At 33.4% G+C, this 72,089-nt stretch overlaps 2 protein-coding genes across 2 annotated transcripts; one reads left to right on the top strand and one right to left on the bottom strand.

Moving 5' to 3' along the window:
* The first annotated feature begins 32,064 nt into the window (after positions 1-32,064).
* Positions 32,065-46,668, top strand: LOC139865663 (3beta,22alpha-dihydroxysteroid 3-dehydrogenase-like). The gene is made up of 8 exons (XM_071853744.1): positions 32,065-32,601; positions 37,491-37,640; positions 38,429-38,692; positions 45,589-45,675; positions 45,777-45,855; positions 45,956-46,062; positions 46,175-46,293; positions 46,392-46,668. The coding sequence occupies exons 1-8, from the start codon at positions 32,065-32,067 to the stop codon at positions 46,483-46,485; spliced, it is 1,437 nt and encodes a 478-aa protein (XP_071709845.1). The 3' UTR covers positions 46,486-46,668.
* Positions 46,669-48,581: 1,913 nt separating this feature from the next.
* Positions 48,582-56,370, bottom strand: LOC139867267 (uncharacterized). Its single transcript, XM_071855609.1, has 3 exons — positions 56,016-56,370; positions 55,642-55,895; positions 48,582-49,374 (listed from the first exon to the last, which is right to left on the bottom strand). The coding sequence occupies exons 1-3, from the start codon at positions 56,299-56,301 to the stop codon at positions 49,294-49,296; spliced, it is 621 nt and encodes a 206-aa protein (XP_071711710.1). The 5' UTR covers positions 56,302-56,370; the 3' UTR covers positions 48,582-49,293.
* Between the last annotated feature and the right edge of the window lie 15,719 nt (positions 56,371-72,089).

The following is a 72,089-nucleotide window of genomic DNA, read 5'->3' as shown; positions in this document are numbered from 1 at the left end:
CTATTTAAAATCAGAGAAGTGAAGGATGAATAGATATATCTCATGTTATTTCCCTGGACTTTAAAGGGAGAAGCCAAAGATTGGTTAGAATCGTTACCTGAAGGGGCGATTGATACATGGGATGTTTTAGTTGAAAATTTTCTTAAACAATTCTTTTCGGCATCTAAAGCCGTGAGACTTCAAGGAGAAATTGTTACGTTCACACAAAAGCCAAATGAAACTCTATATGAGGCGTGGACAAGATTTGGAAAGTTGTTGAGAGGATGTCCGCAACATGGTTTAGACACTTATCAAATAGTACAAATATTCTACCAAGGATGCGACATCACTACAAGAAAAGACATCGATATAGCAGCTGGTGGTTCCATTATGAAGAAAACTGCAACTGAAGCTTACAAAATTATTGATAACACTGCTTCCCACTCACATGAGTGGCATCAAGAAAAAGATATCGTTAGATCATCTAAAGCAGCTAGAGCCGATTCTAGCCATGACTTTGATTCCATTTCTACAAAGATAGATGCTGTCGAGAGACGAATGGAAAAGATGACTAAAGATATTCACTCAATAAGAATTAGTTGTGAGCAGTGTGGAGGATCACATTTGACAAAAGATTGTCTTAGTATCAAGGTTGTAAAAGTCGCGAGTCGGGGACGCATCGGTCGAGACCTAAAAAGGACGCGTCGGGGACGCTTCGGTCGTTGACCAACGTTGACTTTATTAATAATTTCGTAAATATATATTTATATATGTATAAAATAGTTGATTATGTAGCATAAATCTTTTAAATAAGAACTTGAATTTAAATACAATCAAACTTCAAACTCAATTAATGTTAGCGAGTACATAATCAGTAAGTACACAGATAAAAGAGCAGCCTAAAAAATTAAAACAAACCCCAATTTTAAAACATATCAGATCTTGACAAAAATTTTACTGATTTTGACCGTTTTTGACCAACTTTGACCGTCTTTGACAGACTTTGACCGAACTTTTAGCTGTGACCGTGTTTTGAGTCGTTTTCAGAAAAAACGGGACGGAGAACCCAAAAAAACGACGCATCGGCCGACGCATCGACCGACTTTTACAACACTGCTTAGTATTGAACAAACAATGGAACAAAGAGAGAATGTTTCATACATGAACCAAAGGCCTGGAAATAATTATCAAAATAATTATCAACCGCCAAGACCAATCTACAATCAAAATCAGAATTATAACCGAAATGTTCCATACAACAACCAACAAGGTCCTAGAAATCAACAAGTATCCAACAATCCTTACAATCAGCAAAGACCTATTTTTCAATATAAACCACCACAAACCGATGATAAAAAGCCAAATTTAGAAGATATGATGTCAAAGCTAGTTGAATCTCAAACTCAATTTTTCACATCTCAGAAATAAACCAATGAACAAAATGCTCAAGCATTTAGAAATCAACAAGCTTCTATTCAAAATTTGGAACAAGAAGTAAGTAACCTAGCAAGGTTGATAGGTGAAAGAAAACCGGGAAGTCTACCTAGCGATACAAATACTAACCCCCGGAATGAAACAGCTAAAGCCATTACCACAAGAAGTGGTATTACACTTAAACCACCTGAAATACCTGTAATTTCTGATGACTCTATTCCTACTCCACAAGAACCACAATCTGAGCAAGATAAGGAAACAGAACCGGTAGTTGAAAAGGTTAATGAGGATAACACAGTTAAGGCTAAACCTTATGTTAAACCATATCAACCACCACTTCCTTACCCGAGTAAAATGAGAAAAGAGAGACTTGAAGCCGAGCAATCCAAATTCTTAGATATGTTTAAACAGATAAATGTAAATCTTCCTTTCATTGATGTAATTTCAGGAATGCCTAGATATGCTAAATTCTTGAAAGATCTAATCACAAATAGAAAGAAAATGGAAGAACTCTCGGTTGTTACTATGAATGCTAATTGTTCTGCAGTGCTGTTGAATAAGATACCAGAAAAATTATCAGATCCAGGAAGTTTCACGATCCCATGTTTTCTGGGTAGTCTTAGTTCAATAGAAGCATTGGCAGACTTAGGTGCTAGTATAAATTTAATGCCGTATTCACTATACGCTAAACTAGACCTTGGAGAATTGAAACCAACACGAATAAGCATACAACTAGCCGATCGATCAGTAAAATATCCTAGAGGGATAATGGAAAACATGCTAGTTAAAGTTGGTACTTTAGTATTTCCAGTAGATTTTGTTATTCTGGACATGGAAGAAGATTCTCGAGTTCCTCTCATATTAGGAAGACCATTCTTAAACACGGCTAAAGAAATAATAGACGTGTTTGGTAAGAAACTGACCCTAAGTATAGAGGACGAGAGTGTTACCTTTTCTGTTGATAGAGCCATGCAACAACCGTAATCTGTAGATGATACATGTTATTATATTCAAACTATAGATTCACATGCAGAATTATTAGAAGAATTTTCAGAATTACAAGGAACGGGAGAATGTTCGTTAGGAGAAGGAACTGAACCAATTGATGAAGCTAAAATGTTAGCCGCACTCATGGTTAATGGATATAAACCAACAACAGAAGAAATTCAAATGCTAAAAGAAGAAGACAGATATCGATATAAATCATCGATAGAAGAACCACCGACATTAGAGTTAAAGCCACTTCCAAACCATTTGGAATATGCTTTTTTACATGGTGAAACTGAATTACCTGTAATAATATCATCTTCTCTTACTGAAAATGAAAAATCTCAACTCATTACTGTGCTAAAAGCTCATAAACCAGCTATTGCATCGAAAATTCATGATATTAAAGGAATAAGTCATTCGTATTGCACACATAAAATCCTTATGGAAGAAGGTCATAAAACGTATGTGCAAAGCCAACGAAGACTAAATCCTAATATGCAAGATGTTGTTAAGAAAGAAATTATTAAACTGCTAGATACAGGTTTAATTTATCCAATCTCTGATAGTCCATGGGTAAGCCCAGTTCAATGTGTACCTAAGAAGGGTGGCATGAATGTCATCACAAATGAGAAAAATGATCTTATTCCTACTAGGACTGTAACAGGATGGCGTGTTTGTATTGATTATAGAAAATTAAATGACGCCACCAGAAAAGATCACTTTCCCTTACCTTTCATTGATCAAATGTTGGAAAGATTAGCCGGAAATAGTTACTATTATTTTCTTAACTGTTTTTCAGGATATTTTCGAATTCCAATAGCACCCGAGGATCAAGAGAAAACTACATTCACGTGCCCTTATGGTACTTTTGCTTATAAACGCATGCCATTTGGACTTTGCAACGCCCCTGCAACCTTTCAAAGGTGCATGATGGCGATTTTTCACGACATGATAGAAGAATGCATGAAAGTTTTCATGGATGACTTTTCAGTCTTCAGTGATACTTTTGAAACGTGTCTAATTAATCTTGAACGAATGCTTATTAGATGCAAGCAATCAAGTCTAGTTCTTAATTGGGAGAAATGCCATTTCATGGTTAAAGAAGGTATCGTTCTTGGTCATAAAATTTCAAAGGAAGGAATTGAAGTGGATAGAGCTAAAGTAGATGTAATTGCTAAACTTCCATATTCCACCAATGTTAGAGGAGTTAGGAGTTTTCTCGGGCATGCCGTTTTTACCGACGTTTCATAAAAGATTTTTCTAAAATTGCCACTCCTATGAATAAACTCCTAGAAAAGGATGCTCCATTCATCTTTTCAGATGAATGCATCAAATCTTTTAATATTCTTAAAGAAAATCTCACTAATGCGCCGATCATGATAACTCCAAATTGGAATTTACCGTTTGAACTTATGTGCGATGCAAGTGATTTTGCAATGGGAGCCGTTTTAGGATAAAGGATTGAAAAACGATTTCAACCTATTTATTATGCTAGTAAGACGTTACAAGGAGCACAAACGTATTACATAACTACTGAAAAAGAACTCCTTGCTATTGTCTTTGCTTTTGACAAATTTCGTTCATATCCCGTTCTAGCTAAAACGGTGGTCAATACTGACCATTCTGCTCTTAGATACCTATTTTCGAAACAAGATGCCAAACCACGATTAATCCGTTGGATCTTACTCTTACAAGAGTTTGATATTGAAATCTGAGATAAAAAGGGAGCAGGAAATCTCGCCGATGATCATCTTTCTCGTCTTGAAAATCCTGAATTAGAAGTTCTAAATGAATCGTCCATACAAGATAACTTTCCTGATGAATATCTTTTGAAGATAGATTATAATGAAATTCCATGGTTTGCAGACTATGCAAACTATTTAGTATGTGGATTCCTTGAAAAAGGATTATCGTACCAAAAACGAAAGAAATTATTTAGTGATATAAAACACTATTTCTGGGAAGATCCACATTTGTTTAAAAGTTGTCCCGATGGAATAATACGCCGATGTGTATTCAGAGATGAAGCTAGTCAAATCTTAAACCAATGTCACACAGGACCAACAGGAGGGCATTATGGGCCTCAACTCACAGCAAGAAAAGTTTACGACACTGGATTCTATTGGCCTACAATTTTCAAAGACGCACACCTACTTTGTAAATCCTGTGATGCATGTCAAACGACCGGAAAAATAAGTCAACGTGATGAAATGCCACAAAATATCATTCAAGTATGTGAAGTATTTGACATTTGGGGTATTGACTTTATGGGTCCATTTCCAAAATCTCATAATAATCTCTACATTCTCGTTGCCATTGATTATGTATCTAAATGGGCGGAAGCACAAGCTCTCCCAACTAATGATGCACGAGTTGTAGTCAACTTCTTAAAATATTTTTTTGCTAGGTTCGGAACACCGAAAGCTTTAATAAGTGATCGGGGTACTCATTTTTGTAATAATCAACTTGAGAAAGTTCTTAAAAGATATGGAGTAACTCATAAAATCTCAACTGCTTATCATCCACAAACAAGTGGACAAGTTGAAAATACCAACTGAGCTTTAAAACGTATTCTAGAGAAAACCGTAGGATCAAATCCGAAGGAATGGTCCATGAAATTGGAGGATGCACTCTGGGCTTTTAGAACAGCCTACAAAACTTCAATTGAAACCACACCTTTTAAACTCATTTACGAAAAAGCATGTCACCTTCCAGTAGAAATTGAACATAAAGCAGTTTGGGCTTTGAAGACATGTAACCTTGATTTACATGAAGCCGGACGTCTACGGTTAAGTCAACTAAATGAATTAGAAGAATTAAGACATGAAGCATATGAAAATTCATTAATATATAAAGAAAGAATGAAGAAATGGCATGATAAAAGAATCAGAAGTTCAAAAGAATTTAAAAAAGGAGACATAGTTCTTCTTTTCAATTCACGATTCAAGCTATTTCCTGGAAAATTGAAATCAAGATGGTCTGGACCATTCATAGTCAAAAGAGTTTTTCCGTACGGAACAATAGAGTTAATAAATTCAAATGGAGTTGAATTTAAGGTTAATGGTCACAGAGTTAAACATTACATAGATAATCCAATGGAAGTTGAAGATGAAGTTAATCACAATTTCGACACCACAGCTAACTAAGTGTGGGAAGGTTCGAATCTTTTTAGGGTAATATATATTTCTGTTAGAGTTAGATATTATGTTTTCATGTAGTTCTCGAGAATGGAATCCGAATGGTCTTTCCCTAGTAGACCCTAAAGAACTAGTCTTCTCCCTCCATTCTAAATTTTTATTTTCTTTTAGGTTTTACGAGATGAAGAATTCCTTTGATCTGAACCATGGTCTAATGCTACACGTTATGATTACTAAACGTAATAATGACACCCTACCGAGTGAACTGGTATCATTCATAAGAGGCAAAATGGACGGAGTAAAAAAAGAACTCAGAAAAGAACATCATAAGATAGGAAAATCAAAATCCGCAACAAAAAGAAGAGCACGACACCTTGAAAGATGTTATAAATGCGGAAAATGGTCACACGAAGGTAAAGGTTCAAATAATCAAACATATTCAAATACCGAATTTGTTACTCTATGCAGAGAAGGACCGTTTATATGTTTAGAAGAAAAGATATTGAAGAATCGAGGTTACGCTTACGTAGCTATGGAAAATCAAATCACACGACTCTCCTATGAGTCGGCTAAAGCAGGTCTCTGAGAATTCTATCTCACAGGTAAGTATGTACAGTTTTTATTTTTATTTTTATTGCTTTTAACCTTTTGATAATAAACGCTGAATCGTTCGCTATAAAGTATTAAATTGGTATTCAATAAAATTAGGTATGCGTAACCGAAATTATTGATATCATACAAAAATTTATTACATCACTGCGAAATTTACCGTTTATTCTTAAGGTATAAATATCATTAATCAATCAATCCAAAATATTTCAAAAATTCGTCAGGAGTAAAACTAGGTTTTGGAACCAAAATTACTTTACCGAAAAGAGGGACGTATATTTTTGATAATATTTGATTGATTAAAGTGGGATAAAAAGACCAAAAAGATATTTAATTTTTACATTATTTTTAAAATTAATATATAAATATTAAATTAATATTGTAAACTTTTTAAAATCAATATATTTAAGTTTGTAAATATTTGAAAAATTAATATTATTAATATAAGTTTGTTCGTATAAAAACAAAAATATAATATAAATTTGGTGTGAATTTTTAATTTTAATAATATGAATTTTTAATTTTATGCATTTTAAATTTAAGTTTGGTGTGAATTTAAAAACAAAAATGTACTTTATTTCATTAAGTTAAAAATGTGATTTCTAAAAATTCGTCGTGAGTTGAAAACTAGGTCGTTGAACCGAAATTGCGTTACCCAAGGGAGGGACGAGAAATTTTATTATCATTATTTTTAATCTTATTGAATTAAAGTATGACATAAAAAACCCCAAAAATCTTTGCTTTTAAAACGACACTTAAAAAGTGACAAATTTTAAAATTTTGTCGAGTGTCGGACTAGGACAACGATCCAAAATGCACTCACTCCTAAAAAGAAACAAATTTTTAAAATTTATTAATTTATGTTTTATTAAGTAAAGGTTTTTATTTAAAAAAAATAATCACAGACCCCATGCGATCGTATGGTGTTTCCTCTTAAACCTCATGCGGTCGCATGAGGCCAAATTCCTGGCCAGAAACATAAACTCCAGCGAGTCTGTTCTGTCTCATAACATAACACACACACATACACGAGCAAACACACACATATCACTCTAAAATCGCCATTTTTTCACCAAATTCAACCAAATTTCATCCTACAATCCGCTCTAATCATACCTAGGTTAGGATTTTTTAGCAAGAAGGTAAAAATTACACCCCTAAACTCTTAAATTTCTTAGTTTTTGTGATAATTACCAATATTTTACCTAATTTAATTTTGTCAATTTCTAGTGTAATTAGAGTTAAATTGTTAGTATATTATGTATGTATAACCTAGATTGATGCTATTTAACATGATTTGAAGCCAAAAACTTCAAAAATTTTAGAAATCTAGGGTTTGTGTTCTTGAGCAATTTGGGGCTTTTTGATATAAACAGGTTATGGCCGATTTTTGTCATGAATTATTGCTAAATTAAGTAGTGTAACATGTTTAGGTAGCTAAATGATCCAAACTTTGATCCTAAACATGATTTTTGAGAATTAAAGTAGACTTTTTAGGTCTAAAATTCATAAATTTGATTAATTTGATATAAATGTCATTTGAAACTTGTTTAATTGCTAGTAATGGTTATTTTAACATGTTATTTGAGTTGAATGCTTATGAACTTTGTAAACATTTTCATATATGCTTATTTGAAAAAGTGTAGAATTGTTAAAATTGTGAAAATGTGTATAAGTTTAATTTTGATTAAACATGTTATTGTAATTATTTCAAGTTGTTATTTTGCTAACACTAATGCATATTTGGATGCACAAATTTTGTGTTTAATGTGTTTTGCAGAAAAATACCGATACTGATGGTGCATCATCATCATCTAGGCAACCTGCTCCGGAACCGCAACCAGAAATGCAATATGAGCCACAATATGAACCAGAACCTGAACAGGAGCAACAACAGGAACAACAACAACCTGATCAACACGTACCATATTATGATCCGCAACTAGAATATGTTAATGCCTACGTAATATTTCCGATTCATCCGATAGTAGAACACCCAACAATTCATGAAGCACAGTTGCATCCCAATTTGAGATTTGATCGAAGCTGGAGATATTACCCAACATATCAAAGTAACAAATTCAAACTAGTAACGAAAAATGTAGAAGTGCCGAGGGTAATCGATTGGGAGCCTTTGGAAAGGGTCCAACTAGTTAACTTAGTTAGACTGCATCTGATCCAAAGGTATGGCAGCTCTTCTTTTCCCGATTGGGAACGTTTATTCACCATTCGTAGGCCTTTATATAAGGAATGGTGTGTTGAGCTTATGAGTACTATAGCGTTAAATGCGGATGCAGTTAGGTTAGATGATAGAAGTTTTCTTAGATTTATACTTGGTCGTAGGATGTATAGGATGTCCATGCTGAACATGGCTAGGGATTTACAGATTTACACTCCTGGTGAATTACTACTACCTGATTGTATGAATTTGATTTATCATGGTGAAAGGGTAGATAGGAATTTTGACGCGGACGCCGTCTGGAGGCGTATGTCAAATTATAATGTTTTTACACTGGGAGGAAGACACTCCTATTTAGATGTTAACAAAGCGGAGCTACGTATTATACATAGATTTTTAGCTAATTCGATTACACAAAGAGGTAAAAACAAGGAGAAGATGACCTTACATGACTTATTTTACCTTAAGTGTATTCGAAACAATAGAAGCTTTGTTAATATCCCCTACTGTGTTGGCTTTTATCTGTCCAAAATGGTAGCAGGAATACAGGACGGGGGAGTAATAGGAGGAGGTATTTTTGTTACTCTTATTGGAGAGTATTTGGGTGTAGATAGGGATCAAGGGGGTCCACTTATGGTATGTAGGGAACAGGATGATACTTTAGGATTGAAGGTCTATCAGGGTGCTAAGGTATTAAAGAGCAGACGCAATCAGGCAGTACCATATGATGATAATCATCCACAGGTAGAGAGAGGTTCAGATGAGGAAATGGAGGAAGAAGATGACATTAGGGATGTCATTAGAGAGGCTATGACTGACGTCTACCAGCGTATAGATGAGGTAGAAATGACAAACAAGGATAGACATAGTTGGTACGAGCAGTGGCAAGCCACGAATGTATACGAGCATTCTAGGCAACGACAGCATGATAGATGGCAATATCATCAGCATCAGATCATGAGCCAGCTATCACCTCAGGATAACTACGTACCGACCCGACCTGCTTATTATCCTCCACACCAGCCTGATATGCGACCACCATTTACTCTCTACGACCCTAATCAGGCCTATCAGTACACCTATAACCAACCATGGAACCTGCCCGAAGACATGAACTGGAACCCCTATCCAGATTGATATAGTTCCCGTTGGTGATTTCTATGATTTTTATCTTTTTATTATTTTTATTTATTTATGTTTAAACATATAAAATTGTGATACTTTTAATGTAGTGTTTAATATTTTTATTATGTTGTACTAATATTTCATATTTGATTTGAAAGTGGGATGTTAAGTCCCATTTCAAATTACCATGCATGTTATTATTTGTATGTATGTATATTGTCAATTGTACACAACAGGGTAAAAAAACGCATTTTCAAAGAATGGCATTAAGTTCAGCAAAAGCTACTAATTTTGACGACAAAACAAAAAACAAATGTGATGTAACAACAAGACGGAATGAACAAATGATGTGCACCATTTATCATTCAACAAACAAACGCCAATATGTTTGGAAACTTTGGTAAAATTTAATCATTTTTTCTACGCTAATCACCCTCAATAATTTAAATTGTTACTGATTTCTTGCAAATGAGGGCATTGCAAGATCTTAAGTGTGGGAAGGGGTTAAATTCTTTCGGATTTTTAAAATTTTTTTACTTAAACACTTGGTTACCATTAAAAATACTAGTAACGCAGTAGTTGTATTAGAATCTAGTGCTCTCTGATAATAAAGAACAGCCCTAGTCTTATATACTGACTACCCAATTCTAGTAAAAAATTTTAAAATTTTCAAATAAATGAATTCAAAATCATGTTTATACAAATTTAAGAACGATAAAACTAGGTGTTAACACCGAAATTATTGTTACCTCGGAAAGGACATAAATTGAGAAACAACCCAAAATGTTAGAATTCATTTAAAATGGAATAGAGGACAATAAAAAGGCAAAAAAGGAAAATAAAAGTCAAGTGAGGGAAAAATTTACCAAGTTATTTAAAACATATATCACATATGTTTGTACAAATAATTGAAGATACTTTTGTTTTGGACAAAATTAACCGTTTTACCCAGTAAATTGTAATATATTTGAAAGAAAGATGGATCTACACGATGAATCAATTCCATCATTAAAAGGAAGTAAAGTCTTCCGAAAAAGACACGCGCTTCTTGATTTAGGTCAGGAAGTTGTCGTCCAGACCAGCTGTAGGTTGATGAAAAATCTAGAAAAGTCATCTCTAAAATTAGCAGGAAACCCATGGACTTCAGCATCAAACAGTGCAAATTAGCTTATAAGACTAATGAATCAGATCCCCAGAAAGGATAATCTCCTTAAAAATCAAGAATCAGCTTTTAAGCCTGATATTACTCAATCCTTGAGATTGACCTTAAAGATTGAGAATTACAAACTCATGGAATTCGATGATATCTAAACTCGAGCTTGAACGAGAAACTATTTTGATCAAATTACAAACCGATTTGTTTTCTGAAAACCCCATTTTCAATGCGTTCATTACCATTGAACGTAAAATCCTAGGAATTCACCTAGAATTCATTAGGTCACCTGAACCAAATCGGGCGTCAACCGTAAGAACGGTGGTTGCATAGCATGGTCAAAGACAGGACCTTATGCCAGACCGAAAAACTATAGGGTGATCTTTACTATTGCTCCTACAAAGGATAGTAATTGCATCCGACACGATATAGACCATAATTAAAAGCATGTCACGGGACATTGCCTTAGCAGTTGCTTGTTCAACGCTTTCCTCTACAACCGGACGGTAGTTTACCGAAAGGTAATATACGGAACAAGTACACTGGACGTGTTGCTTTCCCAATACAAGGTTAGCAAGTGGGTGACACAAAACCGCAAGTTTTGAGCTAAAATTTTTAAATCTGAAACCCACAAAACCCACAAAAACAATTTGCAAACACCGGTGAAGGGTTATTCCGGAAAACTTATCTAGGGTAAAAGCTAGATTGAATTTTCAAAAGATCAAATATTTTCATAAAGATCCAATTTCCTAAAGGATCTAAATTTTCATAGTCATGTGGGACTGTAAACCACATCGTTACTACCATTGTTCATACCGCCGTATAAAAATCACTGATGTACAAAGTGTGAAGAATAAAGAAGTGATTCTAGTATTTTTATTTCAAGACTATATTGCTTGAGGACAAGCAACGCTCAAGTGTGGGAATATTTGATAATGCTAAAAAAGAACATATATTTCATAGCATTATCTCTCAAGAAAGACAAGCTTTTAGTTGCAATTGTTCTATTTACAAGTGATATTCGTTTAAATAATAAAAGGTGAAGACGACAGACAGATTCGACGAATTGAAGACGCAAACGACCAAAAAGCTCAAAAGCACAAAGTACAATCAAAGTGGTTCAAATTATTGATGAGAAACGTCCCAAAATTACAAGAGTACAAGACGCAAAACGCAAAGTACAAGATATTAAATAGTACGCAAGGACGTTCGAAAAACCGGAACCAGGACCAGAGTCAACTCTCAACGCTCGACGCAACGGACTAAAAATTACAAGTCAACTATGCACATAAATATAATATAATATATAAATAATTCTTAAAATTTTATATATATATATATATATATATATATATATATATATATATATATATATATATATATATATATATATATATATATATATATATATATATATATATATATATATATATATTATATATATATATATAAATCGTCGGTAAATAAACAAACAAAAGCATGTGAGCTGTAAAAGAAGGCCATGCGATCGCATGGCCTGGAAGTGCAAAATCCATGCGATCGCATGGCAGCAGATACCTGGCTCCATCTATAAATTTCAGCATTTTCGGACGAAATAAACACATCTTTCTCTAATCTATCTCTCACTCTTACAATATATATATATATATATATATATATATATATATATATATATATATATATATATATATATATATATATATATATTATAATTTTAATTTTAATTTTAATTTAATAATAATAAGGGTATGTTAGCGAATGTTGTAAGTGTGTAAGTCAAAATTCTGTCTGTGTAACGCTACGCTATTATTAATCATTGTAAGTTATGTTCAACCTTTTTAAATTAATGTCTCGTAGCTAATTTATTATTATGTTTATTTAAATTGAAGTAATCATGATGTTGGGCTAAATATTAAAGACGGGGTAATTGGGCTTTGTACCATAATTGGGGTTTGGACAAAAGAACGACACTTGTGAAAATTAGACTATGCGCTATTAATGGGCTTTATATTTGTTTAATTGAATGATAGTTCGTTAATTTAATATAAAGATTTACAATTGGACGTAATTATAAATAACCACATACACTCGATCGGACACGATGGGCGGGATATTTATAAGTACTAATAATCGTTCATTTAACCGGACACGGGAATGGATTAATAGTTAATGGACTTATTAAAACAGGGGTGAATTACATACAAGGAAAATTGGTGTAATTATAGTTTAAGTCCCCAATTAGTTGGAATATTTGACTTCAGATATAAGAATAATTTGACGAGGATACTCGCACTTTATATTTATGACTGATAGACTGTTATGGACAAAAATAGATGGACATATTGAATAATCCAGGACAAAGGACAATTAACCCATGGTAATAAACTAAAATCAACATGTCGAACATCATGATTACGAAAGTTTAAATAAGCATAATTCCTTTATTTCATATTTCATCGCACTTTTATTTACTGTCATTATATTTAATTGCACTTTTAATTATCGTACTTTTTAATTATCGCAATTTTATTTATTGTCATTTTATTTATCGCACTTTTATTTATCGCACTTTAATTATTGTCATTTACTTTACGCTTTAAATTAAGTTTTATTTTTAATATTTTACATTAGGTTTTAACTGCGACTAAAGTTTTAAAATCGACAAACCGGTCATTAAACGGTAAAAACTCTCTTTTATAATAATAATAATACTACTTATATATATATTTATATATTTACAAATTTAGTTTTAAAAATATAGCGTTAAACTTGGCTAGCTCCCTGTGGAACGAACCGGACTTGCTAAAAACTACACTACTGTACGATTAGGTACACTGCCTATAAGTATTGTAGCAAGGTTTAGGTATATCCACTCTATAAATAAATAAATAACTTGTGTAAAATTGTATCGTATTTAATAGTATTTTGTAGTAAATATATAACTATTTCGTATACACCTCTACAAACATCACTTCCGCTATTAGACTTGCTGCCTTGGTGTTATAAACTAGCTGTTATAGACTTGCTGTGACGGACCTGCTGTGTTAGATTTCCGCTGCATTACTTAGAGATGTCTCAATCATGGAACTTTTCCTTTGCATTCGTAATTTATGTTATTTTCAAACAATGGCTTTGTAACAACCTTTGGGTCACATACTTGTGTAAACGCTTCTATTCATAGCAAGCACACTATCTTTTGTAAAATGCTATCTTTTCATGAATGCAAAACTAGTTTTCAAACAGCATATAGTGTTTGACCTTGTAATGATCCTGTGTTGACGATCCATACACGATGGTTTTGTACGGGGCGTCTCATTTGGTATCAGAGCATTGGTTGTAGGGAATTAGGTTGCATTAGTGTGTCTAGACTAGGCCGCGTAGGATTCACTAATAGGACTAATCTACAACTTGCTCGTTTACTAGTTTCTGCGGACTGCTGCATGCTACTGTTAGATCTTACTGCATGCTACTGTTTATTACTACTGCATGATACTGCTTACTTTTACTGCTATGTGAACTTGTTGTATGCTATTGCTTATTCTCCCTACTGCATGCTACTGTCTACTTTTGATTGCATGTTACTTCTGCTTAATACTGTTACTATTGCCATGCTACGTACTGCTGTAGACGATCTAGGCTGCTGTAGTTGTTATTCCTGATTACGTGCTTGCTACCCGTCTGCTTTTCGCTGTACTGACTTAGAGAATTTATCTTTCCTAGTTCAGATGTTTTTCTGAACCCTTTACCCGCTCATCTAACCCTAAGGATTAGTATTGTAATCCACCTGTTACTACAGTTCCACCGTTCCAGAGATCGAAACATTACTTCACGTAATCTAGGAGAAATACCCCTCGGATTACACACCCACTAAGGTTGATCCTCGGAGGAGGTGATATGTGAGGACTTGCCGGAGTAACCGCACCCCCGAGATCACTCTAATTAGTCACGTACAACGTATGAACATTAGAAGGATGTTCAGTTTTTGCAAGATGACTCGTATCTCATACGCTTTCTTGACCGTCACCTATCTCTTTCATCCTTCATCACTGATCGACGATCTAACGACACTTCTGGACTTAGGTCCCCAACACTCTTAGGCATTGGAGAAGTCGGGAGGACATCTCCTTTCACAAGGTCAGAGTGCCTTCTACTGATGCTCAGCCGTACCCAGGGACTTGGGAGTCACTTCAAGACGTATCGTATTACTACTTGTTACACATACAACTCGCACCAGACCCAGATTGAATTTCTAGAAAGGAACCTAACGACATTACCTGAACCCGAACATTTTGAAGAAATTTTGGGACAATTAGGCATTGATGCATGACCTACGGAACCTACGCACCCACACCGAGAAACCGTGAGATTAATTATGTAGATTTTGTTTTGGGATAGCATAAATAAAGCACCGTTAGGTAAAATTGAGTAGAACATGAAGTAATCACGTTACATTGACCATATGGAGTGATATTGGAATGAACGTATGATTTAGTACAGTATAATGACACCAGGCCAGCATGATTATATTAAAGTAAATCATGAAGAAGTCCCAATGCTACTATATAAGGAATATGAAGTGATTCAAAGAAAATTTTGGTAGGAACCACTTGAGTATACGCATTATGGTCTGCTAGAGGTAGGGAAAGAATAACCACTTAGCCCATTGTACAAGGAGGGCCTTTATTGCAGAATTGAAAACCCGAAAATTTGTTATAGATATAGACACCCTGGACACTTAAAGAAAAAGTTCTCAAATAGGAAAAACTTTAGACTTTCTTGCGATAGAGCAATCGTTATCTCAGCTATGGAGACTCACATGGATCCTGATTTTAGTTAGTGTACGTTTCGTCACAACGTTCTATTGTCTCGGAGTTGTTTAGTACTAGAGCGATAGAAACCTTATATCTAAGGACCTTAGTGTTATGACTAATAAGCCATTAACAACCATGAGGGTTAAGTATTCTATAGGACAAGCAAATGGTAAGCTGACAGAGATAGAGGAATAATTTAAGGTAGTACCTTAAAATTAACAGGTGGGTCATTTGGAGATGACCTCATGTCAACAAAACTTGGAAGTTTTAAAGTAGTAGTTGGAAAGGATTAGTTACCTATGCACAAGCATATGTTATTTGAGAAGATTGATAGAATTTTTCACAGCAGTATAATAAGATTTGGTTGGAATGAACCTTAAGATTTACCTAACACCCATCAAGTTAGGAAGCTTGATGTAAAAGTTGGAATGGACTTTAGGATTAACTTAATAATCATCAAGCTAGAAAGCTTGAATGAAATAGTTGGAATGGACTAGCTTTCAAGGATGAAAGCGAAAGTTATTTATAGTGAAAAGATTTTTCGTATACCTCGCGAGAATGGTGAGCCAAAAGCCATCTGTGCTACTTCAACAACCCAAGTTCCCACAATGGAAATGGGAAGGGATGACGATGGATTTCATCCTGAAGCTACTGAAAATAATAGGCAGTTATGACACTACCTGGGTTATTATTGACCATCTCACGAAATCGGCTCACTTTCTAACCATGAAAGAAACCGATACAATGGACAAACTTACACGACGATACATAAAGGAAATTGTATCCCGTCACTTCGGAGATTCAAATTCTATCTTAAGGACTAGCCAGGAATCTTATTTGATACTCATTTTTACGCAACTCTAAATCCTAACTTATTTCGAGAGATTCCGTGTTCGATAATAATCACAACATTTTCCCTTCTTACGTCAATATTAGTCATACCAGTTCGAAATTTCTAAAATCAATGAGTGGTTAATTCTCATCCTCATACTCTCCCTTTTCGTATCTCACTTATAAGCAACAACTTTACACTTAAGCATTTTTGGTCGAAAGACTTACGCCCTACTAATAGTCATCAACCACATTTAAACTCAATGGTTTTTATTACCTCAAAGATCACCCGAAATTTTCAAAATCTTTTACTCAATCCTTATCAATCTTTTTCCAACTTGTAACCTCCGAAATATGAAAATTTTGTTTGCCAAAATTTTTCACACACTATTTTATGATACGATCCCCTAAAAGTTTTGTAAAAGTAAATTTATTTTATTTTTCATTCGTGCAAATTTTTGAAATCGTATATGTTATATATAATGAAGTAAATAATTACTTATTTTTTACTCGTACATGTGAAATTTTACTTTCACTTTTACAAATCAAATCTTTTATTCAAAAGATATTTTACTTTGAATGGTACGTGATGTACATAACCCTAGATTACTAAGAACTTCGTTTCTTTTCTTACATTGTCACCTTAACGATTTCTATATAATTTTCATTGCTTATTATATAAAATTTTTCGTTGCTTATTCGTATCCAAGTCATCATGAAGACTTTACAACCGTCGAAATCTAGAGATTCATGTGTGTGTGTATGATGAAGGCACTACCACGTCACGCTGAGCCTTTCGGGCATCCACTAATACCTAAACCATTCAAAATTTTTGTGTTACCCCAGGGATCTTATTTGCCACACCTATCGGAGCGATGCTCTTTCTTACATAACTCGAAGTCCTGACTCATTCCAAGGGATTCTCGTCTAGCGATATTAACATCATCAGTATTCCGACTTTAGTATTAGTCATAACCTATTTGGCATTTTACAAAATCAAGAAGCGATTAACGTCTCATCCCCATGCTCTATCCTTCATACCTCACTTTTTAGCAACGGCTTCGCACGTGAACATTTTTGGGCCAAAGACTTAGGTCCTGATAAATTTCAAAACTACATTTAATTCATTGGTTTTTATTTCCTAGTAACATGTCAACCGATGATTCAAAGATTTTTCACTCGATCTTTTTCAACTCGTAACCTCTGGAATACGAAAAACTACGTTTATCAAAGTTTTTACACGTTGATTTTTACACGTTGTTTATTTACGCAGTCCTCACGAGATTTATGGACAAATGAAAGTAATAAAATTTTTCTGTCACTTATGCGATTTCTAAAATCATATATGTATGTATATAATTAAGTTAATAAACTTACCTTTATTTATTTGGGGTTAGTACATACTAAGTTATACCTTCAAATTATTTAAAAGTCGCTCCTTTATCGAGTTATTTAACTTAAGTCAAATAGTTTTGTGCAAAATGGTACTCGTTGTACATACTTCTAAATTTACCAAGATCTTCGTTCCATTTCTGTTGTCGCATCAAACGTTTAAAGGTTTTTCAAAACTTTCTCGGTTGATTTTATTAAAGGTTTTCGTATTAGACTACACCATGTAGGGATCACACTTCTTCTCGCCCTCCGTTGGGGATAAATCTTACTATTAAGATCCTTGTTAAAAAAAAAAAAAAAAAAAACTCTTGAGCCACTTTGGATGGCAGATTTATAAAATTTGTTAGGAAGTCCTTACGCTCATAAAATGTTCCTCTTAAGGTTAGACATGGCAAAAACACGGGCCGATAAATCAGTTTTATGAGGTACGCTCAGTGGTCACCCTATTATAGGAAAGGCACTAGTTGGGTTTCTACTCACAATGTTTCACGACTAAACCGCAATACCCTCGTAAACGTCATCTCTATGAATCAGTAGGTTGAGGTACAAGGAATCGTTTTTGAGATTCTTTTCACTTAGAGTAAACCATTCTTTATGACCTACGGTTCACGTATCTACTCATCCGCGCATCCCCTTAAGTATAAGGATAAATTCAGAACAAACCGCTCGAAGAGTTCACCCTGGTTCAAAGATCACACCTTTCGTGCGAATTTATTTCGGAAATGTAATGTGGAATACTTTAGGAATCTAGGAATCTTGTTATCCTCTTGGAAAAGGACTGCTTAAAACATCTACGACACTGATATTGTTACTCTACGTATTCCTTCCTTCGTTGGTTGCAACTATATGTTGTTCTAGTTGATGTTAACCATAACTTTAACATGTAACTAAAAGGATAAAGTTACATTATGGAACTGTGCTTTCATTCCATCCAAGGATAAGTTCACACACAGTATGTTGTGATCACCATGTTTCCCATTCTATCAGTCAGCTTTGTATAGCGACATAAGCGTTCAATATTTTAGATGAGTTTGGTAACATTCATGATGCATTTTACGCATCCAGCTTACTGAAGATGCCTGTAAGGCTAAAAACATCATATTTAATTTTGTGGGTATATATTCAGATGACATATTCATGATAGCAAGAAACGAAATCAATTTGTTGATCTCTTAGGACAAGAGACTTAATTAATAGCATATACCTATTCTTCCTTTTATACGCCCGAGTACCTTTCAAGGTAAATAGCTCACTTTTGAGCGCACGAATCTTTCAAAACTTTGATACGCTACTTCTTATTTAAATACGGTACCATTTTTAGTCACTCCTCAAATTTCGGGACAAAATTTCCATTAACAAGTGGGTAATGTAACGACCCGACTTTTTCGACTTGCTTTTGTGCCTTGTGTTTTTGCGAAACTGCGTATTTGTGCGTACTGTGCTACTTTATACTCTAAAATCTTAATACTCGTGGTTTACTTTCGTTTATATGTTAAAACGTGCCTTTGAGTACGTAGGTTACTTAACTTGATCACTGGAAGCCTTTATGACCGTTAGTGTCACTTGATGTTACGAACAAACTGCATACTGCGTACACGTTTAACTTTTTTTGTAATCAGAATATTATGACTACGAAACCTTAATTATTATTTTATAATAATAATTACTACTTGGGTTTTTAGATGCTTAATTACGCGTAGTAATTTACTTATGCTTACTAGTTAGTCTTGTTGGACTTTCTACCTTGTTGGGCCTTAGCACACCCTACACTAGTTAGTGGACTATTTAATTAGCCCAATTATTAATAGCTAGTGTGTGATGACCCGGAAATTTCTGACCAAATTTAAACTTAATCTTTGTATGATTAACATTTCCGACACGATAAGCAAAGTCTGTAAAACTGAATCTCAAAATTTTTGAACTACTTTTATATATTTAAATACCCTTCGGTTGTTTTCGACGATTCGCGAACAATTATATATAAATAGATACATATATACTATAATTTGAAAAGGTAACAATGTATTAATTGTTTGAGACCGTACATTAAACTTATTGGTTTAAATATCTATTTGAATATATATGATAAGTTGGAATATTTATTATTAAAATTTATTTATAAATAACTTCCAATGTTTATTTAAAACTGATTTATGTATATTAAAAAGATATATACATATATATAATTTCAAGTTATTTAGTAAACGATAGTAACATTCGTTTATTGATTCGATTGATATTTAGATAAGTTAACTAAAGCATTTAAGATGAACCAGTAAAACACTAATTTGCTACAGTATTTTCAAATTGCTACAGTACTAAAAATGCTACAGTGTTTTCGAAAATCACTACTTGCTACAGTGAAATTGACTTTGCTACAGTGAATTGCTATAGTAAAAATTGACTTTGCTACAGTAATTTTGCTACAGTAAACACTATTTTAAAATGTATTTTAACCAATAGCGAGACGATGATTTATAGATGTAAATGACCAAAATACTCAAATGTATAAGTTATATTTTGAGTGATATAATTTAGGGATAATTTAAGGCTATATTTTGACTAAGGTACGTGTCCCAAAATGTAATGTACAAGTTTTCTCAGCGTACGAAGGGACATTCGAAAAACCAGAACCGGGACATAAGTCGAGTGACGACGTACGACTTATCGAAAAAAAAATTACAAATCAACTATGCAAGAGAATAAAATATAATATATAATTAATTAATTTAAATTATATATTATATATATTATAAAAATATGTCGACGAGCTAGTTGCCAAAACATTGTGAGCTGAAAAAGTTTCCCATGCGATCGCATGGGAATTACACTGCCCAGCCATGCGATCGCATGGCAGTGAAAATCAGGCCAGGTCTATAAAGCTCGCAAGTTTTGTTCGAATATATTTACTTTTTTCTCAAAATCTCTCTGTCTCTCAATATATATATATATATATATATATATATATATATATATATATATATATATATATATATATATATATATATATATATATATATATATATTATTAAGATTAATATTATTATTATTAATCTTATTATTTTTATTAGTAATATTATTAGTATTATACGTAAAATACTACGACGAGGTTATGTCCAAACGATTTCAAAACAAGTTTACGAGCAAGCTAGAGTTAAGGAAATTATGGGTTATTGCCAAGGAGGTTATGGGTAATGTTCGGGGGTATATTTGTGAATCAAACCTAGTGTTTATCATCTCCGTTACGTCTACGTACTTTTCTTCAATATTAAATCTCAATATTGATAAGTTGAGATCTATGGTTATTCGATACTCTGAGTTTCGATCACATTACGATGAACGACTTTATATGCTGATAAGGTGAGTTTCATATGATCCCTTTTACCCTTTACATTTTTGGGCTGAGAATACATGCAATTTATTTTAAACGCAATGGATACAAGTACATACTAAATTCTACACTGAGTTTGAACCGAAAATCCCTTAGCTTTGGTAACTAGTAACTACCAGTTATAAGAACTGGTGGGCGCGAGTAGTAGTATATGGATCCATAGGGCTTGACATCCCCGTCTGTTCCAGGTATAGAAACCCTAGCCTGAACTATAAAACAGACGTATGCTATTTGAGTTTAGTACACGTTGGTTTGCGTGTATTGTACATGTTGGTTGCATGTATGTTAAAACAGGGGTACTTATTATAACTTTAAAGTTTAGTTACCAGGGTGCTCAATCTTGTAGAATATTTTGATAAACGTTTCTGGATGAAACAACTAAAATCTTGTGATCCACCTTTATATACAGATTATACGAAACATTAAAACTATGAACTCACCAACCTTTGTGTTGACACTTGTTAGCATGTTTATTCTCAGGTTTCCTAGAAGTCTTCCGCTGTTTGCTTATATGTTAGACAAGCTATGTGCATGGAGTCTTACATGGAATATTTATCAAGGAAACGTTGCATTCACCAAATCATCACCATGTATCTTATTTTGACTGCATTGTCAATGGAAGTACTATTGTAAACTTATTTACGGTGATTGTCTATATGTAAAAATCATCTGATGTCGAAGACCTTTGATTTAAATATTCATTTATGGTGTGCCTTTTCAAAAGAATGCAATGTTTACAAAACGTATCATATAGAGGTCAAATACCTCGCAATGAAATCGATGAATGACGTGTTCGTCCATATGGATTTGGAGCGATCGTCACATAGTGACCCATTAATATGTAAGACAAATGCCCATTTATTAGAGGGAACATACTAGCATTTATGTCAAGTATTATCCTTAATGTTGCATGGGATCCTAACATAAGCACCAACTTTATACAACCATTAACCAAAAAGCAAAAGTTGGTCTCCCTTGTCCCCCCTCCAAAATCACGGCCACCTTAACCCTTCCACACCCTCATCACCTATAAATACAAGCCTTATTCCATTTATTTTACACTTGCTTTCATTTGTAATTCACACATACTCACTCTCTAATTCTTTCTCTAGTTCTTTCTTTCTCTAAAAAGTGTAAGTATTGATTTTTCTTCTACTTATTCCTCTCTCACGAATTCATCATCATCATCATCATGGGTCTAGCTTTTTAGCTTTTGATTTTGATTACATCTTGTAGATTCAAACATGGATTTGAATCCTTCAAGAACATGGGAGATTCAAGCTTTCTAGCTTTGAATCTTCACCTACTTTGTAGATCTATATTTTTTTAAGTTTTATCTTGTTATTTTGTTATAAAGATTCAAACTTGTGTTTGTAATCTTCATGTAACCTAAAGATCCAAGCTTTATGCTTCAAAATCTTCAAGAACAACTAAGATGCAAGTTTTCTAGCTTGAATCATCATATCTTTTAATGGATCTAAGTTTTCTAACTTATGATCACATTACTTTGTTATAAAGATCAAAACTTGTGTTTATGGTCTTCATGTAACTTAAAGATCTAAGCTTTATGCTTCAAGTTCTTCAAGAACACTAAAGGTTCAAGCTTTCTAGCTTTGTGACCTTATAACTTATGTGAAAGGGATCCAATCTCTCTAGCTTAGGGTTCCATCACTTCATTTGACCTAGATTATGTTCATACTTGCTTGATTGAAGTAAAGTTTGTAGCTTTAGTTGTAAATGTAACTTGTAATTGTGTTAAGACTAAGGATATGATGTAACCTTGGTTCATCATCCATCTAAGACTCTTAAATGAGTTGTGTTCTTACTTGATCTTAACATATCGTGTGTTGATGGTAGAATCTTGGTCAAGGTGATGCTAACCCATCAACGAGTTGTACACTTGAAGCTACAAGCATCAAGGATGAGAACCGTGATGAGCATCAAGCACTAAGAACCCCACCGGAGCACCTTGCTTACTGTTTTCGGGATCTGATCAGACCACCTGGGATACTAGAAAGTTAATTTTCAGTTAGTTCGGTTTGATTAGATGATTTTCCATTTAGACCTCGTCTTAATCCGAGTTACGGTTTAGGATTTATGGCCTTCCGAAAGTCACTACACCCAATTACCGTTGTGCTGAAATTTCTGACATACTCGCACTTAAACCGTCGCCACGGTCAAACGAAGACGATTTTGGTTCTGAAAATTGGTCAGCAACTAGGGGACTCATATACGGAGCCATAGCCACTGACTATGCATCTTTTCGTTTTTTATAGAGGTTGTAGCAGCTGACTGAAGTCAGCCTATTGTTTCGATCTCTATTCTTGTCAAACTTACTTAGCTTTTATGATGATGAATGATGACACTTAAACTTAATTTATGCACTTTCAAACCTTTTTGGGACAACATACTGACTTAGTGACCTTTGACTTAGGTTTACGACCTTTCGGACCGACTTACTACTTGCATACTTTCATTATCGACTTTACCGCTTTTATCACTGTGAGTTATAGCATCTCTTTTTACTTTAACTATTTTGGGACTGAGAATACATGCGCTTTTTACGTTCTACATACTAGGCACGAGTACTTAAACTTTATATATGTGTGGGTTATACAACGGCATAAACTTTCCCCTTAGCTCGGTAACGTTTAGTCATTGGTTTTTGGACCGGTGAACGAGAATCTTAGATATGGATCCATAGAGTTTGACATCCCCACTCAGACTAGTCACGCTAGCATTTAATGGGTGTTTAATACTTCGTAAACATACGCACTCGCCAAGTGTACTTTTAGGGGGTTATAAACGTTAAGTTAGTTACCAAGTGCCCACGGATAAGCATATACTTAATCATACTGATTTGAATTACTAATTTAAACTGCTGGTTGAAGCACTGAAATCTCGTGGCCTACATTACATTACTGATTACAAACAAACTATAGCTCACCAACATTCGTGTTGACTTTTTAAGCATGTATTTCTCAGGTGCTTAGACGTTGTTGCTTCCGCTATTAGACTTGCTGCCTTGGTGTTATAAACTTGCTGTTATAGACTTGCTGTTACGGACCTGCTGTGTTAGATTTCCGCTGCATTACTTAGAGATGTCTCAATCATGGAACTTTTCCTTTGCATTTGTAATTTATGTTATTTTCAAACAATGGCTTTGTAACGACCTTTGGGTCACATACTTGTGTAAACGCTTCTATTCATAGCAAGCACACTATCTTTTGTAAAACGCTATCTTTTCATGAATGCAAAAATGGTTTTCAAACAGCATATAGTGTTTGACCTTGTAATGATCCTGTTGTTGACGATCCGTACACGATGGTTTTGTACGGGGCGTCTCATTACAAGAACTTTTAGAACGTGGTTTCATTCGACCAAGCACATCACCATGGGGAGCTCCTGTTTTGTTTGTCAAGAAGAAAGATGGTACATTTAGGTTGTGTATCGACTACCGAGAGTTGAACAAACTTACCATCAAGAACCGTTATCCACTACCGAGAATTGACGACTTATTTGATCAACTACAAGGCTCGTCAGTTTATTCGAAGATTGATTTACGTTCTGGGTATCATCAAATGCGGGTGAAGTAGGATGATATTACGAAGACTGCTTTCAGAACGCGTTACAGTCATTACGAGTTTATGGTTATGCCGTTTGGGTTGACTAACGTAACAGCTATGTTCATGGACCGCATGAACCGAGTGTGTGGACCATACCTTGACAAGTTTGTCATTGTTTTCATCGATGACATACTTATTTACTCAAAGAATGACCAGGAGCACGAAGAACATTTGAGAAAAGTGCTAGAGTTGTTAAGGAAAGAAAAATTGTACGCTAAATTTTCAAAGTGTGCATTTTGGTTGGAAGAAGTTCAATTCCTCGGTCACATAGTGAACAAAGAAGGTATTCAGGTGGATCCGGCAAAGATTGAAACCGTTGAAAAGTGGGAAACCAGAAAAACTCCGAAGCATATACGCCAATTTTTAGGATTAGCTGGTTACTACAGAATGTTCATCCAAGATTTTTCCGGAATAGCAAAACCCTTGACTGCATTAACGCATAAAGGGAGGAAATTTGAATAGATGGATGAACGTGAGAAAGCATTTCAATTGTTAAAGAAAAAGTTAACTACGGCACCTATATTGTCATTACCTGAAGGGAATGATGATTTTGTGATATATTGTGACGCCTCAAAGCAAGGTCTCGGTTGTGTATTAACGCAACGAACGAAGGTAATTGCTTATGCGTCTAGACAATTGAAGATTCACGAGTAGAATTATACGACGCATGATTTGAAATTAGGCACGGTTGCTTTTGCATTAAAGACTTGGAGGCACTACTTATATGGGGTCAAAAGTATTATATATGCCGACCATAAAAGTCTTCAACACATATTTAATCAGAAACAACTGAACATGAGGCAGCGCAGGTGGATTGAATTGTTGAATGATTACGACTTTGAGATTCGTTACCACCCGGGGAAGGCAAATGTGGCAGCCGACGCCTTGAGCAGAAAGAACAGAGAACCCATTCGAGTAAAAGCTATGAATATAATGATTCACAATAACCTTACTACTCAAATAAAGGAGGCGCAACAAGGAGTTTTAAAAGAAGGAAATTTAAAGGATGAAATACCCAAAGGATCTGAGAAGCATCTTAATATTCAGGAAGACAGAATCCGGTATAGGGCTGAAAGAATTTGGGTACCAAAATTTGGAGATATGAGAGAAATAGTACTTAGAGAAGCTCATAAAACCAGATACTCAATACATCCTAGAACGGGAAAGATGTACAAGGATCTCAAGAAACATTTTTGGTGGCCGGGTATTAAAGTCAGTATTTCTAAATATGTAGGAGAATGTTTGACGTGTTCTACGGTCAAAGCTGACCATCAGAAACCATCAGGTCTACTTCAACAACCCGAAATCCTGGAATGGAAATGGGAAAACATTACCATGGATTTCATCACTAACTTGCCAAGGACTGTAAGTGGTTTTGATACTATTTAGGTAATAGTTGATCCTCTCACCAAATCATCACACTTCCTGCCAATAAGAGAAGATGACAAGATGGAGAAGTTAGCACGACTGTATTTGAAGGAAGTCGTCTCCAAACATGGAATACCAATCTCTATTATTTCTGATAGGGATGGCAGATTTATTCCAAGATTCTGGCAGACATTACAGCAAGCATTAGGAACTCGTCTAGACATGAGTACTGCCTATCATCCACAAACTGATGGGTAGAGCGAAAGGACGATACAAACGCTTGAATACATGCTACGAGCATGTGTTATTGATTTCGGAAACAGTTGGGATCGACATCTACCGTTAGTAGAATTTTCCTACAACAACAGCTACCATCAAGCATTAAGATGGCACCGTTTGAAGCACTTTATGGTAGAAAGTGCAGGTCTCCGATTTGTTGGAGTGAAGTGGGGGATAGACAGATTACGGGTCCGGAGATAATACAAGAAACTACCGAGAAGATCATCCAAATTCAACAACGGTTGAAAACCGTCCAAAGTCGACAAAAGAGCTACGCTGACATTAAAAGAAAAGATATAGAATTTGAAATTGGAGAGATGGTCATGCTTAAAGTTGCACCTTGGAAAGGCGTTGTTCGATTTGGTAAACGAGGAAAATTAAATCCAAGGTATATTGGACCATTCAAGTTTATTGATCGTGTCGGACCAGTAGCTTACCGACTTGAGTTACCTCAACAACTCGCGGCTGTACATAACACTTTCCACATCTCGAATTTGAAGAAATGTTTTGCTAAAGAAGATCTCACTATCCCGTTAGACGAAATCCAAATCAACGAAAAACTTCAATTCATCGAAGAACCCGTCGAAATAATGGATCGTGAGGTTAAAAGACTTAAGCAAAACAAGATACCAATTGTTAAGGTTCGATGGAATGCTCGTAGAGGACCCGAGTTCACCTGGAAACAAGAAGATCAGATGAAGAAGAAATACCCGCACTTATTTCCAGAAGATACTTCAACACCTCCAACTGCTTAAAATTTCGGGACGAAATTTATTTAACGGGTAGGTACTGTAGTGACCCGAATTTTTCCATGTTTATATATATTAAATGAAATTAATATTTATATGATTAAGTGTTTCCAACATGTTAAGCAATCAAACTTGTTAAGACTTGATTAATTGAAATAGGTTTCATATAGACAATTGACCACCCAAGTTGACCGGTGATTCACGAACGTTAAAACTTGTAAAAACTATATGATGATATATATATATATATATATATATATATATATATATATATATATATATATATATATATATATATATATATATATATATATATATATATATATAGTTAACATGATATTATGATAAGTGAGTATCTCATTAGGTATGTTAACAATGAGTGATATATATAAAAATGAGTTATTGAATTAAGAAAATCGAAACGATATATATAACGATTATCGTTATAACAACGTCTTACTAAATACATATGAATCATTTTAAGATATTGATACACTATATATAAACATTTTAAATGATAAGTAAACATATCATTAAGTATAATAACAATGAACTACATATGTAAAAACAAGACTACTAACTTAAGGATTTCGAAATAAGACATATATGTAACGATTATCGTTGTAACGACATTTAACTGTATATATATCATATTAAGATATATTAATACATCATTATATAATGATAATGTAATAATTTAACATCTCATTAGATATAATAAACAATGTGTTAACAACATTTAACAAGATCGTTAACTTAAAGGATTCAAAACAACATTTACATGTAACGACTAACGATGACTTAATGACTCAGTTAAAATGTATATACATGTAGTGTTTTAATATGTATTCATACACTTGTGAAAGACTTCAAGACACTTATTCAATTACTTCTACTTAACAAAAATGCTTACGATTACATCCTCATTCATTTTCATCAACAATTCTACGCGTATGCACTCGTATTTGTACTTGTACAATACACAGCTTCTAAATGTATTTACTGTTGTTATATACACTCCAATGATCAGCTCTTAGCAGCCCATGTGAGTCACCTAACCATGTGGGAACCATCATTTAACATCTAGCATGACTTATGAGCAAGGAAACAAAAACAAGAACTCCTTTTAACCCCACTCACCTTCACCACTCACCACCTACTCCATTTCACTTCCAATTTTCTTCTCAATTCTCTCTCAAAACACACACACTCTTCCATGAACGTCTAAGTTACTATTTTTTCAGCAAAAATCATCAAATACAAGCTTTGGTTATTACCTATAATCATCATAAAAACAATTACTCAAGAACACATCAAGAACACTTCCAAGTTTACAAGTTTACTTCCAAGTTTCCTAATCCATTCCAAGCAATCATCTAAGATCAAGAAACCTTTGTTATTTATAGTAGGTTATATTTCTAAATCAAGGTAATATTCATATTCAAGCTTTGATTCAATTTCTATAACTATAACTATCTTAATTCGAGTAATAATCTTACTTGAACTTGTTTTTGTGTCATGATTCTATTTCAAGAACTTCCAAGCCATCAAAGATCCTTTGAAGCTCAAGTTATTTTTTCATCATTTTCAGTAGGTTTACCTACTAAACTTGAGGTAGTAATGATGTTCATAACATCATTCGATTCATATATGTATAACTATCTTATTCGAAGATTTGAACATGTAATCACTAGAACATAGTTTAGTTAATTCTAAACTTGTTCGCAAACAAAAGTTAATCCTTCTAACTTGAATTTTAAAATAAACTAAACACCTGTTCTATATCTATATGATATGCTAACTTAATGATTTAAAACTTGAAAACACGAAAAACACCGTAAAACTGGATATACGCCGTCGTAGTAACACCGCGGGCTGTTTTGGGTTAGTTAATTAAAAACTATGATAAACTTTGATTTAAAAGTTATTCTTCTGGGAAAACGATTTTTCTTATGAACATGAAACTATATCCAAAAATCATAGTTAAACTTAAAGTGGAAGTATGTTTTCCAAAAAGGTCATCTAGACGTCGTTCTTTCGACTGAAATGCCTACCTTTACAAAAACGACTTGTAACCTGTATTTTCGACTATAAACTTATACTTTTTCTGTTTAGATTCATAAACTTAAGTTCAAAATGAAACCATAGCAACTTGAATCACTCAAAACGGATTTAAAACGAAGAAATTATGGGTAAAACAAGATTGAATATTTTTGCTTGTTGTAACTACGTGAAAATTGGTAACAAATCTATATTAATCATATCCTAGCTAACTCATATTGTATTATACATGTATTCTAATATATTATGTAATCTTGAGATACCATAGACACGTATGCAAATGTTTTGACATATCATATCGACCCATGTATATATATTATTTGGAACAACCATAGACACTCTATATGCAGTAATGTTGGAGTTAGTTATACAGGGTTAAGGTTGATTCCAAAAATATATATACTTTGAGTTGTGATCCAGCCTGAGACGTGTATACACTGGGTCGTGGATTGATTCAAGATAATATATATCGATTTATTTCTGTACATCTAACTGTGGACAACTAGTTGTAGGTTACTAACGAGGACAACTGACTTAATAAACTTAAAACAGTAAAACGTATTAAAGATGTTGTAAATATATTTTGAACATACTTTGATATATATGTACATATTTGTTATAGGTTCGTGAATCGACCAGTGGCCAAGTCTTACTTCTCGACGAAGTAAAAATCTGTGAAAGTGAGTTATAGTCCCACTTTTAAAATCTAATATTTTTGGGATGAGAATACATGCAGCTTTCTAAATATTTTACAAAATAGACACAAGTACACAAAACTACATTCTATGGTTGGATTATTAAACCGAATATTGCCCCTTCAAGTCTGGTAGCCTAAGAATTAGGGAAATGACCCCTAATTGACGCGAATCCTAAAGATAGATCTATGGGCCTAACAAACCCCATTCTGAAATTTGGAATACTTTAATATTTTGATTTATATGGTGATTGCGATTGCCAATTTATGACATACTTGCGAGTATGCGGGGAAAATTCTATATGCATTATGTTAAGTCGGTTACCAGGTGTTCATCATAGAATGATTTTTATACACTTGCGAGTGTAGGATTATTGAATAAATGAAATCTTGTAGTCTATTATATTAATTTGATAATATATAGGTTAAACCTATAACTCACTAACATTTTTGTTGACGTTTAATGCTTGTTTATTCTCAGGTGATTATTAAGAGCTTCCGCTGTTGCATGCTAGTATATGGACAAGACTTGGTGTCAGCATGCTTGTATAATATTGTTTAAAATTGCATTCGAGATTTACTTTGTTGTAACATATTAATATTGTAAACCAATATGTATTGGTAGTGTGTAAGTGTGATATTTTTAGATTATCATTTCTGATAATCTAGGTGGTGTCCTTTTAACCTTGTCGATAAAATAAAGGTTATGGTTTGTTTTAAAAACGAATGCAGTCTTTTAAAAACGTCACATATAGAGGTCAAAACATCGCAACGAAATCAATTAATATGGAACGTTTATAATCAATATGAACGAGACATTTCATTTACGGCCCATGCCCTCGGATTGGGCCGGGTTTCTTACTCGGCAGCAGTTGGGCGCGGGTTATAAAACTGCGGGAGATAAACGCATGGGTGATTAAGTTTCCAAAGGTGATCTCGTACTGCTGTTTAAAAAAAAAAACATGAGAATTGCTCTCACTAACAAAAGGAACTCAAGTCTTAAGGAAACCGAACCGAATATCAGCCAACGCTTCTTCTAAATCATCATGGGAAGGTAAATCCACATTTGCCACATAAGCATTGTCATTAACACACATCGCCCCTTGATTGAGTCCCAATACAATTATCGTAAGAGGGCAAATCATTTTTCGCTACATGATTCGAGCCACCATCAAGAGTACAAAGGGGACTCCTTATAATCGGAGACTTCACACCAGAACCAGAAACAACGGATTGATTAGAGCATGCAATCAATCTCCGATCGAATTCGTCAAAAAGCATATGTTCCAAACAGGTTACATCAGTGATCTCGGAGACCCAATCATGATGAATTGAGGCTCGTGAAACCTCCAAATCCGCCACAATTTGATCATGAATATGCTTGGCGCATTTGTATTTAATAAAAGTGAACATGGCACCATATTCCCAAGCCTAATAGACGATCTAGCCACGCATAACACCTCACCAAAATGGAGCCAATAATCGTGAACATTGAACCAATAAACGCGAAAAAGTTAATTATTTATCACGGTATATCACATGTTAATTAATGTGCATTACATAGCATTTATTAAAAGAGGATTTCTGATTTGTTTCCATCTTAACCAAGAAGTGAAAAAAGGTAAGTTCTGCTAGCTCTCTGCTAGTGTATGATCGATTTTTATTAGACATGTCATTGATATTGAATGGATTCTTTTATAAAGAAATAAAAAGAGGCTTTCAAGTTGGTTGCTTCTTATTTATGAGTAGTGTTCTAATAAAAAATAATATTACTCGGTATTTTTTTTTTTTTTTTTTTAAAAGCAAGTTGTATTCATTACTCAAAAGTTACATAGTACACGAAGGTTTGCAAAGTTAGCAAACCGGAATTATCAATTGAAATACACAATATATCTAAACACACTATTTAAAACTACACTAAGCCAAGGTAGGTTCTAGGGTCGATTAACCAAGTGTTCCAATCAAGTCTTCGTTTCTTCAATCTTTTTAAAATCCACTTGAAAGCCTTTAGTTGAATTTCATTTAGGGCTACCAAATGACTTATAATCGAACGGTATGTTAGAAACCCCTTCAATTAAGAGGTTGGCCTTTGCCGTTTCAAAGTTTGTATTACGTAATACAGTAAACATTTATATATTCATGAATATATTTGTATTTAATGTGTAAGTTTTTCTTAATATATATAAATACTCCGTATATTATAAAAATAAGTCGCTATAAAACCCGAGAAAACACACTAGAAACCATGAAATAACAATGGACTACTATTTCATTCTCTCTCTTTTATTCACCATCTCTTTCACGACCATCACGTACTTCCTACTCAGAACCGCCACCGCCACCGCCACCACCCGCCGGAAAATACGTTTGCCGCCGGGAAACGTTGGATTACCATTCATCGGAGAAACACTTCAACTAATATCCGATTACAAAACTGAAAACCCGGAACCATTTATTGATTCCCGGGTTAAAAAATATGGGACAATTTTTACAACACACGTGTTTGGCGAGCGGACCATTTTTTCAGCTGACCCGGAAACAAATCGGTTTATTTTGCAAAATGAGGGTAGGTTGTTTGAATCGAGTTATCCCGGTTCAATATCCAACTTGGTTGGGAAACACTCTTTGTTGTTTATGAGAGGAAATCTTCATAAAAGAATGCATTCTTTAACTATGAGTTTTGCTAATTCTACTATCATCAAAGATCATTTGTTAGTTGATATAGACCGGTTGGTCCGGCTCAACTTAGATTCTTGGACCGGAAGGGTTCTACTCATGGAAGAAGCAAAGAAGGTATTATATATCGTCCGATTATTTTCATTTATTATATATTTAATATTTATATTTTTAATATTTATATTTATCTTTATATACTATGTAAGTATGTATACTATAAAATATTAAAAAATAAATATAGAAACTAACATTGGTTGACATGATTATTTGAAAAGGTGCGTAAGTATCACTACAAGAAAAACGCTCATTTGTGACGATCTTTTAGTGACGACTCAATATTTGGTCACTAATAATGCTATTTAGTTACCATTAAAAAAGTGGTCACTAAATTTTGGTCACTAAACGATATTAGTGACCAAACAAATGGTCACTATAGTGACCAATTTTGGTATTTTGGTCTCTAAAAATATTTTGTGACGGATCTATAGTGACGAGAAGTGACCAAGCTATTTTGGTCACTAATTTGATTTAGTGACCATTTTAGTGTTATTAGTGACCAATAGCCTTCGTCACTAAAGCTCATTTTTCTTGTAGTGTATTTATCGTTATAAAAAAGGATGTATGATCTTGCAACATATGCTTAACGATAAATATAATGTTAAATTGCTTGCAAAAATAAAAAATAAAAATTATATACTACAGTAGTATAATAGTTGCTTTTTCAGTTATGTATCATGTGTATTTATGGTACTATTTACATTGAGGTCTATCGGTCAATCTGGCTAAAGAAGGACATTCATGTACGCATTCACATGGTAATTCATTTTCATTATAGAAAAAAAAAAAAATCATATATATTTAAGATTTTTCTAAAAAAAGCCTCAATCACAATATTTACAAAACATACATTAAACTTTAGGAAAAATCTCATATTCATCCCTCCTAATCCAATAAATTACATATTTCCCTAGAATACAACTTTTCAATGCATAATGTACAAAGATTTCAATACATACTTGAAGATATATGTAATTTATGAGTTTATGAGGGAGAAATATATCTATAATTTTCAACAGTCAATTTATCTACTAACTTAAATGTAATATTGCCTCCGTCCAGATTAATTGTTCCAGACAAAAAATACATTGCTTTAGAAATTTCATTATTACACTATATTTTTTCTGTATTTTTTTAACTCTACAATTTTACCTTCAATTAATTAATTAGTCTATCTCCTCACTTTTGTTTTTTATTTTGAAAAGTAAGATATTATTAAACACAAACGAGAGAATAGTTGACTGACATTTACGTTACCCATTACACGCGAACTATTGGAACAAAACAATACAAAGCATATAGATAATCGCACAAAATCTAAAACTATAATGGCAATAGCTCGGGGCCATTACTATCGGCTATGAAAGGTGTAAGCGGAGCTTGCTCTAGGAGATACAACAAGCTCCGAACACTGTTATTGACTGACAGCACATGAGGTCGGGTTAGAGAGTCACGTCAATCAATTGATCTTCTTTCTCTTTACCCTTAATGAAATTCACTCGAACGATTTAAATTGAATTTCCATCGAGGCAAATATCGTAAACTTTATTAAATTTTCTTTTTATAATTGAAAGTGAATAATTAATTTAGAATATCCTAAAAAATATATACTGGACAATCAAATTGGGACAGAGGGGGTATATAGCCCTTCCGTCCCACAATATTTGTATAATTTGATTTTTCTTTGAATTTATGAGATCATCTATTTTACCCTTCTTCTAATGAATTAATTTAATTAAGAATTGATTCAAATACTAACTAATTAACATAACTAGTGGTATCTATTCCCCAACTCTCGAAGGAATTCATTTCCATCTTCAAGGAGGAAAACACTAAAAATAAGAAAAGCTTAACCGGGACAGGCACAGCGACCCCCAAACTCTTCAAGAAAAAGCCCGCGAAAGCCCGCGCACCAAGAGAGGCACCACTTTTGCAAAGTGATACAAAAACGGCGGGGTATCCAATAATTAATAGAGATGATGAAATTGGATCTTTGAAGAATTTTTGTTGTCATCTTTAAGTAAGAGATAATTTTTTTTAATAAATAAAAATAGTAAGTTAGACATTTATTTTGAAACGGATGAAATGTGTGTGTGTGTGTGTGTGTATATATATATATATATGTATGTGTGTGTGTGTGTGTGTGTGTGTGTGTGTGTATATATATATATATATATATAACCGAAGTGCTTATTGCATAGCGGTATTTGAGAGGCCTTATAATAAAAGAGGTTGGGGTTCAAGTCCCGTCGCATATTCATAGATTAATTCGTGTTAAGTGTGAATTGTCGTTTAGAAAAAGTATATATATATATATATATATATATATATATATATATATAAAATGTACATTTGATTTTTTTTCTGCAATCTTCTTTTAAGGTTATATACTGTATATAGTAGTAAAATAAATTACTTAAAAAGAATATTTGTGTCTTTTTTATTTAAAGGATGTTTGTATTCTTTTTTTAATTTAAAAGATGTATGTAAAGTGAAACATGAGTGAATAATAACATCATGATGTGCATGTGTTATGAACTTAAGTGAGTGCTTTATATATATATATATATATATATATATATATATATATATATATATATATATATATATATATATATATATATATATATATATATATATATTGAATTAGCGAGGAAACCCACTATGAACGAGTACATTGACTTCTCCATAGAAGGTAAATCTCGAGTAATCAAGCCCCCTGAGCACGAAACTTGGTACCGGGTGAATTACGCACAAGAGATCCAATGAGAACCTTTTTAGGCTAGAGAACCATGAGAACTCACGGTCAGTAAAAAAAGATGGAAAGACGAATAATAATTTGAGTTGTATTAGAACAATTTCTATCCTACAACACAAAATTGTTCTAACACACACAAAATTGTTCTAAATCACTTTTTTTTAATTCAGTTTTTTATTTTATTTTAAAATTTAGTCCAATTTAGAGTTAATTTATGGTTATTTTATTGATAAAATGGTTTATGTTGTAGCATTCAGATTTAGGGTTTAGAATTAGCGTTTACACGAAAGGTTTTAGGTTTAGAGTTTTCTAAACCCAATACATTATACCTCAAACCCTAAACTCTAAATCGACTAAATTTAGAAAGAAAAGGAAACTGAATTTGTACAAAAAAAAAAATATGAATCAGAATAATTTTGTGTCTATTTAAACAATTTTATGTGTGTTAGAATATTTTGTGTTGTCTTATACCCCTTTTCTAGTTTAATAAAATTTGGCCCTTTTAAAAAAAAAAAAAAAAGAATATTTTGTGTTGTAGAACGAAAATTGTTCTAACAAGTCCAAATTGTGCGTCTTTCTTTTTTTTTTTTTTTTTTTTTTGAACATCGTTTTCTCATGGTTCTCTCCTTAATTGAGTTCTAATGTGATATTCACCATATTATATATATATATATATAATTTTAGCATTTTTCCAATGTGTTATGTTAATAATCTTCTAAAAATTTAAGATGCTATGTAATCATCTAATTTAAATCTAAATAACTAAATATAATCCTCCAAATTAAAATTATAATAGAATAAATCTATGTACGAAATATGTTATTTTTATTATCCTAATTTTAATTAAAATAAATATTATTTATAAATACTACATATCAAAAGTTGTCTACAATTCAAATTGCTAAAATTTAGTAAAAAATGCTTGTGTATTTTTTAAAGCATGTTAGGAGTTATTATCGGGGCCGGATCAAGTTGATCATATCTGCACATGTTAGAGGACACCGCAGATTGACTGTCGAGAAGGCACAATCTAAAAAAAAAAAAAATCATAGTAGATGCCCAAATTAACTGTCTATAAGCAAAATTTGAAGATGACTCTTTCTGAATTGAAATCCAAATCAATAACGTTTTCATCTCATAAACATGGATAAAAAATGTTTTTGTGTTAATCTTTACCAAGTACCGAACTCCTTCATCATCTAGAATTATGTATAACTGCTGTTAAAAAAAAAATTAAAATAAAATTAGGAAAATGATTTTTTTAGTTGGATTTTATGCAGAGGCGGAGACAGGGGAATGCATGTGGATGCTTTGCATCCCCCAACTTTTCAAATAAGAGATTTATTGTGTGTTAAATATTGTATATTAGTTGCCAATATTCTCGAATAATAAACACAAACATCCCTTAAATACAGTGGCGATTCTAGGATTACAACTCAATGGGGTCCCGAAATTTTTTTTAGTACTAACTATATTAGAGTGCTATTTTAGTACTAATAGTTTACCTTTGAAAAAAACTATAAATTCGAAAAAAATATGTGGGGTGTGCGTAGTTAAATTTAGTGGTGTCATATACAATTACTATAGATTTTAAAACTATATGGGGCCATACATTTAAATTTAGTGGTGTCCTATAAAATTTTCAGGGTATTTTCTAATAAAAATGTTCAAACTAGCGGTGTCCCGTGATCTCACGGGTTAATATGTAGGTTCGCCTTTGCTTAAATATCTCATAGTTACGATGTATATATGAAAATTTTCTGTTGATATATAACGTTTGTGAAATGTATCCCCTATACGTGAATCGTGACTTCGCCTCTGCTTGTATGCCTATAAATCCTCCTAAGAAATACTTAGTAAAAAACTCACAAGTGCATGCATGTCTTACCTTTTATTTATTATTTACTATATAACTCTTTATATATTGTTTAAACTACTCTCTATAGAATAATAATATTATATAATCTATAATTCATTATGTTTATACGGATTATATGAATAGAACCTTCTATTGATTCCATTTCACGTGTTGATTCAAAAGTTTTATGGGCATCATTATTCTAGATTTGATTTGGATATATCAATTATGTTAATCCACAAATCATAAAACACTATTGTTACTTATATTAAATACTTATTATACATATATTTGTGTTTGTGAATTATTACTAACCTGTAAAGTATATTACAGATAACATTCGAGTTAACACTAAAGCAACTATTGAGTATCGACCCATGTGATTGGACAGAGAATTTAAGGAAGACATATATGCGAGTCATCGAAGGCTTCTTTTGCATCCCTAATCCAATGCTATCCCCCACTTATCGTCGAGCTATTAAGGTATATATCGCCAAGCAACATGACTCGGTTATTGATTCGTTATGTTGAGTGCAAAGACAACATGATTCAGTTGATCAACTATGTTAGAGTTACAAGAAAATATAAACGTAACAAAAAAAAAAAAAAAATAGAAGTTTTTCTAATGATATTTTCTAGGCTTGCATCAAAGTGCTATACATAGACATTTTTATAGTGAATTTAAGCTGAGAGTTATTGAAAAATAATAAAAATGACGAAAATATCCTTGAAAATAAACAAATAGCGTGAACAGTAAATCCTTAAGTTGTTACAATATATTATTAATATATACACATTAACTACAATAATAAGAGTTGTCTTTAAAGAGCTCAAAATTTTTAATACAAAAATTTACATCAATTTTTGTTTATTTTTGTTTTTAAACAAGAGATTGTCGTTAACAAGCAATTTGTGCACTACCAAAAGGCCTTTGGCCTAGCGGTATTGAGAAGCTACACTGATCTTGAAATTATGGGTTGGAGTTTTACTTGGGACATTATTCGTGTAAAATTATATAATATGTGCGAATTTGTCGTTCGTTCACTTAAATCATCGCCAGCAAAAAGTTAATATTAGACGCTATATAAAATACACTAATGTATGTTAACAACAACCTTATAGACTCGTTGTTAGAAAAATTCTTTATGAAATATCATTTATCATACTTTGTGGTTTGATGAAAAGTAGAAGTGTAGGAATCTTTTATGTTTGTAAAATGCATGTCCTGTCAAGTAATTGCTTTATTATAATTTTTTTTGGTGTTTTCGAAGGCAAGAAAACAAGTCGCAGAGGCATTAAGTTTGTTGGTGCGAGAAAGGCGAAATGAGAGGAAAAGAGGGATGACGAAGAATGACATGTTAGCGGCTTTGTTTGACGGTTATGGTAATGATAATGGCAGAGTTTGTTTATCTGATGACGAAATAGTGGATTTTTTAGTGTCTCTACTAGTAGCTGGTTACGACACAACATCAACCACCATGACTCTCGCCGTTAAGTTCATCACCGACACACCGACAGCTCTTACACAACTAAAGGTTCGATCTCTCTATATGTTTCCATTGTGTCTTCTCTAAGTTACATTAACTTTTTTAAAGAAAGAAAAAAACTATCCTCACATCTTAATATCAAAAAAAAAAAAAAAAAAAAAAAAAATTGTCTCAAAATATCTACAAAACAAAATAATAAATATTGTAAGAGCGGGTTGCTCTACATCCGGCCACATCACAATAACCTCTAAAGCAATCTACTGTATTAAACTCCTTAATTCATCATCATTTTTCAGTTATTTGTTATTTCTAAATAAATTCAATCAAATTTATTTTTCATAAAACCGTATAACTGGTACAAATTAAACTTATTTTAAATTCGAATAAAATATTTTAAAGAACACTTATTTCAAGAGTGAACATATTCTATTTTTGCAACACCAAGATGGAGCGTCTATATATGACGTCTGTTTTATGACAATTGTTGTCACGTATGTGATTATTGTTTATTAACTTTTGATAGTGACGGTATGCCCATACTAGCTTTCAGAAATAGTAATATATGAGGCAAATATAGATTCAAAAATATAATATAATGTATAAATTATACAGTAAATTGTTAAAGTTAACAAGAATGATCGTCAATTTTTCGCTAAATATACGAGTAACAAAATGATCGAATAGAGATTTTCAAACAGGGGTGAAAGGTAGAAGGTTTTTTCTGTTCAGGTTACCCGGGAGGGCAAGTAATCAGACCTCATACTCTGGTGTATGCGATCCAACAGGATTACTACGTTGCTGTTTCCAATCCTTCCTTGACCACCACAAAATATTCGTCCTAGACAGGATTCAAACCAGAGACCTCTAGCAAGGAACTCAGAGCCCCAACCTTTGGGCTTCAACCATCATAAGATAGTACAGTGGTTAGGGCCCCGAGTGCCTTGCAAGAGGTCACAAGTTCGAATCATGTCTAGGACGAATATTTAGTGGTGGCCAAAGATAGGTTGGAAACACTCAGGAAGTAATCTTGATGGACTGCGTATTTTAGAGTATGAAGTATGATTACTCGCCTTTCCGTGTAGTCCAAACAGGAAAAACTTTATACTTTTTACCATTTTTACCCTTAACATAGACATATTATAAAAATAGTATTTGACGGGCAATTCATTGAAACAACCCAACCCGTATTCAATCCGAATAATTTTTTTTTATAATAGTAAACCAATAACACGCGACTTTAATTGGTTACAATTAACCCGTTCATTCAAAACATTTAAACATTAATAAGCTTAAAGTTGACATCATTGGCACGAAAGCCCTTAATCGAATGTAATACAAGTTCGACCCAATAAATGATAGTTTTAAACTAAACGACACTCGAGCATGGTTTGGAGCTAAACTACCCAAAACAATAAGCTGTCTTCCAAAGAGCTTCACCTAAGCAACCAACATGGGAATATCTAATTCCCGGCAACCCCCTTCCCCTTCTCCATACTTGTACCTAAAAAGTAAACAACGAGAGGGGTAAGCAAAACGCTTAGTAAATGCAATAATTATACATATACATATATAACCTACTCACTTGCAATCACTTACACAATTTTCGCATACATACTAGTAATATAATTAGCATACCATCATAAAGTATAACGCTAAATCCCTGATAACACAAGCTAGTATAACAATAGCATATAACACGAACAATATAATATGCTACACTACAACACACAAACATTGATGTTCAGAACATCCATTAGTATTCAAGATTTCAAGGCTAGCCTAACGAATGGTATCGTCAACATCGAACTTAATTCCCATCCGTCCCAATAAATGTGGTATCGTCAACATTGAACTTAAACCCACACATGAGGTATCGTCAACATCAAACTTAAACCCTCATTGAAAGAATTAATGTGGTATCGTCAACATCGAACTTAAACCCACATATGAGATATCGTCAACATCGAACTTAAACCCTCATTAAATGTCACTACAATAGTGGTATGACTTCGTCAACATCGAACTTTAAATCCATACATGAGGTATCGTCATCATCGAACTTAAACCCTCATCTAAAGAATTAATGTGGTATCGTCAACATCGAACTTAAACCCACATATGAGGTATCGTCAACATCGAACTTAGACCCTCATCAAATGTCACTACAATAGTGGTATGGCTTCGAAAACTTTAATTTAAATCCATACATGAGGTATCGTCAACATCGAACTTTAACCCTCATCAAAACAAACAATATATTCTAGGATATGGTATCGTCAACATCGAACTTCAACCCATATCTCACAAGTAAATAAATTATATGCATACATATATAATTATTCCACTCACCTTATCGACTAGGCGATGAACTAAACAATTCCGCAAGCTTCAAAGCAAAGTATTCAATACATTAAGTACACAATCAACATGCAACCTAGTTGGACTAAACACCAACAATTAACTCTTGTACATTAAATGACTGATTGCATTTAATGACCCATTTACACCATAACCGCCCATTCAAGATCAAGACTTATCATTAATCACTAAAAGCTAATGATTCAAGTCCAACAACACCTACTAACACAAAATATGGGCATTTCATACCCATCATGCCTAACTAGGTCAACCATTACTCATTTGACCCATTTTAAAGTCAAGACCCGCCATTTGGTCAAACTTGAACTCATTAACAAAACCTTCACTAACACATAAGTGTGTTAGTGATTCAACAACACCAATAGCCCTACAAATTCAAAATCACAAGGCTAAACCCTAGATTACAAACCTTAGGGTTTCCATACATCAATTTCACCCAAAATCCGCCCATTTAACCCCTAAATGGGTCTTACAAGTCACACATGAACAAACCCGAGCTATAAATCAAATTGAACTCAAAATTCGGAGTTAAGACTTACCAACACTATCACAACGTAGCAAGAGATGTAGGGAATAACTTTAAAACTCGGACTTAGGCAACATTTGGTCTTCTTCTTCCCCAAAATAAGCTCTCTCTCACTAAAACTCCATTTCTCTCTCTAAACTTGAAGTGTGTAAGTGAAAGAGTGTTTAATGAGATAAGGATAGGCCTTGGTCAGTTTTTTATCCTCTCAAACCATCCATATAGTGAAAGGACCAAAACACCCCCAAAATATCCATTAAAAACGGGTTAAATTTGTCACTTCAGCGACTTAGTCGCGTTCCGCAACCAACTGTCGCGTTCCGCGACCAACTGTCGCGTATAGCGATGACCAAGACGCGACACAACACACTAGAATGCGGTAATGTGGTCAGGTGAAGGGATTTTCAGCCATCGCGTTTTGACCCTAACTGTCGCGTATCGCGACTGACCCACTCGCGATGAACCTCACTGGAACGCGACATTGTACCAGATACAATCCAAACTAAAAATCTTAAATCATATAATCAACACACGCAAATGAGTATAAACGTTCTAAAGATCAAATGCGTACCTTAGGACATGTACGCTGAAAAACGGGGTGTTACATTCATATAACGCGTTATTCTTGAACTAACTATATTAAATTTACAAAAGGTGTATTTTTCCTTCTTCCCGAAACTTTAGTGGACCCACACCGACTGCCTTTTACTATCGCCTGAGAGGTACACCGAGCTTACGGAGTGCCTTTGCAGGAGGTTGCTCGATCGTTTGTTTACCCACCAATGCCCATGAGTAATCTCGTGATGATCCATGATCGTTAATAAGTGTTTACCACTATCCCGAGGATTGAGCCCAAAGGTCGACCAAGCCCGAGGATTGAGCACAAGCTGATAACCTGTGTCATGTAGAAATAATCATTTGCATCGTTTGAGGATTGAACATTGGGTAACTTTCTCCAAAACACCACCCGCTCAAACCACTCAAATAAACTTCTGAAAGCTAGAAATTAAATTCGTCATGGATAAAGAAATACGTAAATGTAACCGCCCTTGTGGCCTAGTGGTACAACCAACACCGTGTGTGTTGGATTGTGGTGGGAGGTCTGAAGTTCGAGTGTCCCCTCATGAAACATTTCGGGGTAATTTATGGAATGACGTAAGAGAAGTTTTACCGACCTGTGTTTCAGGATTTCGGCTCGCTTCCCCTGTCTCTCGGGATGATTTAAGAATCAAGTCTCTGTAATGCGGTTCAAGTTTTTGTACGAAAGCGCGTGTATGCGTGGAAGATGATGGGTGAGTATGTTAACTTTTTTCAACTTGTCTCACGTAGAAATAATCCTTTGCAGCGCATCGGGATCGAGCTAACTTTTTTCAAACACCTCCACCTGTTGAAACCATTCAAATAAACACATGAAGGCTAGAAATTAAATTTGTCATGGGTAAAGAATACGTAAATAAGAAAAGGATTAACATCTAAGCTAATTAAAAGTCTAAGTTACTATATTTTGGATTGTTTCATTACTCAGTATATCATCATTATATAATAAATAAATAATGTAATGTAGTTCTTTTTGTCCTAGTTAAATTGTTGGGTTACTAGTTTACCATATTTCATTATAAATGTTCACTTCTTTTATTACTCCTTCGATTTAAGAAATATTATTATTAATAGTAAAATGACCCGTGGAACCACAGATTTGTTTAAACGAAACAGTTTAATGATATATTTTACGTATTAAGTGAATTTAAACGCTAAAGTCATTTAATTTAATGAACCGACGGATTCCGTCTAAGAAACTTCTCGTTATTTTTACAGACACATTGATGTACTTAACTTGGTCAGAATAAATGACCTACATATATTCTCTCACCATCATCTTCCAATTTTCATCGCAATTACTATTTTCTTTGTTATAAAAGCCTACATGAAACCTTTTATTGAGACGTGTATTTCGCATACATATATAACGTAATTAATCTTGTAAAAAGAACTCATATTTGAGTTTGAATAATAATATAATAATAATTAATAAGAGTGGAATTTTTTCTCGAAAAATATGAAATAAATAAATAAGTAGATTTAATTTAATTAATCATTAATTAGATTAATAACATCACCTTAAGGGCTTAGATTTTTTTCTTTTTTATTTTTATTTTTTTTTAACAAAGAAATTAGCCTAATAATAACATCATCATTATAGAGTTCTAATAGAAACTATAGATACGTTACTTTTTATTTATTTTAGTTTTATTTTAATTTTTATATTTTTTCTTATATGTATATATTAAGAATATAAGTAAATTTTGTTACAATATTCTTTCTATTTATTTATAAAAGAAACATTTAAGTTAAATATCGATTAATAAAAAGTTAATTCAATTAAATATATCGAACATAATGATGTAAACTGGTGCATCAAAAAGTAAAAAAATAGGGGATCGTGTGGACCGAAACTCAAGGTACATTTATCATACCTTTTATCGGAGGCCGTAACATTCTTACATCTACGTTGACCTATGAACCCAACAGTTTTATTACGACCAAAACTTTATAAAATTTTATACATATAAATGTAATCATACATGTAACTCACGGAATATTTTTAAATCAACTTTTCTATTCTATAATACTTCAAATATGACTTTTTTTTATACTCCGTAATAGATGTTGATGCTTGTTACTAAGTTCGTCACAAATATATGGATTCTTTCATAATATTTGTCTATATTTCTATTGAAGCAAATTCAGTATATATATTTTTATAGTATACAATATATAATCACATTGTGAAGTACATTATAGTTGTCTATATTTTTTCATTATATTATATTTGTCTATATTATATTTTAAACTAATCATAATACGAGTTTTTAGTTGAAATGGAAGAGATTTTGTAATTAGTATAGCATAAAGTTGGTGAGTAACAAGACAAAATTAACTCCGATATGACAGATGCGTAGATTTTTAGTTGTAATATGGACGGGGAAGAAACCACCAAAGAGAGCGTGGCGTGTGGTGCGATCACACCATATGTTCGGTGGTCTTGTTATATTATCAACACCACATCGAACTTCAGTTTATTCGGTCTTGTTGTACTTACAAATGAGATTAATCTTTTAACTTTTTATTTTCTTAAAAACGTTTTTCCAGGGGCGGGCCTAGTATATGCTTAGTGGTAGCACGAAACACCAGTGAAATATACAATTTGTTGAAAAAAATTTAGGTTTTTAATTAGTGATATCAACGGATAGTGTAAATTTTTTTGAGTGCCACTGTTGAAATAAGTCATTTAGTAAAAATTATTTTGAGTTTTTAACCAGTAATATCAGTAACTACCATTCCTATATTCGCCACTAATTTTCTCTTTCCACATTGTGTTTGGCACCACACAGACTGAAATGAGTCATATGTCAGAAGTGTGATTACCATTCCTCGGGGCCGAATCTTAGGGCATGTAAGGTGAACACTTGCACAACGCCTAATATTCAAAGGAGCCTAAAAATATAACCCGACAAAATATATCTATGGTATACTTATTTACAAAGTTCTAAAAGTTTATAAGCTACATTCCTATATCCTACAGAGTAATATAGTAGCCGAAGTTTCGTGGCTTCTAATTTCAACATCACCATTCGTCCATTCATCTTTCGTATGCATAATTCCACTTTTTAGCTATTGAACAAAACCTAAATAATTAACGGGAAGACCCTACCATTCCTGGTCAAATTTGGAAGTCATAGTAACTACTTCATAACAGTAAGTATATGAAATTTTATGTGAAAATCAAGAGGTTCGATCAAGAGTCATGGTGACTTGTGCTTTTTAGTGCACTAAATCAATATTAGTAGCACTTTGTAAGGGTCATTTTACATTATGTGTGTAACTATGATTTGAAAAATACGCACATTATAATAAGTTAGCACTTTTTAGTAACAATTCATCCTTTCTTATATGGGTGTACATTCTGCAGCTTTCAGTTTGTTATTTAGAAGCTTGTGTGTATTTATTCATAGTTAACATGGTTATTGATTCTGAACAACAGGAAGAACATGATGAAATCAGGGCGAAAAAGGGTACATCAGTGTCTCTTGAATGGCAAGACTTTAAATCAATGCCCTTCACACAATGTGTAAGAATACATTATATTCATCAAATCAATTAAATGATAATATTTGCATTTCGATAAAAATTCTAATTTTAATTTTAATGAAATACTGTTTGTTTCACCAGGTCATTAACGAAACTTTGAGAGTCTCTAACATAATCAGTGGCGTATTTAGGAGAACAATGACAGACGTTGATATTAAAGGTTTATTCATCGCATATTTTTAAAGGAAAACACACACATATATCAGTTAATCAACCAAATTAAATGATTAATGTCAATTAATATAATGTTAATTAAACAGGTTACAAAATCCCTAAAGGATCAAAAGTATTCACTTCACTACGAGCTGTTCATCTTGATCAAGACAATTTCAAAGACGCGCGTGTTTTTGATCCTTGTAGATGGCAGGTATATATATTGTTGACATAACATCAAAAAAGTTCAATTTATTAATGTTGACAAAATAATGTAACTTGATATAAGTTAATATGTTTATGTTTGTATACTTGTTTATAAATAGAAATCTTTCGATCCAACAAACTTTATGCCGTTTGGAGGAGGGCCGAGGAGATGCCCTGGATACGAGCTAGCCAGAGTTGCGCTATCTGTTTTTCTACATTATCTCGTTACTCGTTATAGGTAAACAATTTCAACATTTGATTTATTCCTTAATTAAGTTTACGAACTAGTCTACTAAACGAGTCTACGATTGGGTTCATGTTTTTTTTTTCTAATAGTTGGGAGCCTGCGGAAGAGGATAAATTGGTGTTTTTTCCTACGACGAGGACTCAAAAGCGATATCCTATCTTGGTGCAACGACGTAGTATGTAGTTAAGCTTTGTAAAGATAGTGTGGTATATTTTTGAGATTCATAAAATGCAAAATATTGACGAATTAAAGAACTTCTATATATAAGTTTAGGATATTAATTATAAGTTCACGGATTCGATATAAATTGTATTTATTCAGAATTAAAGAACAATAAAGTTTTAAGAATGCAATGATAAACTATTATTTCGAAAACATTGGACCTTTATGTTTTTCATGTTGTCTGTATTGAATGGGCCTCTAGTTTTGAAATGTGTTGGTGTTACTAAACGCTAAGAACTATTTGGGCCTGTGAGTGTACTTTGTTTAGATGACGAAACCTGACGTTTTATCAACTTAATAAATGGTTATTGACCAAAATGCTAACGAAGTATAACAATTTGCTCTAAAAAAATAAATTGTCAAAATACTATCGCAAGTCGCAAAGTGCCTTGCAAGCCTTGCGACTAGGACTGCTCGTAACTTGCCAAGAACATTTTAATTTGTGATCCGTTTGATTCTTCTCCATTATTGACTAAAAATAAATAAATCCCCTCAATCAACTTGAACTACATTACACAACTCGAAAATCACACATTTGTCCATGTATCGCAACTCGCAATATATGGTCGATCTTTGAATAAAACTAGGGACTTCAATTTTAATATGAACATCTCTCTAAAAATTACTAGTACACATTTAAAAAAACGTTGTTTAAAAACGACCTACGGATCAAAAGTTATCGCGATATTAAAATTTTCGATCATGCCTCGACTAAGAGTTCGCGGGTCGCAAGGTTCAAGTCGCAAGCCTTACAAGGCACCTAGCGACTTACGAGGGCATTTTGGCTATGACAATGTTTGGTGCGGAGCTTTTTAATGCTATTTGGAGCTTTTAACTTTTATGAAAAAACTCATATCTAATAAAAATTTAGAGAGTAGAAAAAAACTAAAATTATCTTAACAGTTGAGAAAACTACTTGAAGTAACGTTTGAGAAAAAAAACTCCTAATTTTTTGTCATCTTAGTATTTATCTTAACGGTATTAGCTACTTTGTCAAACACCCAAAAAAACAAAAAGCTAGACCAGGGCTAACCTCACCAGGGTTATGTGGCTAGAGCTAACCTCACAGGGGCTAGACCAAGTTTAAGTTGCCCCCAATGGAGCCGTTGAGGGCTAGAAGCATGACAGGGTAGAGGGCAAATGAGTTGGGAGTGATCCAAGTAAAATTTTGTTATTAGTTGTTATTTTGTCGAAAACAAACACTTGGGCTGTACAAAAGGCCTGTCAGTTGCACAAACAAGTGAAGCAACTGCATGCCGCATGCCTCCCTTATTCTCCAATTATATTGCACGACGACGACACAACAATGTAATTTTGTCCTTATTTCTTTCTGCTTAAAAACATGCAGATAAAAACAAGCTTTAAACCATCCCATCCAATCCAATAAGCAACACGCTACAACTATCAAATTTCAGGGACATAAAATTAATAGTAACAATGTTAATAAAGATGAAAAACTATATACATTACATTTTTTGGGAGACAGATCAAACCGGATACTTGTACTCCCTTTTCGTTCAATATCTCCATCTATACTAAAACTTCGAATATCAAAACAACCTATAGTTACAAACGCGCCAAAACATAATGATGTATATAGCTTTACCAAGTAACAAGTATCCTTTGGAGTACCTGTGAAACGAACATTGTGATAAGAATTTGTTTGGAGATATTATGTTGGAGATAATCGGTTAATTTGTGCAAACAAAGTCCCACTTTGGAAATTAATTAACAGAAACTAATGTATGCATATAAGCACTTGATAACCTGTCTCTATCACCATTTTGATTTAAATTACTAGGAAACTCATAAACTTATATCCACGACATGTTGGGGTAAAAACGATCCTACATATTAACAATTAATACTTAATCACTTTGTTAATCGTGATCAACAACAATTGAAATGTGTGTTAGTCATCTTCTATGTACTTTCTATTTTCTTTTGGATTAATCATGTTCTTTGGTTTCTTTGTTATTTGCACAATGACAAAAATAAAAAAATTGTTACTACGTACTTTCTTGAGTTCTATGATGGTTAAAGACTTGTTTCTGAAACATTGTGTGAATTAAAAAAAAAATAAAAAAATAGTTAAATATTCCAAAGGATACAATTACAATATGATGCATTAAAAGGCGAGCCCAACTGAAAACAGATCCATAAAATAATTAAAACATGTCAACACGTTGTGCACAAGTCAAGGGCAAAAGTAGGTTGCAAAATGGTTAAAGGGTAGCACATGGTCATGACTGAAATAGGTTCAATAAAAAGACAGGGAATGCAGTAGGGATGACTAAATAAAGATTCTTTTTAGATCTTTTTGCAGACATGTACAACATTTCCTGCATCAATACTGGTATGGTACAACTTTATCATGCATGTGTGGGGATCTCCTACCTTAGGTCCACAACCATTTCCATGTTCATGGTTTACCAAAATTAGTTACTACAGATGCATTACCAATTTGTATAGTGCAAGTTCAAAATGCAGGAGGCCTTTATGTGACAACCACCAAATGGTTGTTGAGTAAATACATTCTCATAAGATGACACTTTTATGGAATCCGTATGTTTGGTAATGTTAAAAGTGATGGTTGATGATGTATAGTTGGTTTGTACTGTACAAGTTAATGATGAATAATGTGACAAAAGATATGATATATACCTGCAACTTGGATATGGAAAACTGGCTTCGGATGATCATTAAAAAGGAGAGAAATTAGTCTAGTGCCACTTCTATGGGTTAAGATGATGATGATAGATGCTTCTTTTAGTTTTGTAGTTTCACTTTGACCCTTGCATCTTGAAGCATCTTTGAGTACCTGTGAAACCCGTTCTTGAATGTGGACACCTGAAAATACCATTTACATTTGTAAATATAATACTATATAATATATAATTATACTTAAAGCCCTAAGGGCTGTCTTGAACACGCTTTAAACAGTTGTATATTCATGTAACCGCCACCACTATAAATAACCTCTATGTACGACAGTTTAAAGTGTATAAAAGACAACCCTAACGACTATCGTTAGTACAATTCTTATATAATTTATAATATTATAATACGATATTAGTGGAAGACCATTTATAAAATGTAAAAGAAATATTAGATTGGTTGAAGTAAAAGAAAACCAAGCATGTTACTTGAAGAGTCAAAATCAGAAGTTTTGAATTTTAAGACAACATTTTGGACATTCTATGTTGCCTTCACCACATTATTGTTGTAGTTGGCAGACCTTTATGTGTCATTTTCATCTATTATTATTATTTTCTAGAGAGTAAATGAAATACAGAAGCAATGAAATCTTAGCATACAAGTATTACAAACGTCAATGTAAAATGTTTACAAGTAAACAAAAAAATTACGTATAAAATAGTTAAATTTGTAGTTCTAAATACTTTTGTTACTATGAAGTCAATTATTCGTAAAAAGATAGTATTGATCATTTTTGCACCACTCAAATAAGTTTTCCAAATAATAACGTGAATTAACATCTTGTCATTCTTTTGTTGGTGTGCAAACAAAGTAAGCGAGGAACAAAAATGATGACTAGATAAGCAAAGTGATCAAAGAAACAATTATGAAATAATACATGATCATATATTCAAATTCAAATTTCAATAATTGGTATACGATTTACATGATGTTGATATAAATATTAGTATCATTTACTCGTATTTTTTAATAAACTAAAGTCAAACTTGGACATTTGATCCTGACAGATTGGACAAAAATAATTCAGTAAAGTTATTCTTATTTTAACAATTTGAATACCATGAATGAAAATGTATTATATTTACCGATAAATAATGCAGATTTCACTATAGCATATAATAATAGAAGCATGTAAATAATGAAAAAGGTAAACGCATAAATAGACGTTCCTATTAAAGCGGCAAGGGTCCCCAGCTACAAAGAATTTACAGTGTGGTTTAGTATTTACTATGATCTATGGCGTTTATGTGGTCTTGTTTAGGCCGTTTTCGATTTAGTTAGACTGACTTTCTTGTTGGGTTTAGCTTGCGGTTTATAGTGATCGAGTTGGTGATAGTTTTCACTTACTGTAGTTTGATTTGGGGTTTACGTTGGTGTTTGGTCAACGAATTAGTTAAGTATAGGCAGTCTACGTGTTCGAGCGACGTCAATTAATTTTTTGTTCACGGTTTGGCCGGTATTGGTTACCGATCAATCATGTAGATTAAAATAAATTTGAATGCAAGAGATGTTGAGATTATTGTTACGTTTTAAGAATCGTATTATAATCATTCCAATATCATCATCTTGGAATGAAGAACATCACGTTCCGTTAGTAACAATCCTTGTGATCTCTCAATCAATACTTCTTAAAGTATCATTAACCTCATACCTTTGACGTATAAGCTTTTCTCCATAATCGAATCTAACATTCAAATGAGGTTCATACTTTCTATTTATCGTGTGCCCAAGCTGGTATTACATCATATATTCGTGCGCTTATCTTAAGTTCAATATGAGCGTAGGGATAACAATGACTACCCGATTCATTGGATATCTACCCGACTATTGATGGATATGGATGATTTATTAGGATATGAATACAGATATGGATGAACCTAAATAAATATGGATATGGATAAAAAACTTTCATCCACAGATATATTCATTAAAACCTAAAAATACGTAAATATAGATATATAAATACACATTTACTATTATAGATACATTTAAAACAACCAATACATTTTGTTTGCAACCATATAATAAGTTCATTATGTTATATTACGATAAACATGTATATCTAATCAAATAAACATAAAATTACACTTTTAAATTGTCATTATCTTTGATTAATGATAACTTTAATAAAATGTTTTCTATCTTCGACAAAGATTATACGTTCTTGTGGATGGAATTTAATTATTTCATGTTATAATTTTTTTTCTTGTTATATTACGTTTTTGTTTTCATTATAGATCAGGAAATACTGTAACGCTTCTAGAAAATCCAATGGAAATCCATTAACCCGCTTAATCCATTGGATTGGATATGGATGGATGAACTGAAATTAAATGGATACGTATATAGATATGGATATGGATGAAAAAAAAAGTAAATAGATATGGATACGGCATCATCCGATCCATATCCGATCCATTGACATCCATATATGAGCGCCTTCAATGTGCATATATCGTGCGGAAATTACATATAGGCAACTACTCCTGTGTTTCTTCGTTTATGGCACGTTCGAGGTGGTGTGAGTATCATCGTTTGGCTTCTGATCTGATTTACCTCTTGCACTTGAGCGATGCAGTTCGAATGAGTCATCGTCACTTTCTTAGTTTCTTTGACACACATTTGGCTTATCGTATCCTCTGATTCGTTTGGTTTGGTTTCATGTTTCTAAGATCTCATGACCTTTTTTGTTCATGAGTTTACAACCTCTGAAGGTTTTTGGTAGAGTTGCTAGAGGTAACTTGTTCGGCGGGGTATTTAAAAGTTCAGACTTTGGTTAGGGTTGATAATGGTCGTCCGATCTAATGGATATACACCCAATCCACCCGCTTCGTGATGGATGTGGATGAACCTAAGTATATTGATACTAATATAAATGAATCTAAATGAATATGGATATGAAAATCGATGAAAAGTTTCATCCATAGATATATCTATTAACACACGAAACACATATACAAATACATAAATATAGATATATGTTTACATATTTACTACTCGTATTACATATGCATTTATCGCTAGATTTACATTTTGCTTTCAACCTTATAATGTGTGACAACCCGGAAATTTTTGACCAAATTTAAACTTAATCTTTGTATGATTAACATTTTCGACACGATAAGCAAAGTCTGTAAAACTGAATCTCAAAATTTTTGAACTACTTTTATATATTTAAATACCCTTCGGTTGTTTTCGACGATTCGCGAACAATTATATGTAAATAGATACATATATACTATAACTTGAAAATGTAACGATGTATTAATTGTTTGATACAGTACATTAAACTTATTAGTTTAAATATCTATTTGAATATATATGATAAGTTGAAATATTTATTATTAAAATTAATTATAAATAACTTCCAATGTGTATTTAAAAACTGATTTATGTATATTAAAAAGATATATACATATATATAATTTCAAGTTATTTAGTAAATGATAGTAACATTCATTTATTGATTCGATTGATATTTAGATAAGTTAACTAAAGCGTTTAAGATGAACCAGTAAAACACTAATTTGCTACAGTATTTTCAAATTGCTACAGTACCCAAAATGCTACATAGTCTTCGAAAATCACTATTTGCTACAGTGAAATTGACTTTGCTACAGTGAATTGCTACATTAAAAAATGACTTTGCTACAGTAACTGCGCTACAGTAAAACACTATTTCAAAATAAATAAATATATATATATATATATATATATATATATATATATATATATATATATATATATATATATATATATATATATATATATATATATATATATGTATATGTATATACTACGAGACGATAATTTATAGAAGCAAATAACCAAAACACTTAATTGATTAAAGCTACACTTAGAGTGACATAGTTATCAATGATTAAGTTTACATTTTGACAAAGGTACGAGTCACGAAACGAAAAGTACTAGTTTTCTCAGCGTACGAAAGGGCGTTCGAAAAACCGGAACCGGGACATAAGTCGAGTGACAACGTACGACTTATCGAAACAAAAATTACAAGTCAACTATGCATGTGAATTTAATATAATATATAATTAATTATATAAATTAAATATTAAATTAAATATATTATATTTATAATTAAAAAATATGTCGACAAACTAGAAGTTAAAAGATCATGAGCTGGAAATCCATCTCATGCTATCGTATGGGAAATGGTCTTGGAGGCCATGCGATCGCATGGCAGTCCTGGACAGGCCATACCTATAAAAGCTCGAGATATCTGCCTCTGTTTTGATTTAAAATTACTCCGTAAGTAAATTATTTGTTGTTGCTGTTGTTGTTGTTGCTGTTGTTGCTGTTGCTGCTGCTGCTGCTGCTGTTGTTATTGTTATTATTAATCTTAATATTATTAGTAGTAATATTATTAATTAGTATTATACATAAAATACTACGACGAGGTCATGAGCGTATCACTTTCAAAATAGTTTTATGAGCGGGATAAAACTAAGGAAATTATGGGTTATTGCCAAGAAGGTTATGGGTAATGTTCGGGGGTATATTTGTGAATCAAATCTAGTGTTTATCATCACCATGTATCTTATTTTGACTTCATTGTCAACGGATGTATTATGGTAAACTATTATTTATGGTGATTGTCTATATGTAGAAATCATCAAACGTTGAAAACCTTAGAAATTGATATTCATTTATTGTGTACCTTTTGAAAAGAATGCAATGTTTACAAAACGTATCATATAGAGGTCAAATACCTCGCAATGAAATCAATGAATGACGTGTTCGTCCATATGAATTTGGAGCGATCGTCACATAATGATAATGATGAAATAACTATGAGATATTACAATAAAACATGTATATCAAACAAAATAATCATACAAATTTCATTTTTAATTTTTCATAATCTATGTTTATTGATAAATTTAATAAAATTGTGTTCTATCTTTGACAAAAAGTACACATTTTTTGAATAAATTTTAATTATCTTATGTTATATTTATTTTTGTTATATTACGGTTTTGTTTTAATCGCATATTATGACATATTATAACATTTTTTTTTAAATCCAATTGATATCCATTAACCCGCTTAATCTGGTAAATATGGGTATTGATGAATGAACTGAAATTAAAAGAAAAAAAGATATAGATGTACAAAAACTAAATGGATGTGAATAACGGCATCACCTGATCCATTGTCATCCCTAATTTCGGTCATTTCAAATCTTCAACATCGGGTATATTTACCCTTTTGGTGTTTTGATGGGTTCGTTTATTGGACTGTCACGACTTCACGAGGTGAGATGATTTTCGACTTCAATAGATTGTCACAAGTTTACGCTATCATGAGTGAGTCGGTATTTAATTTTCTGATGAGTCTCTAGACTCGTGTTGTTCATAGATGCGGGTTTAGTATGTTGCAATTGTTTGTTGGTGCTTGTTTTAGTGTCTTGTTCAATGTTATTATGATGTAATCATGCGATAAGTTGGTTCAAGTTAATTATTTAAGTTGGTAGTTCAATTGGAACGTAGATCGTTTCAGTGTGATATAATCAAACAAATTTGTAGGGTCTTAATCACTTGCAACCTTTTTAGGTTCTTTAATCTTTTTTTAGAAAGGTTTGAGAGACATCGAATGCTATCATTTGCATCCACGCACGCTAGGTAAGAAACTTCAAGTATCGATCACGGGTTGCCTGGCAACTAATCGCGAAAATTCTGGAGAAAATCTCTCCTCCTCGAAATCGAACCCGAGTTGTTTGACAACTAATCACGGGTCCACCTTACTAAGGATTGATACCACTCAGCTGAAAGGCCGGTGGTGGTTCTTCAATCTTATTATATTTGAATTTTTTCTTATTGACTATTGACTAAATAATACTCCGTATAAAATAGAAGACATTCTTTATTCTTTTACGACTATATAAAGATGTTCACCAAAAAAGTCAACAAAGGCCAACGAAAAATGTTTAACCCGCATAAGGGCCCACAAGCAATGCAAAATATCCCTAAATTTCTCCAGAAAAATTCCTTGATAATACTTGTACTTGATAAAAATTAAATTCGATACAAAAATAATATTCGAAGCTAATCAAACACCTCAACTTTTAATCCAACTTGGTTAAACTTTAAAAACTTTTATATGCCGTATAGTTTGTACGTTACGCATATAAATATGGACAAAGCAAGTTCATGATATTTTTGTGAAGCTAATTACGGAGTAATTAATTAATTATAAATTATGGGGAATGATTCTCACACACACTTTTTTGATTCTCACACACCTATTTTAACCTTTTACTCTTCTAATAATACTCAATTGGTGTGTGAGTGTGTGTGAGAATCATGCCCATAAATTATAATTAATTAATTAATTAATTAATTAAGTGATGTGGAAAAATAGAAAAGGATAACTTACTGCTTCAATGTCAATTTTGTAAACCAATAGCTTCCGTCGTTCTCTACAACTGGTCCGATACGCCACCACTATGTGTCCGATCGCCATCACCGACGAACACACAAACAATGCCAGCTCCGTCGCTTCAACACCGTCACTGAAAATAAACGACGCTTTTAACGACACAATTAGCAACGACGTTACACAACAAACCGTCGTTATTCCTAAATACGGCCCCGTCGATAACCCTGGGCCGTCACATAATCCGTACACACCTGCAACGTTTCATAACCTCACAATAAATTATTTATTGTTTAAAAAAAAACAGAGGAACTAATTACTGTAAAAAATGATAAAAATAAAAAATAGAACTCGATCGTAACAAATTGACGTACAAAGAATGATGCCTGATCGGATGATGGAGATGAGAGGGATATCAATAAGCGAGTAACGGAAATCGTAATTGCGTAGCTGAGACGACAGCGTTTCGATGAAAGATAAATTGTGATCGGAAAAGGGGGAAGCTGAAAACAAAGCTGCCGGAAGAATGGAATCAGCGGTTGCAACAAGTATTGGTGCAGAGAATAATAAAAATGAAATAATCATTGTTATTAAAAAGGCTACAGTTTTAATTCCTCTTAATACTTTTTTGCTTCTTTCATCTTTCAAAAACCCTAACATTTTTCGATTTCTAATTTTTCAGTTGAGGGAAGTTGAATGAGTTGAAACTATTTTTCTCTCCCTCTAAAGTTTTTTGTTATTTCTTCTCTCTGTATATAGCACGGTTTCTTTTTGTATCGAAAAAGAATCAACATTTTCCGAAATAAAATATAATATTAATAGGGGACTATTTGTAATTAAAAATTGTGTTTTCGGCATATAATGGTAGTTTTTGTTTTCAAAAGTAAATAAAGTGGTCCAGAATGTTGTTGAACGGTTCATAATTTGGATAGTTCAAAATCTCTAAATAAATTTAGTTCTGAATTAAAATAAAGTGTTTGATATGTTATTTTGAAAGAACGATAAGAGATAAATTAAGTAAAATTACATTATTAACGTTTTACAAGAATAATATAAGTAGGATATTATTAAAAAAATTACTCCATGTGTTTAATAGATAAGAGAATGTTTTAACTCTGAATGGTTCCGCATCGAATGTCGAACCATTTAGAATCATATGTCATTCGGAGGTCGAAAACAAACGCTAAATGCGAAATGGTTCAACAATCAGCGCTGAAACATTCAGCTAAAATCCAAACAAACACACCTTATGTTTTCCAGCAAATCATGTCTGTGCCTTGTTTTAATATTCTTGATCCGTATTAGCTGGTATCATAGCGAGGTATCTCCTCATTTTAACGGCAAGTGATAATGAGAGCATGAAGACGGTCTCTCTAACGTGATCAGTAGATTGAAGAAAAAAAATAGCAATTGAAGAGCTGACAATTTGCATGGATCAAATAGAGGTTAATATGTAACAACCCAACCTAATATCCAAACAAACAAGCGAAATATATATATATTTTTTTATACAGTATGGGTGCGCGGCGCGCACAAGCCCATTTCAGTTCTGTCAGGAATTGTCAAATTTCAAATAAAGATCACCCACTTCCCGACATATTTAGACGAAACGCTTTTCACAACATGTTCTTATATGTAAAACTAACACATTTCAATGATAAAACAAGTTTTACGAACCCGGGCCCACATATGGCCGAAATACGAGTTTCGTGCAAAATATATAAGTTTCAACCGAATTAATTTAAATTTCAAACGACACTAGAGCATGATGTTTGGAGGTTAAACTACCCAAATCTCGGTCAACTCCAAAAGCTATCACATCAAAAGCGTCCCCTACAAACAAAGCAGGATCTATAATCCATACGAATGCCCTTACCCTTGTCTCCGCCGGAGCCTATAAAAAGATAAACAACGAGAGGGTAAGCAAAGCTTAGTGAATGCAATAATTATACATATACATATATAACTTACTTACTTGCATCACTCACCCCAATTCCGCATACATACTAGCAATATAATTAGCATACTCACATAATGTATAACGCTAAGTCCCCGATAACGCAAGCTAGTATAACAATAGCATATAACACAAACAATATAATATGCTACGCCACAATACACAAACATTGATGTTCACAACATCCAATAGTATTCAAATTCCAAGGCTAGCCCAACGAATGGTATCGTCAACATCGAACTTATTTCCCATCCGTCCTAGTTAATGTGGTATCGTCAACATCGAACTTAAACCCACATATGAGGTATCGTCAACATCGAACTTAAACCCTCATCCAATGTCACTACAATAGTGGTATGGCTTCGTCAACATCGAACTTTAAATCCATACTTGAGGTATCGTCAACATCGAACTTTAACCCTCCTCTAAACAATCAAACAATATACTCTAGGATATGGTATCGTCAACATCGAACTTTAACCCATACCCCACAAATAAATAAATCATATACATACATATATATTTATTCCACTCACCTTAACGATTTGGTGACGATTTTATACTTCCGAATGCTTCAAAGCCGAGTACCACTACAATCAAAACGTAGCTAGAGAGGAGATGAACAACTTTATAACTCGAGCTAAGACCCAAAACTAGCACCTTCTTCCTTTGCTTGAGCTTTCTCACACAAGGATCTCACTCTCTCTCTAAAATTGAAGTGGATAGGATAAGGTTGGTGATAATGGAGTTATGACACTCCACAAACTGATCTGGTGGCCTTTAACTCGTCCCCAAGTGAATTTATCAAAAAAGCCCTTCCAAAATATCTCATTAAAAGAAACAGATTTCGGCTACAGTAAACAGTGCGCCACTCACACCCTTAGGTGTGCGCTGAGCGCACAATGCTCAGCTCAGTCTCTGACCTCTGTTTGTTTACACAATGTCACCCACACTTCATGTACTTTATTTACACCTCTGTACAATAAATATTAGGGTCTTACAACTCTCCCCCACTTGAATCGGAGCGCGTCCTCGCGATCCAAGCCGCATGACAAGAGGGAAGATAAACCAATACGAACTCTTCGGGCTCCCAAGTAAACTCGGAACCTTTACTCCGACGCCATTGAACTTTAAAAGTTCTCACCTCTTTATTTCTCAACCTTTTAACTGAAATGTCCCGTTCTTATTGATTAAAAACGTTCCATATTAATTGATTTCGTTGCGAGGTTTTGACCTCTATATGAGACGTTTTTCAAAGACTGCATTCATTTTTAAAACAAACCATAACCTTTATTTCATAAATAAAGGTTTAAAAAGCTTTACGTAGATTATCAAATAATGATAATCTAAAATATCCTGTTTACACACGACCATTACATAATGGTTTACAATACAAATATGTTACATCGAAATCAGTTTCTTGAATGCAGTTTTTACACAATATCATACAAACATGGACTCCAAATCTTGTCCTTATTTTAGTATGCAACAGCGGAAGCTCTTAATATTCACCTGAGAATAAACATGCTTTAAACGTCAACAAAAATGTTGGTGAGTTATAGGTTTAACCTATATATATCAAATCGTAACAATAGACCACAAGATTTCATATTTCAATACACATCCCATACATAGAGATAAAAATCATTCATATGGTGAACACCTGGTAACCGACATTAACAAGATGCATATATAAGAATATCCCCATCATTCCGGGACACCCTTCGGATATGATATAAATTTCGAAGTACTAAAGCATTCGGTACTTTGGATGGGGTTTGTTAGGCCCAATAGATCTATCTTTAGGATTCGCGTCAATTAGGGTGTCTGTTCCCTAATTCTTAGATTACCAGACTTAATAAAAAGGGGCATATTCGATTTCGATAATTCAACCATAGAATGTAGTTTCACGTACTTGTGTCTATTTTGTAAATCATTTATAAAACCTGCATGTATTCTCATCCCAAAAATATTAGATTTTAAAAGTGGGACTATAACTCACTTTCACAGATTTTTACTTCGTCGGGAAGTAAGACTTGGCCACTGGTTGATTCACGAACCTATAACAATATATACATATATATCAAAGTATGTTCAAAATATATTTACAACACTTTTAATATATTTTGATGTTTTAAGTTTATTAAGTCAGCTGTCCTCGTTAGTAACCTACAACTAGTTGTCCACAGTTAGATGTACAGAAATAAATCGATAAATATTATCTTGAATCAATCCACGACCCAGTGTATACGTATCTCAGTATTGATCACAACTCAAACTATATATATTTTGGAATCAACCTCAACCCTGTATAGCTAACTCCAACATTCACATATAGAGTGTCTATGGTTGTTCCGAAATATATATAGATGTGTCGACATGATAGGTCGAAACATTGTATACGTGTCTATGGTATCTCAAGATTACATAATATACAATACAAGTTGATTAAGTTATGGTTGGAATAGATTTGTTACCAATTTTCACGTAGCTAAAATGAGAAAAATTATCCAATCTTGTTTTACCCATAACTTCTTCATTTTAAATCCGTTTTGAGTGAATCAAATTGCTATGGTTTCATATTGAACTCTATTTTATGAATCTAAACAGAAAAAGTATAAGTTTATAGTCGGAAAAATAAGTTACAAGTCGTTTTTGTAAAGGTAGTCATTTCAGTCGAAAGAACGACGTCTAGATGACCATTTTAGAAAACATACTTCCACTTTGAGTTTAACCATAATTTTTTGATATAGTTTCATGTTCATAATAAAAATCATTTTCTCAGAATAACAACTTTTAAATCAAAGTTTATCATAGTTTTTAATTAACTAACCCAAAACAACCCGCGGTGTTACTACGACGGCGTAAATCCGGTTTTACGGTGTTTTTCGTGTTTCCAGGTTTTAAATCATTAAGTTAGCATATCATATAGATATAGAACATGTGTTTAGTTGATTTTAAAAGTCAAGTTAGAAGGATTAACTTTTGTTTGCGAACAAGTTTAGAATTAACTAAACTATATTCTAGTGATTACAAGTTTAAACCTTCGAATAAGATAGCTTTATATGTATGAATCGAATGATGTTATGAACATCATTACTACCTTAAGTTCCTTGGATAAACCTACTGGAAAAGATAAAAATGGATCTAGCTTCAATGGATCCTTGGATGGCTCGAAGTTCTTGAAGCAGAATCATGACACGAAAACAAGTTCAAGTAAGATCATCACTTGAAATAAGATTGTTATAGTTATAGAAATTGAACCAAAGTTTGAATATGATTATTACCTTGTATTAGAATGATAACCTACTGTAAGAAACAAAGATTTCTTGAGGTTGGATGATCACCTTACAAGATTGGAAGTGAGCTAGCAAACTTGAAAGTATTCTTGATTTTATGAAACTAGAACTTTTGGAATTTATGAAGAACACTTAGAACTTGAAGATAGAACTTGAGAGAGATCAATTAGATGAAGAAAATTGAAGAATGAAAGTGTTTGTAGGTGTTTTTGGTCGTTGGTGTATGGATTAGATATAAAGGATATGTAATTTTGTTTTCATGTAAATAAGTCATGAATGATTACTCATATTTTTGTAATTTTATGAGATATTTCATGCTAGTTATGATGGTTCTCACATGTGTTAGGTGACTCACATGGGCTGCTAAGAGCTGATCATTGGAGTGTATATACCAATAGTACATACATCTAAAAGCTGTGTATTGTACGAGTACAAATACGGGTGCATACGAGTAGAATTGTTGATGAAACTGAACGAGGATGTAATTGTAAGCATTTTTGTTAAGTAGAAGTATTTTGATAAGTGTCTTGAAGTCTTTCAAAAGTGTATGAATACATATTAAAACACTACATGTATATACATTTTAACTGAGTCGTTAAGTCATCGTTAGTCGTTACATGTAAATGTTGTTTTGAAACCTTTAGGTTAATGATCTTGTTGAATGTTGTTAACCCATTGTTTATTATAACAAATGAGATGTTAAATTGTTATATTATCATGATATTATGATATATAATATATCTCAGTATGATGTATATACAGTTAAATGTCGTTACAACGATAATCGTTACATATATGTCTCGTTTCGAAATCATTAAGTTAGTAGTCTTATTTTTACATATGTATTTCATTGTTAATACACTTAATAATATATTTACTTATCATTTAACATAATTAACCAAGTGTATCAATATCTTAATATGATTCATATGTACCTAGTAAGACGTTGTTATAACGATAATCGTTATATATATCGTTTTCGAGTTTCTTAAATTAATAGTCTCATTTTTATGTATATAACTCATTGTTAAAATACCTAATGAGATACATACTTATAATAAAAACATGTTAACTATATATATAACCATATATATGTCATCGTATAGTTTTTACAAGTTTTAACGTTCGTGAATCACCGGTCAACTTGGGTGGTCAATTGTCTATATGAAACATATTTCAATTAATCAAGTCTTAACAAGTTTGATTGCTTAACATGTTGGAAACATTTAATCATGTAAATATCAATCTCAATTAATATATATAAACATGGAAAAGTTCGGGTCACTACAGTACCTACCCGTTAAATAAATTTCGTCCCGAAATTTTAAGCTGTTGAAGGTGTTGACGAATCTTCTGGAAATAGATGCGGGTATTTCTTCTTCATCTGATCTTCACGCTCCCAGGTGAACTCGGGTCCTCTACGAGCATTCCATCGAACCTTAACAATTGGTATCTTGTTTTGCTTAAGTCTTTTAACCTCACGATCCATTATTTCGACGGGTTCTTCGATGAATTGAAGTTTTTCGTTGATTTGGATTTCATCTAACGGAATAGTGAGATCTTCTTTAGCAAAACATTTCTTCAAATTCGAGACGTGGAAAGTGTTATGTACAGCCGCGAGTTGTTGAGGTAACTCAAGTCGGTAAGCTACTGGTCCGACACGATCAATAATCTTGAATGGTCCAATATACCTTGGATTTAATTTCCCTCGTTTACCAAATCGAACAACGCCTTTCCAAGGTGCAACTTTAAGCATGACCATCTCTCCAATTTCAAATTCTATATCTTTTATTTTAATGTCAGCGTAGCTCTTTTGTCGACTTTGGGCGGTTTTCAACCGTTGTTGAATTTGGATGATCTTCTCGGTAGTTTCTTGTATAATCTCCGGACCCGTAATCTGTCTATCCCCCACTTCACTCCAACAAATCGGAGACCTGCACTTTCTACCATAAAGTGCTTCAAACGGCGCCATCTCAATGCTTGAATGGTAGCTGTTGTTGTAGGAAAATTCTGCTAACGGTAGATGTCGATCCCAACTGTTTCCGAAATCAATAACACATGCTCGTAGCATGTCTTCAAGCGTTTGTATCGTCCTTTCGCTCTGCCCATCAGTTTGTGGATGATAGGCAGTACTCATGTCTAGACGAGTTCCTAATGCTTGCTGTAATGTCTGCCAGAATCTTGAAATAAATCTACCATCCCTATCAGAGATAATAGAGATTGGTATTCCATGTCTGGAGACGACTTCCTTTAAATACAGTCGTGCTAACTTCTCCATCTTGTCATCTTCTCTTATTGGCAGGAAGTGTGCTGATTTGGTGAGACGATCAACTATTACCCAAATAGTATCAAAACCACTTGCAGTCCTTGGCAATTTAGTGATGAAATCCATGGTAATGTTTTCCCATTTCCATTCCGGGATTTCGGGTTGTTGAAGTAGACCTGATGGTTTCTGATGCTCAGCTTTGACCTTAGAACACGTCAAACATTCTCCTACGTATTTAGCAACATCGGCTTTCATACCCGGCCACCAAAAATGTTTCTTGAGATCCTTGTACATCTTCCCCGTTCCAGGATGTATTGAGTATCTGGTTTTATGAGCTTCTCTAAGTACCATTTCTCTCATATCTCCAAATTTTGGTACCCAAATCCTTTCAGCCCTATACCGGGTTCCGTCTTCCCGAATATTAAGATGTTTCTCCGATCCTTTGGGTATTTCATCCTTTAAATTTCCCTCTTTTAAAACTCCTTGTTGCGCCTCCTTTATTTGAGTAGTAATGTTATTATGAATCATTATATTCATAGATTTTACTCGAATGGGTTCTCTGTCCTTCCTGCTCAAGGCATCGGCTACCACATTTGCCTTCCCCGGGTGGTAACGAATCTCAAAGTCGTAATCATTCAATAATTCAATCCACCTACGCTGCCTCATATTCAGTTGTTTCTGATTAAATATGTGTTGAAGACTTTTGTGGTCGGTATATATAATACTTTTGACCCCATATAAGTAGTGCCTCCAAGTCTTTAATGCAAAAACAACCGCGCCTAATTCCAAATCATGCGTCGTATAATTTTGTTCGTGAATCTTCAATTGTCTAGACGCATAAGCAATCACCTTCGTTCATTGCATTAATACACAACCGAGACCTTGCTTTGATGCATCACAATAAATCACAAAATCATCATTCCCTTCAGGCAATGACAATATAGGTGCCGTAGTTAGCTTTTTCTTCAATAACTGAAACGCTTTCTCTTGTTCATCATTCCATTCAAATTTCTTCCCTTTATGCGTTAATGCAGTCAAGGGTTTTGCTATTCTGGAAAAGTCTTGGATGAACCTTCTGTAGTAACCAGCTAGTCCTAAAAACTGGCGTATGTGTTTCGGAGTTTTCGGGGTTTCCCACTTTTCAACAGTTTCTATCTTTGCCGGATCCACCTTAATACCTTCTTTGTTCACTATGTGACCGAGGAATTGAACTTCTTCCAACCAAAATGCACACTTTGAAAACTTAGCGTACAATTCTTCCTTCCTCAATACTTCTAACACCTTTCTCAAATGTTCACCGTGTTCTTGGTCATTCTTTGAGTAAATAAGTATGTCATCAATGAAAACAATGACAAACTTGTCAAGGTATGGTCCACACACTCGGTTCATAAGGTCCATGAACACAGCTGGTGCATTAGTTAAACCAAACGGCATGACCATAAACTCGTAATGACCGTAACGTGTTCTGAAAGCAGTCTTTGGAATATCATCTTCTTTCACCCGCATTTGATGATACCCGGAACGTAAGTCAATCTTTGAATAAACAGACGAGCCTTGTAGTTGATCAAATAAGTCGTCGATTCTCGGTAGTGGGTAGCGGTTCTTGATGGTAAGTTTGTTCAACTCTCGGTAGTCGATACACAACCTGAATGTACCATCTTTCTTCTTGACAAACAAAACAGGAGCTCCCCACGGTGATGTGCTTGGTCGAATGAAACCACGCTCTAAAAGTTCTTGTAATTGGCTTTGCAGTTCTTTCATCTCGCTGGGTGCGAGTCTGTAAGGAGCACGAGCTATTGGTGCAGCTCCTGGTACAAGATCTATTTGAAATTCAACGGATCGATGTGGGGGTAATCCCGGTAATTCTTTCGGAAATACATCGGGAAATTCTTTTGCAATGGGAACATCATTGATGCTCTTTTCTTCAGTTTGTACTTTCTCGACGTGTGCTAGAACAGCATAGCAACCTTTTCTTATTAGTTTTTGTGCCTTCAAATTACTAATAAGATGTAGCTTCGTGTTGCCCTTTTCTCCGTACACCATTAAGGGTTTTCCTTTTTCTCGTATAATGCGAATTGCATTTTTGTAACAAACGATCTCTGCTTTCACTTCTTTCAACCAGTCCATACCGATTATCACATCAAAACTCCCTAACTCAACTGGTATCAAATCAATCTTAAATGTTTCGCTAACCAGTTTAATTTCTCGATTCCGACATATATTATCTGCTGAAATTAATTTACCATTTGCTAATTCGAGTAAAAATTTACTATCCAAAGGCGTCAATGGACAACTTAATTTAGCACAAAAATCTCTACTCATATAGCTTCTATCCGCACCCGAATCAAATAAAACGTAAGCAGATTTATTGTCAATAAGAAACGTACCCGTAACAAGCTCCGGGTCTTCCTGTGCCTCTGCCGCATTAATATTGAAAACTCTTCCACGTCCTTGTCCATTCGTGTTCTCCTGGTTCGGGCAATTTCTAATAATGTGGCCCGGTTTTCCACATTTATAACAAACTACATTGGCATAACTTGCTCTGACACTACTTGCTCCGCCATTACTCGTTCCGACACCATTTGTTCCTTTCATTCTATTAACCCCTGGTCCGTAGACCTCACACTTCGCCGCGCTATGACCATTTCTTTTACACTTGTTGCAAAATTTGGTGCAGAACCCCGAGTGATTCTTTTCACACCTTTGGCATAGCTGCTTCTGATTGTTGTTGTTGTTGCGGTTATTATTGTTGTTGGGATGATTGTTGTAGTTGTTGTTGTTATTATTGTTGTTGTTGTTGGGCCGTTTGTTGTAGTTGCGATTGATGTTGCGATTGTTGGGATAATTGTTGCGATTATTGTTGTAATTGCCGTTGTTGTTGTATTGGTGATTCTTATCACCGTTTTCCTCCCACTTTCTTTTGACTTGCTTCACATTGGCCTCTTCAGCAGTCTGTTCTTTAATTCTTTCTACAATCTGGTTCACGAGTTTGTGAGTCATTCTACATGCCTGTTGTATGGAGGCGGGCTCGTGTGAACTTATATCTTCTTGGATTCTTTCCGGTAATCCTTTCACAAATGCGTCGATCTTCTCTTCCTCATCTTCGAATGCTCCCGGACACAATAGGCACAATTCTGTGAATCGTCTTTCGTACGTGGTAATATCAAATCCTTGGGTTCGTAACTCTCTAAGTTCTGTCTTGAGCTTATTGACCTCGGTTCTCGGACGGTACTTCTCGTTCATCAAGTGCTTGAATGCTGACCACAGTAGTGCGTACGCATCATCTTGTCCCACTTGCTCTAGATAGGTATTCCACCATGTTAACGCAGAACCTGTGAAGGTATGCGTAGCGTACTTTACTTTGTCCTCTTCAGTACACTTACTTATGGCAAACACCGATTCGACCTTCTCGGTCCACCGTTTCAATCCGATCGGTCCTTCGGTTCCATCAAATTCCAAAGGTTTACAGGCAGTGAATTCTTTGTAGGTGCATCCTACACGATTTCCTGTACTGCTAGATCCAAGGTTATTGTTGGTATGTAGCGCAGCCTGTACTGCGGCTATGTTTGAAGCTAGAAAAGTACGGAATTCCTCTTCATTCATATTCACGGTATGTCGAGTAGTCGGTGCCATTTCCTTCAAAATAGTCAAATGGAACAAGTTAATCATACAGAATATTAAGAGTAGTTAATAGTATTTCGTAGCATAATATGAACTCATTTATAAAAGCTTTTTCTTCATATTAGCATTTTATAAGTTTAAGTTCGGGTAGTACTTACCCGTTAAGTTCATACTTAGTAGCTAATATACAATTCAACTACTTCAATTCTATATGAAAAACTGATTATAATAATATTTCGCGTTCAAACTTTTACTCAATATTTTACAAACTTACAATACCGCTTATTTTACATAAAGCATGAAATATAACACACAATAACTTTGATACAAGATAGTTGTGAAGATAATTCTAGCTAGTACACAAGTCGTTCAGCAAAGGCAATAAAGACACGTAATTCATACGTCCAGAAACAAGTCATGCATTCTGGTTTTACTAGGACCACTTCCCATCCTTGGTCTTGTGCAACATAACCGTTATGGCCGTTGATAAGACAGCGTGTTGTAACGTCGTCAAAGGGACGAGGGTTACGTAATGTCCAACAGTCCCGTAATAATCTAAAAACCTCATTTCTTACCCCAATTACCGACTCCGTCACTTGTGGAAACGTTTTGTTTAATAGTTGTAGCCCGATGTTCTTGTTCTCACTTTGGTGAGAAGCGAACATTACTAATCCGTAAGCATAACATGCTTCTTTATGTTGCATGTTAGCCGCTTTTTCTAAATCACGAAGTCCAATATTCGGATATATTGAGTCAAAATAATTTCTTAACCCGTTGCGTAAAATAGCATTTGGGTTCCCCACAATATATGCGTCAAAGTAAACACATCGTAACTTATGGGTTTCCCAATGTGATATCCCCCATCTTTCAAACGAAAGTCTCTTATAAACCAAGACATTCTTGGAACGTTCTTCGAATGTCTTACAAACTGATCTCGCCTTAAATAGTTGTGCCGAGGAATTCTTGCCGACTCTAGACAAGATTTCATCAATCATGTCTCCGGGTAGGTCTCTTAAAATATTGGGTTGTCTATCCATTTTGTGTTTCTATACTGTAAAATAGACAAGAGTTAGATTCATAAAAAAAAAAATTATACTTATTAATACAAGCAATTTTTACATATATCATAAAGCATAAGCACACTATATTACATATATTACACCACACGAATACAACTATCTTATTCCGACTCGCTTGTTTCTTCTTCTTCGGTTTTGGTTCGTTTTGCCAAGTTTCTAGGGATATATGATGTTCCCCTAATACGAGCCGTCGTGATCCACATTGGTTTAGAAAAACCTGGTGGTTTAGAGGTTCCCGGGTCATTGTTACAACTTAAGGACTTCGGGGGTTGACGATACATATAAAGTTCATCGGGGTTGGAATTAGATTTCTCTATTTTTATGCCCTTTCCCTTATTATTTTCTTTTGCCTTTTTAAATTCAGTTGGGGTAATTTCTATAACATCATCGGAATTCTCGTCGGAATCCGATTCATCGGAGAATTGGTAATCCTCCCAATATTTTGCTTCCTTGGCGGAAACACCATTGACCATAATTAACCTTGGTCGGTTGGTTGAGGATTTTCTTTTACTTAACCGTTTTATTATTTTCCCCACCGGTTCTATTTCTTCTTCCGGTTCCGATTCTTCTTCCGGTTCCGATTCTTCTTCTGGTTCCGACTCTTCTTCCGGTTCCTCTTCGGAAACTTGTGAATCAGTCCACGAATCATTCCAATTTACATTTGACTCTTCATTATTATTAGGTGAGTCAATGGGACTTGTTCTAGAGGTAGACATCTATCACATAATATCAAACACGTTAAGAGATTAATATATCACATAATATTCATATGTTAAAAATATATAGTTTCCAACAAAAATGTTAAGCAATCATTTTTAAAGAAAACACGGTCGAAGTCCAGACTCACTAATGCATCCTAACAAACTCGATAAGACACACTAATGCAAATTTTCTGGTTCTCTAAGACCAACGCTCGGATACCAACTGAAATGTCCCGTTCTTATTGATTAAAAACGTTCCATATTAATTGATTTCGTTGCGAGGTTTTGACCTCTATATGAGACGTTTTTCAAAGACTGCATTCATTTTTAAAACAAACCATAACCTTTATTTCATAAATAAAGGTTTAAAAAGCTTTACGTAGATTATCAAATAATGATAATCTAAAATATCCTGTTTACACACGACCATTACATAATGGTTTACAATACAAATATGTTACATCGAAATCAGTTTCTTGAATGCAGTTTTTACACAATATCATACAAACATAGACTCCAAATCTTGTCCTTATTTTAGTATGCAACAGCGGAAGCTCTTAATATTCACCTGAGAATAAACATGCTTTAAACGTCAACAAAAATGTTGGTGAGTTATAGGTTTAACCTATATATATCAAATCGTAACAATAGACCACAAGATTTCATATTTCAATACACATCCCATACATAGAGATAAAAATCATTCATATGGTGAACACCTGGTAACCGACATTAACAAGATGCATATATAAGAATATCCCCATCATTCCGGGACACCCTTCGAATATGATATAAATTTCGAAGTACTAAAGCATTCGGTACTTTGGATGGGGTTTGTTAGGCCCAATAGATCTATCTTTAGGATTCGCGTCAATTAGGGTGTCTGTTCCCTAATTCTTAGATTACCAGACTTAATAAAAAGGGGCATATTCGATTTCGATAATTCAACCATAGAATGTAGTTTCACGTACTTGTGTCTATTTTGTAAATCATTTATAAAACCTGCATGTATTCTCATCCCAAAAATATTAGATTTTAAAAGTGGGACTATAACTCACTTTCACAGATTTTTACTTCGTCGGGAAGTAAGACTTGGCCACTGGTTGATTCACGAACCTATAACAATATATACATATATATCAAAGTATGTTCAAAATATATTTACAACACTTTTAATATATTTTGATGTTTTAAGTTTATTAAGTCAGTTGTCCTCGTTAGTAACCTACAACTAGTTGTCCACAGTTAGATGTACAGAAATAAATCGATAAATATTATCTTGAATCAATCCACGACCCAGTGTATACGTATCTCAGTATTGATCACAACTCAAACTATATATATTTTGGAATCAACCTCAACCCTGTATAGCTAACTCCAACATTCACATATAAAGTGTCTATGGTTGTTCCGAAATATATATAGATGTGTCGACATGATAGGTCGAAACATTGTATACGTGTCTATGGTATCTCAAGATTACATAATATACAATACAAGTTGATTAAGTTATGGTTGGAATAGATTTGTTACCAATTTTCACGTAGCTAAAATGAGAAAAATTATCCAATCTTGTTTTACCCATAACTTCTTCATTTTAAATCCGTTTTGAGTGAATCAAATTGCTATGGTTTCATATTGAACTCTATTTTATGAATCTAAACAGAAAAAGTATAAGTTTATAGTCGGAAAAATAAGTTACAAGTCGTTTTTGTAAAGGTAGTCATTTCAGTCGAAAGAACGACGTCTAGATGACCATTTTAGAAAACATACTTCCACTTTGAGTTTAACCATAATTTTTGGATATAGTTTCATGTTCATAATAAAAATCATTTTCTCAGAATAACAACTTTTAAATCAAAGTTTATCATAGTTTTTAATTAACTAACCCAAAACAACCCGCGGTGTTACTACGACGGCGTAAATCCGGTTTTACGGTGTTTTTCGTGTTTCCAGGTTTTAAATCATTAAGTTAGCATATCATATAGATATAGAACATGTGTTTAGTTGATTTTAAAAGTCAAGTTAGAAGGATTAACTTTTGTTTGCGAACAAGTTTAGAATTAACTAAACTATATTCTAGTGATTACAAGTTTAAACCTTCGAATAAGATAGCTTTATATGTATGAATCGAATGATGTTATGAACATCATTACTACCTTAAGTTCCTTGGATAAACCTACTGGAAAAGAGAAAAATGGATCTAGCTTCAATGGATCCTTGGATGGCTCGAAGTTCTTGAAGCAGAATCATGACACGAAAACAAGTTCAAGTAAGATCATCACTTGAAATAAGATTGTTATAGTTATAGAAATTGAACCAAAGTTTGAATATGATTATTACCTTGTATTAGAATGATAACCTACTGTAAGAAACAAAGATTTCTTGAGGTTGGATGATCACCTTACAAGATTGGAAGTGAGCTAGCAAACTTGAAAGTATTCTTGATTTTATGAAACTAGAACTTTTGGAATTTATGAAGAACACTTAGAACTTGAAGATAGAACTTGAGAGAGATCAATTAGATGAAGAAAATTGAAGAATGAAAGTGTTTGTAGGTATTTTTGGTCGTTGGTGTATGGATTAGATATAAAGGATATGTAATTTTGTTTTCATGTAAATAAGTCATGAATGATTACTCATATTTTTGTAATTTTATGAGATATTTCATGCTAGTTGCCAAATGATGGTTCCCACATGTGTTAGGTGACTCACATGGGCTGCTAAGAGCTGATCATTGGAGTGTATATACCAATAGTACATACATCTAAAAGCTGTGTATTGTACGAGTACAAATACGGGTGCATACGAGTAGAATTGTTGATGAAACTGAACGAGGATGTAATTGTAAGCATTTTGTTAAGTAGAAGTATTTTGATAAGTGTCTTGAAGTCTTTCAAAAGTGTATGAATACATATTAAAACACTACATGTATATACATTTTAACTGAGTCGTTAAGTCATCGTTAGTCGTTACATGTAAATGTTGTTTTGAAACCTTTAGGTTAATGATCTTGTTGAATGTTGTTAACCCATTGTTTATTATAACAAATGAGATGTTAAATTGTTATATTATCATGATATTATGATATATAATATATCTCAGTATGATGTATATACAGTTAAATGTCGTTACAACGATAATCGTTACATATATGTCTCGTTTCGAAATCATTAAGTTAGTAGTCTTATTTTTACATATGTATTTCATTGTTAATACACTTAATAATATATTTACTTATCATTTAACATAATTAACCAAGTGTATCAATATCTTAATATGATTCATATGTACCTAGTAAGACGTTGTTATAACGATAATCGTTATATATATCGTTTTCGAGTTTCTTAAATTAATAGTCTCATTTTTATGTATATAACTCATTGTTAAAATACCTAATGAGATACATACTTATAATAAAAACATGTTAACTATATATATAACCATATATATGTCATCGTATAGTTTTTACAAGTTTTAACGTTCGTGAATCACCGGTCAACTTGGGTGGTCAATTGTCTATAT

Source organism: Rutidosis leptorrhynchoides, chromosome 9, assembly GCF_046630445.1.
Source record: "Rutidosis leptorrhynchoides isolate AG116_Rl617_1_P2 chromosome 9, CSIRO_AGI_Rlap_v1, whole genome shotgun sequence".
In the NCBI taxonomy this organism is placed as follows: Eukaryota; Viridiplantae; Streptophyta; class Magnoliopsida; order Asterales; family Asteraceae; genus Rutidosis; species Rutidosis leptorrhynchoides.
Note: the sequence above shows the minus strand (reverse complement) of the source record. Positions and strands in the feature narration are given on the sequence as shown.

Coding starts and splice junctions, on each gene's coding strand:
- LOC139867267 (XM_071855609.1), bottom strand. CDS start 56,301: ATGTTAGGGTTTTTGAAAGATGAAAGAAGCAAAAAAGTATTAAGAGGA. Junction 55,896..56,015: donor CCGATCAGGCATCATTCTTT/GTACGTCAATTT, acceptor GAAACGTTGCAG/GTGTGTACGGATTATGTGAC. Junction 49,375..55,641: donor ACAAAATTGACATTGAAGCA/GTAAGTTATCCT, acceptor TGGTATTTTCAG/GTGTCCACATTCAAGAACGG.
- LOC139865663 (XM_071853744.1), top strand. CDS start 32,065: ATGGACTACTATTTCATTCTCTCTCTTTTATTCACCATCTCTTTCACG. Junction 38,693..45,588: donor CAGCTCTTACACAACTAAAG/GTTCGATCTCTC, acceptor TCTGAACAACAG/GAAGAACATGATGAAATCAG. Junction 45,856..45,955: donor GACAGACGTTGATATTAAAG/GTTTATTCATCG, acceptor TTAATTAAACAG/GTTACAAAATCCCTAAAGGA.